The 72,089-nt window shown below is 39.1% G+C and overlaps 4 protein-coding genes across 10 annotated transcripts in view; all 4 read left to right on the top strand.

The window, feature by feature from the left end:
- LOC129768201 (kinesin-related protein 4) overlaps positions 1-11,360 on the top strand; it is a 12,448-nt gene extending 1,088 nt beyond the window's left edge. For 3 of the 4 annotated variants that reach the window (XM_055769679.1, XM_055769678.1, XM_055769677.1), the window contains 3 exons: positions 114-404; positions 8,133-9,437; positions 9,499-11,360. In XM_055769679.1, the coding sequence (XP_055625654.1) occupies positions 114-404; positions 8,133-9,437; positions 9,499-10,497 (2,595 nt within the window). In that variant the 3' untranslated portion in view covers positions 10,498-11,360. The remainder of the gene's footprint in view (positions 1-113; positions 405-8,132; positions 9,438-9,498) is intronic. The other variant, XM_055769680.1, reaches the window with a different exon arrangement.
- A 10,715-nt stretch (positions 11,361-22,075) lies between these two features.
- On the top strand, positions 22,076-23,890 carry LOC129768493 (probable hydroxyacid-oxoacid transhydrogenase, mitochondrial). The gene is made up of 5 exons (XM_055770183.1): positions 22,076-22,217; positions 22,277-22,355; positions 22,415-22,623; positions 22,678-23,503; positions 23,567-23,890. The coding sequence occupies exons 1-5, from the start codon at positions 22,165-22,167 to the stop codon at positions 23,789-23,791; spliced, it is 1,392 nt and encodes a 463-aa protein (XP_055626158.1). The 5' UTR covers positions 22,076-22,164; the 3' UTR covers positions 23,792-23,890.
- A 16,623-nt stretch (positions 23,891-40,513) lies between these two features.
- Positions 40,514-71,768, top strand: LOC129768951 (toll-like receptor 3). 4 transcript variants are annotated; one of them, XM_055770902.1, is made up of 5 exons: positions 40,514-40,548; positions 59,000-59,240; positions 70,479-70,622; positions 70,676-71,090; positions 71,153-71,768. In XM_055770902.1, the coding sequence occupies exons 1-5, from the start codon at positions 40,529-40,531 to the stop codon at positions 71,470-71,472; spliced, it is 1,140 nt and encodes a 379-aa protein (XP_055626877.1). In that variant the 5' UTR covers positions 40,514-40,528; the 3' UTR covers positions 71,473-71,768. The 4 variants fall into 4 exon arrangements, with proteins under 4 accessions (XP_055626877.1, XP_055626876.1, XP_055626878.1 ...); XM_055770901.1 differs by lacking the exon at positions 40,514-40,548 and adding an exon at positions 40,774-41,223; XM_055770903.1 differs by lacking the exon at positions 40,514-40,548 and adding an exon at positions 40,777-41,531.
- Positions 45,738-46,290, top strand: LOC129768952 (uncharacterized). Its single transcript, XM_055770906.1, has 2 exons — positions 45,738-45,976; positions 46,044-46,290. The coding sequence occupies exons 1-2, from the start codon at positions 45,764-45,766 to the stop codon at positions 46,182-46,184; spliced, it is 354 nt and encodes a 117-aa protein (XP_055626881.1). The 5' UTR covers positions 45,738-45,763; the 3' UTR covers positions 46,185-46,290.
- Positions 71,769-72,089: the final 321 nt, after the last annotated feature.

Here is a 72,089-nt window from a genome sequence, read left to right as displayed (position 1 = left end):
CGCTCTCGCCAAGTTCCTAATAACTCATCCGGTTTTACTCGCGCCATAAGAATGCATGATTGAACAAGTACTCCGAATTCACGCCGCATGATTTTGTTTGTTTCTCCCCAAAGCCCAAATCGACAACCGAATCTCCCAAGTCGTCGACCGCCGCCAAACCCAAGCCCAAGAGTTCCACCACAACCAAGGGCACTACAGCTGTCGATAACGAGATCTTAGATGAAATCACCGACGACGACGAAGACTATCAATACGATGACGAGGACACCGAGAACGAAAAACTCGACCTCGATGCCGTCGACAAGTTGTTGTCCCAGAGGAAGCAAAAGCAGAAGGAGGGTGGTGCTGCTGCTGCTGTCACTGCTGGATCAAGCGCTGGCAAGAAAACAGACGGCAAACACGGCGTAAGTCGCTTTGTTCGCTTGAGCATGTGCGGAGTTGGTTGAGGAATGGGTTGTGTAACATTTACCCGAATACCATTCGCCCGAATCACGTTTATCCGAAGCTCATTCACCCGAATGTAACAAATACCCTAATGCGACATTTACCCGAATGCGTTATTTAAACGAATGTAGCGTTTACCCCGTGAAGAAGGAATAATCCCGAGAAATGAGGTTATGGAGCAATTTTACCCCAAATCGGACGGCCGCTGACCCGACCCTCTCCGATATATGATGAAAACAACCTGAACTCACATTTTGTATTATCAGGGAACCAATTTCAGTCATTACTGATTTTTCTAAATTAGAATTCAAAATCAGGTCCCGAAATCTTCGAAGGTGAAAAATGAAGACCGACTCTACTCTCCGTGGGTCCGTGGTGACTATGACTGGTGAACTAGTCCAGTCAGTGGTTAGTTTAACTGACGTGACTAATGAATACAAATCTGCCTCTTCATTCAACTGACTTCAATCCCCACTTCCATTTCCCCCTGACACTAATTTTATACCCGCGTACGCAATCTTATTTTTGCGTCCATATAAAGAGGAACGAAAAAATGATTTCTGATGTAAAAAAGAAGTTACCTCATCAATGGATGGTTTATTGTCTACCCATGGTGAATTCAAACCAACGAACTTAGACATTTATCAAATATGTATATCAAATAAAGGTTCGTTTTTCAAAAAAAAATCTAATTTTAACGTTTGTGACACCAGTAAATGAAGCTAATATTTTGCATAGGGTATATTATTGTGCAAATCAACATTTCGTACCATGTTCCGAATGAAAAACCGATATAACTATTTCTATTAGCACCCTAAACCATACTTTTCGTTTCGCATGCCGTAAAAAGTCCCAGAGTGCCGATTTTTGACAAAAAAAAATTTTTCAAGATGACACTAGATCTCGACGTTCCATGCCATTTTAAGACATTTGGCATCAAAAAATTTTTTTCGAAAACCTCGATTTCCTTTACTCCCCCCTTGGGTGAATTTTCGATTTTCAAAAAACTCAAACTTTGACCGCTTTACGCCACTCTCCCTTAAGTCCGATTGAGCTGATATTTGGCATAGGGTGTTTTTTCGAGGTGGTGAACATTTTTTATACTTTTTTAAACTCGAGATGACCATTTTCATACATGGTACACGGTTGTGCTCCCTTGGCCGAGTGGTTAGCGTCATAACTAACATGCCGGGTGTTCGGGTTCGATTCCCGTTCTGGTCGGGGGAATTTTTCGTCAAAGAAATTTCCTCCGACTTGCACTGTGATCACGCGTAGAACTTGCCACTCAGAATGCATTCAAGGCGTGTTATTTGGCATAGAAATCTCAACTAAGTACTAATAAAAATGACGCAAGTAATACTACGTTGAGACGGCGAAGTTCCTCTAGGAACGTTAGTGCCATTGAAGAAGAAGAAGAACATGGTCGAGAGAAAGAGAGGAACGAATTCGTTTTGGGGGAAGTCACTTCAAAATGCAATGAGGACAATTTGACTGGGAAGAATGAAATGATATAGTCAAGTCGGTAGAGGGAGATAGCGACTAAATGCCCGACTGACTGTTTGACTATAACTATGCTATGCTATAACTGTTAGTTGACTATAACTATGCAGAGCCCTGTTCAAAATCATTGATATTTCTTCCAAAAAAAAAACGGTACTCAAAATCCAAATGACTGATTGATTAAAGTCTTATTCTAGAACTCACCGTTCTCGAGATATTTCAAACTTTGTCAAATTGGAAGGGCTTCACAATAAAAATATACAAAAAAAATAATTCGAAAGAGGGGAAGGGGGTGTTATGGGATATAAAAAATTTTAATACTAAATTTAATTTTTGAGTATGATTTTTTCAACAGTGCATTTCAAATATTAATTTGAAATATAATATTAATATTCCTGAATAGTTCATTACATTTCAACAACAGGCATCTGGATTTTGAGTTTCTAAAAAAAGAAAGATCAATGATTTTGAAACCACCCTTTTCAAAAATCAGTCTTAATTTAAATTTGTCATATGGTCGGGGTTCTGCCGAAACGAACCAAGCGCCAAAACATTATTTTGAGATATTTCAATTTGAAGTTTGGGCTCCCACAAATTGACTGTGTCGGATCAAATCTACCATTTTATCGCTCACGTGTTACAAACAGGATGTCGAACATAATACTCCCTTTCATGCTGTAAGCATACATCTTCGTCAATTTCTGATTCAGAACCTTTAGATATATAAAAAAATCAAAATTATGTTTCTGACAGACACGTAAAACTTCGTTTTCTTTGCAACCAGAGCGAACCAAGTCCATGCTAGCCATAACATCCATAACATAATATCATTACATAACACATTAGTATTTTGTTATGGCTCTTGACTAATTTCATGAATGGTATATATATATATATATATATATATATTTATATATATATATATATATATATATATATATATATATATATATATATATATATATATATATATATTTATATATATATATATATATATATATATATATATATATATATATACTCACTTTTGCTGTTTATGACAAAATAATATCTTAATAAATGATAATAAATTGATTTAAGAATGCATTACACTTGGTTCTCTGTGGAAATTTGAAAAATACATATCAGCGCTTCTACACTTCATTGCAGCCCGTAGGCTGTCTTACTTATCAGATCCCGACGACATTTGATTCCAGGAGCTGTTCGAAGCACAAAAATTTGTTGAAGATTCGAATCTGTTTTCTTGGAGAAAACGGTTACTATTATTCGATGCCATATTGTGGTTTTATGGTTCGCTTTGGTTGAATGCAATTTCGTCTTTCTACAGTCTGTTACACAGAATTTTCGTCATTATTTTATGCGTCCAATGGTGTAAGTAACTCAATTTTGAAAAAAAAAATGGCGCTGGGTTCGCTTTGGCAGAATCCCGACCATATGATAATGTAAATTGAAATTTTAGGTAGCTTCCATCATATGTACCAAGTTTCGATTGAATTGAAAAGTCGCGTCAAAATTTGCCGTTTTTCGACTGATTTGGCATGGAATTGCTTTAGGTTACTTGAAGATAATCTCTGTTGCGCGTTGTGACATATGAAGTTTTTGTTTCGTCTAGTAGTCAATAGCTCGCGTTTTCATAATCACTTACCGCAGTGAATCCTGATTTTTGTTAACCATTCCCACTAACAACTATCCCTTCCATGATAAACGCTAGGGAACCACGCTATAGAGGCGACCCTTCTGGCCTTCGGGCGGCGAATATCATACTAACATTCCTTCCCTTCCCCTGGTGACTGTAAGGACGTTGCTGGCGTCATTATTGACCATTTAAAGCTCGAATCACCGAAAATTGCTAGTGATTTGCTAGTCCCAAGCGTCATTCTGTGTGTTCTTTGTGCAATTTGGTTGGTTCAGGTCAATCACGGAGAGCAACTAAGAATAGTACAGTCTACCCAAGCTCAAGCTGATTTGGCGTGGAATTGCTTTATGAGTTTTGTCGAATCTCCTAAGCCAAGATTTAATCAATACAACATGAGAGAGCAATTAAATACAAAGTATAATTAAAAATTGTAATGATGAAATTTTAAAATGATGCGGGAGTCTACGCTGATTAATTTTTTGGACTTACTGTAGGCACAATTGACATTGACGTCTTCTTTCCTTTCCGTATTGCTCTTTGAAGATAAAAGATTATTTAGAAATTAACACGGACTTTGATTTTTTTTTACGAAATAGAAGCAGCATCAACTATATAAATCAGAAATGTTCTGAAAACATGAAAAGAATTGGTAATAAAAAAAATGAATGGGTGATGGGTGAAAATGAATATCTATGATATAACCGCAAGGTTGACGTGGGACTACGGTTGGCTTAGTCGAATTCAATTGAACTCAACATATTTGATGTGTAAGTAAAGAATATCAACAAACGCCATATAATGTGAGGCACCTTGGTTTAGATGGCTGTGTTAGGTAACACATTTCGGTGGGAACAAAAGTTCCCCCAATTGCATGTATTTGTAATGCCAATTTCCCCAGGCATAGGCTAGCCAAACGTACCGTTTTGAACGGGACAGTATCGTTTTCCGACCATTTTTGATTATCCCGCCTTTTTATCAATTTGTACCGTATTTTCAGGATGAAGAAATCAATATTTATTCCTTTATTTATTTTTAACTTGTTTTCGAATGACTATCTTTAACATGCAGTTGAGTTCTCCGACATTTGAAGCGTCGCTGTGAAAGTGTATAACTAGTTTCATAACTACACGTTGCATGTAGAACAAGTGGAGAGATTTTCTGATTTCGTCGGTGAACATTATGCTAAATTGTTCGAACGTGGTAACACACAATTACTCATCAGTGATTGTTAGTGACATTTCGAACATTTCTGCTACTGAAGTTGGTTGTAATTTTGATGATTTTATTGAAAATTTTCAACATACAAGGGAAGATGTGTTATTGACTAGTGAGGTGCAAAGTGTTCTTAAAAGTCTGTTCCATTCAGGTGAAATACGGAGGCTAAATTTCTTAAAACTGTGGAATTTTTTAAGGTACATTGTACATTGATAAATTGAAGGCTACAGGAGAAGTCTAGGATACTCACAACCAGAGATGCCAACCTACCTGATTTTTCAGGATTTCCCAGACATTTTAGCACGCTCCCTGATATCCTGACGAACACTCAATTTATCTTGATTTTTCTGAAATGATACTTATTTTTCCTGATTCTTGTACTCTTTACATTATTCGTGATAAATTTTCCATGTCAAAGTTTTCTTTCATGATAGTTACATTAAGTTAAATTCTCTAGACGCAAAGATGTGCTTAACTTTTTTTTATCTCTACCCTCAATTGTTTGGTGGTTTTTCAAAACAGTGCTAAAAAGTTTCATGAAACCAGATTGTCTGACGAATTTATGAAATTACAACGAGATTAAGTTTGAGGAACCACATTGCTTTTTTCCGAAATATATATTTTTATCAAGGCTTATATGGCATTAGCCTGACGGGGCATTGCATTATTGTGGATAATGTGTATGTAGATGCGTCCCCAGAGTTGTTAATGTAGGAATACGTTTCAGATTGTAAAATTACTCAAGAGAAAATTTTTGAATCCACAGTCAATATAAAAAGACTTTATATGTAATCTGTTCTTCTGATTCAAAGTAGAATCAACTGTAATGATGGGACTGTTTTTCACATGCATGACTCGCAGCAGTTTTCGATGAGGCTCGCAAACATGTTCTGGGAGGATAGAATATTGAAGCTGTGTGAAAGATGACGAAAGATTGTGAAACAGAACTTTTAGAAAAATTAAATTATAATGATTTGATTGATTTTCCCAAAAATCGACATCAACTTTTCGGACAAACCAATATGAGCTATCCTGATTTCTTAAGAAAATGTCAAGTAGATATGCGTAGAAGAATCAAAAATTACCGCGAATACCCATCAATCTGAAGCAATAAAAAATTAATAAAATTGGTGAGTTATATATATGATATGATATTTTGATTGCTGTGTTAGGGGACACATGTCGATGGGAGCAAAAGTTCCCCTCAATTTGCATGTATTTGCAATGCCAATTTTCCTAGGCACTTTGGTTTTTATGGCTTTGTTGGGTAAACCGTAAACGAGCCAATCAAAACGGGCCAGATAGGGCGTTCAGATAGCGCATGACATTCTATAGTTATTCAATTGCTTATCTCATGAAAAATAACATTTAATTAACTGTGATAGATGCCTAGAAATATTTCCTATTAATTGATGTATTGATTTTTATTCCGAAATTTTTCCTAGAAATGTTCGAATTATAAGCATTGGAAATCTTTAATTTTTTCCTGCATGTTCTGTATTTAGGTTTTCATTTTAACCCCCATATATTCCGGTTAGACGTAGTCCCATGTCAAAAGATCATTTTCGTTGAGATTATAATCAGAATATAAAAAAATTACGTTACAGACTCCAAAAGTAAGGTAATATTGTGTTACCTCGAAAGAAGTGTAACTCCATTGATATTCAAAACATACCATTTATTCACTACAATTACTTTTTTGTTTTTATTAATGAAAAGTAAAATAAAACAAATCTTAAATGGAATATAGGCGCAATACAATTGATTTTTTGATAAAAAAAAATGGGAGTGTGTTTACGTGGCTAATTCTTTAACTGCAGCAGTATTCTTTCGCGTTTTTTATTTCGTTTTTAACCCATTTTATGCCAAGCGTTCAAAAAATCAAACAGCAACTTTGATAATTTTCCATGGGTTTGGAAATGGTGGATAGGGTAAGGTTTTGGCATCAAATGATAGTTTAGTCTGTATCTACCACCTACTATCAATTTCATTCAATTTTGTATTACTTAATTGGACAATAAATCCTATTTAAAGCAACTATGTGCGGGCAGTACATAACCTCACATGAACCTAACAAAAGCCAAAACCTTATAAAATTCAAAACTATGTAAACTGTTCTACAGTATTACTTTGATAAAAGATCACACATTGTGATGTAGGAAAGAAACCATTGGATTGAACCTCCTACCGGAACAAAAATGTAGGTATTGGCCAATGTTTTTGTTTGGTGATTCTTCGTTATTTTTTGTCATTTTCCGAAAAACGGAAATTTTTTTTTTTTGAAGATTAGGGTTTCTGTTACGCCAATAATCAGAAATCTACCGATGGCGTTTTTAAAATATTTTTTTAGCTTGGTCGTTAAAATGAATTTAACAAACGTAAATATTTCAATTCGAATTCAATATTTATGAAAAAATAATAATTCTTTGGCAAATAAGCTTCTTTGTCGAATGGTGTTCAACTGTTTATTTTTTCAGAATAATCAAAACAAAATTTTAAACTTTTTTTTTAGTTTTTTTTCATTCGGGATTAGTTACCATTCGGGTAAACGTTACATCCAGATGAACGGTATTCTAGTGACCTTGATTCTCGTAATTGCTCTAGAATCTGGCTGTGTTATTATACTGTTATTTCATCTCCTCCTAACGCATTATCTATCTTTTCTTTGTTTTTTTTATAGATTTGAATATCTCATTCTATGAATTTTATGACGATTGCTTGAAATTGACAGCTTTTTTCTATGTGTATGGGCTACGTGATCCAAATGACTGGATCATGTTTATGATCGAATTTGAAAGTCCATAATTTAAACATAATTATTAATTAAATTAATATGAAAGTGAAACTGTGTAAAATATATAAAATATAGTACGTAACGCCGCCTTATCTGCTTCTGGGTCTACCCACGCAATATACGAGTTTTTGGATACTTATTATTTCATAAATGTGAAAATTATAATAACGCTTACCAGAATTAAATATAAAAATACCCTCTAAATAAATAACTGAAAATAAAATTCGGGTCAATGATACGTTCGGGTACCTGACACATTCGGGTATTTGTCACATTCGAGTGATTGGAATTCGAGTGGATGTCTTTCGGGTAGCTATCATTCGGATAACTGTCTTTCGAGTAAATGTAACATGTTCGAGGAGTGTTTCTTGGCGACTAACGGATTTGGGTTGAGGTTTCGAAATTCCGCTTCACTAATAATAATCTTCCAAAAATTCGGGGTTCCGGTTTTTATTGTATGTTGTACATATTTGGTCTGTGGTTCAAACTGCTTGTTTGATTGAGATTACAAAAAAAACCTAACGATGATCTTCCCCTCCATAGAACCAAAACTACCCCGAGTATTACGATGAAGACGACGATGACGATGACGACGATTACAACTTCGAGGAGCAGGCTCATCTGTGCCCACGGGACTGTATCTGCGAGCGGAACATGCAGGCCTACCTGGTGGCCACCTGCAGCCGTTTGGATTTGGACACTCAAAAGTTTTCTCCATTGATTACCGATCTGCAGGTGTTGGATGTCGGTCCAAAATACCCGATTGTGCTGAGCGCCGAATTTTTCAAGCAGATTGGACTGTCCCACGTGGTTTCTATCAAGATCAGCAACTGTACCATCGAATACATCAACCAGTTCGCCTTCGCCGGTCTAGATGATCTGTACTCCGTGAATTTGACCAACTCGGGAATCGACATGCTCCATCCAGATACTTTCGCGAAGAACACCAAACTGCGTCTGCTCACGTTGTCCGGCAATGACCTCAGTGCTATGCAGAGTGTCAACTATAACACCCCGTACACCGATTATATGCTCAAGGCCCCATCCATCGAGGAACTGGATATTTCCAAATGCAACTTGCAGGCACTCCAATCGACCGCCTTCAATGAACTCAAGAACATCATTTACATCAATCTGTCCGACAACAAGCTAAAGACCCTCCCTGAAACCATCTTCGAAAAGGTGGAAACAATCGAAGAACTTGATCTTTCGATGAACAACATCACCGAGCTGCCGAAGAACATCTTCAACAAGACATCGCTAGCGATTCTGCACCTCAAATACAACATGATCAGCAGCAACTTGGACTTCGTTACCGCCGATCTGCAGAAGCTCGATCTGAGCTACTGTCAGATTCGTACCATCAACGGCCAGATGTTCAAGGGTATGGAGGGTCTTACCACCCTTATCCTTAAGGGCAACCGCATCAAGAAGATCAACCAGATTGCCTTCACCTCGCTGAAGAGCCTCCGTCAGATCGATCTCTCCCAGAACTACCTGGAGCAGATATCCGCTCTGACCTTCCTCGGCAACAAGGATCTGGACATCATCAAGTTGAACGAGAACCCGCGGCTGAAGCAACTGCCGGCGGAAGGCTTCCAGAGTTCGTATGGCACCTTCAATACGTACTTCCTCGACGTTTCGAACTGTGACATTTCCGATCTGGCCGACAACACCTTCAAAACTATGCCACAGATCACCCGGCTGAATTTGGCGTGGAACAATCTGCAAACCATGAGGCCGAAGGTGCTGAGCCATTTGGATAAACTGATGGATTTGGACCTGAGCAATAATCTCATCACCGAACTTAGCGAGGAAACTTTCGCCAAAAACAGAAACCTGAACAAAGTATGTGCTTCGACTTTTTTTTCGGAACGACCCTATATAAAAAGTATCTTTTTCTTCACAGCTCAATCTCTCCGGAAACCAGCTCGCTCGTCTCTCTCCGAGCACCTTCGTCCCGCTCCAATATCTCAACCAGCTGGATATTAGCGACTGCGATCTGCGCAATCTTTGGGATTCATCCTCGCCTAACGCCAAGGACCACCAGGTCCTGCCCAACTTGAAGCTGCTCAACGCATCCCTCAACGAACTTTCGAACCTGTACGTGTCGGATCTCGACTCGATGACAAGTCTGCGTGTGCTGGACATCCGGAACAACACGCTGAAATGCAACCCCCACTTCAAGGCCCTCATCAAGTGGCTTGGATCGAAAAAGGTTTCGCTGGCGGATTCCAGCAAGGAACAGCGAACTCACGCCGAGCTGAATGCTTACATCACCGATAACTCGGCCCCGCTGGTGGAGTGGAGCCAATTCGCCCAGGAAATATGCCAACCCGCTAAGAACGCGAAGAACTCGCCGGTTGTGGTCAAGGACACCGAGCTGGACGATGACGAGGACGAGGATGATGACGACGATATCGAAGAGGACGAATCTGAGGATGAGGATGACTACTCGGAGGAGCAAAGCGCCAAGAACGAAAATGTAGTTGACAGCAAGGACGAACTGGATCAATACTACGACGAAGAGGACCGCAATAAGGATGAAGATGAGAACAGCAATGTGATTGATGCTGTCAATGATATTCAGAAAATTGAGGAAGCCATCCTAGGTGGAAATGCGCGGTCGGATGATCCACTGCAGGAAGAGGTCGTCATTTTGGACGGCAGCACTTTGCTCCAAATCAGTGGCCTCTGGCTTCGAATCCTCTGCATTGCGATGGCCATTGTAGTGATCATCATGGCCGTCAGCAGGATTCTGGCGATAATGATGAGGAAACGCGGTGAACGGTACCGTCAAGCCTTGCTGGCATCCAAGAACTCCATCGTCTACCAGAAACTGACGGAAGACATTGTGGCACCCCAAACTCCCAAAGTCCATCGATATGCCCCGATCCAGCAGGTTTAAGGGGGGCGGGGCGCACATTTCGGGGCCTTCCATCCGACTTAACAGCAAATAAAACTTAAGCTTCCAAGCGGTCGTTCCCTGGCGGGAGGACCTTCCCCTGAGAAAGCTACTAAAATAGATTTCCAATCCTTCCAATCTACTCCAGTCAGCTATTTACGTTTTTTGTAACAAATTATACTAGTAGTAAGGTACAGAGTACTTATAGCAAGAGATAGAGCAAGGGAAATCAGCTGTAGTTGTATTTATTAAGTTTCCTCCTTTATTCACCCATACTTGATAACACTTACAAATACAGTAAGCTAGTGCAGAGATGATGGTAAAAAGCAAAAGAGCAACAGCCGCAAATGGTCACAAAAACTAATCGATCACAACCCCTAAAACAAAAGAACAGCGAAAGCCAAGAGAGTGTATTTTTTGTTAGACATTCCGTTGTACATCAACGTTTCCCGAGATATGTTTATTTTTTTCAACTTATACTTAGTTCTACGTAATAATTGGAGAAGTGACGTATTTTTACTCGTATTACTAATATCACACAACAAAAACAAAACGAACCATCGGCCGAAACGGAAGCAATGTTTAAACGTACAGAATAGTTCCAAAATGTGCCATTGAACAATCGGTAAAATAACACCACAATCCAGAGGAGATAGTCGGTTTCAATCTGTTGTTAATAATGGCAAATTAAAAAAAAAAGAAGATGACGAGAAATTGTGAAAAAAGTAACTTGGATAGAAAAAAAAACAGAACGTATGCTTCAGTATATACATATATTTTTCTTTAAATTATTCCGGAAATGTTTACAACATAAAACAACCTGTCGTTTGTTTTGATAAAGTACAGTAGGTTTATCAAACCCGAAATGTGGTATTCTGAGTTTTTTTGTTAGAAAGAAATTGTCATTGATTGTCTTAAATGCGTGAGATGTAAGCAAGTATGGAAAAGTTCTTTCGCTCATTTCTCCACACCTAATTATAAATCACTCTCGTATCTGCATGGAATAATCATGGCGAAAAGAATGCAGCAAGCAATGCACGATTGCACGATTAATCATTTTTCGCTCCTCGACCATCTTCAATCGGGACTGAGAGTGAACATAACAAAACAAAGAGTGGAAAACAACATTCAATGAATAAATACTCCTTTGGAAGGATCATAGTTGGCCTCATACAAACTAATGTCGTATCCAGATGTCGACACCATTTCGCCGTCAACGCGAATAACTTGCGTTAATATGGTCTTTTGCGTTGGCTTAGATCGTTTCATACTAGAAATAAAAAAATTAAAGGAGGTTGTATCCAAGACACGACCACTTTGTTGACATAGAACTACGCTGTCATTTTGTTCAAGTTGCCTATTAATAACTTCGGATATTATTTTACACAGACACACTTATCTCCACTTTGGCGCTCCTCTCAACAGAAGCCCTTTCTATGAATATTTCCGGTCTCGATTAGCTTAGCTGTTATCCTTCGTGAAGATAGTTTTGCTATTGTCATGCGAAACCAAATCACACACAAAATTCTTGAACAATTATTTTCTTGGTGAGCCGATGATAGCCTAGTTTGATGATTCCCCACGCAGTTGTGTAGTTCAGAACCCTATGGAATGGTGTCAGATTGATGTAGTGATTGCAATGCCAGAGACATCGGCGAGTAAGTAATTTGGACGAGTCCACAACTCAATCCGAAACGAAGACATGTGATGACGCAAAACAAGGAAGAACAAGCGATGTACATTGCCTCTTTTTTTCTTTGTTCACGGTGACTTTAAATCATTCCCCTTCGTTCTTCTTCTTTTCCAGAGTTTACGGAGACTTTAAATCTTTCGATTCATTCGTCTCCGATTCCCTTCGTTGATCGCCGATAAGATACTCGTTATTGACAGCATGGGTAGGGAAGCTCACAAAAGAGCAGAACAAGTGTATGGGAAAATGGAAATGCTTCTAGTTTTCATCAATTTAAACCGTTTACACATCAGGGGATTGTAATATTATAATATAAGGCTGTCAAAAAAGTCCTGCGGTATTTTTTTTGAATTTTCATTTGTTCATAAAATTAGTTACAATCATCTGTTTTAAGTCAAATATGCGCCGTTTTGTTCGATGACTTGTTCCCAACGAGATGCCAACTTCATAATACCCCTGTTATAGAAGCTCGCTTCCTTATTGGCAAAAAACTCGGATAGTCAATTTTCACAGGCCTCTTTTGTGGCTAACTTCTGACTACCTAGCTCGTTCGCCATGGACAAAAACAGGTGGTAGTCACTTGGTGCAAGGTCCGGGCTATACGGCGGATGCAAAAGAACCTCCCATCCGAGCTCCCGGAGCGTCTGGCGCGTCACCAAAGAAGTGTGTGGCCAGGCGTTGTCCTAATGGAAGACAATGCGGCCTCTGTTTATCAAAGATGGCCTCTTCTTCATGAGTGCTACCTTCAAGCGGTCCAGTTGTTGGCAGTACTGGTCCGAATTGAGCGTTTGGCCATAGGGAAGCAGCTCATAATAGATTATTCCTTGAAATACCACCAAACACACAGCAGAACCTTCCTGGCCGTTAATGAGGGCTTGGCCACCATCTGAGCCGCTTCAGCGGGCTTCGACCACGACCGTTTGCGCTTCACGTTGTCGTAAGTGACCCACTTTTCATCGCCAGTCACCATCCGCTTCAGAAACGGGTCGATTTTGTTGCGATTCAGCAGCGATTCACATGCGTCGATACGGTCAAAGATGTTTTTTTGCGTCAACGTGTGTGACACCCATACATCGAGCTTCTTTGTGAATTCAAGCTTCTTCAAATGGTTAATAACGGTTTGATGACTTATCCCCAGCTCTTGGCCGATGCTACGGCTGCTACTATGCCGGTCTTTCTCGGCTAATTCAGCGATTTTGTCGCAATTTTCGACGAAAGGCCTTCCGGAGCGTAGCGCATCTTCGACGACCTCTACACCAGAACGAAAACGTTGAAACCATCGTTGTGCGGTGGAAAAGGAAACTGTATCGGGTCCATAAACTGCACAAAATTTACTGGCAGCTTGAGATGCATTTTTGCCTTTGTCATAGTAGTACTGTAAAATATGTCGGATTTTATCTTTATTTTGCTCCATATTTGCGACACTATAACTCACGAACGACTTAACCAAACAAAACACTGTCAAGGACTATATTATAGCGCGCAAAAATACCTTTCCAACAAGCTATAGTATGACTCGATACAATGAATACAACTAAAACTACGCGCTTATAACGACACCTCGCGGAAATACTGCAGGACTTTTTTGACTTTTATATATATATATATATATATATATATATATATATATATATATATATATATATATATATATATAAATCTTAGGGAATTTTCGATTCGTTTGGTATATAAATCGTCTGAATCCGTTCGCGACAAAAACAGTTTTTTTTATCCCATTTATTTATTTAAGGCTCATTAGCATTTCAGCTGTAACAGAGCCGAATTTTAATCGTGTACATGTCACATGGTTATCATACCTATAATTAGCACATTACACAGTTGCCGTTCGCCAGTATTCCTTCTATACCATTACATATGGTACATTCACACATTCACACGCGCAACCAATGTGGCTACGGAGACCCCCTACAAAAACAGTTATTAACGTTAACTTTATTTCATAAATACGTGACCTGTTTTCTTATTTGGAACCCTTAATGAAAGACGTAATTCTACGTCAAAAAAATTACATTGCAATAGTGCTCAGGAAACAACTCAATTTCAATTTGATTCTTTTTGATTCTTTCACCATCTAACGTCATTCCGAGAGGCAAATAAGGGAATGCAAAATTCTCTGAGAATAGATGAGCGGAATCGAGACAGTATTTTCCGTTCAAATCAAGAATGAACTTTGCGAAGATGATAAGTGAATGTTTTCTGTCTCAAATAAAATGAGGCATAAACGGAGAATAGAAGGGTGAGTTTTATCTGTGGATGAGCGTTGTTGAACGAATTTCGATGCGATTTTGTCCATACTTGGCTGTAAGCTGTCATTCAGATATCAACTAATGAAAAGTTATCTAACTAAAGTGTTTTAATGGTATACAGTTTGGTCTAAGACGTGATATTCTTTGCCTAATCCAGGTAAGTATCATACGCCGGCTCCGTAACAATCTTGGTCATCGTAACGAAACTGCAAATATTTGACTGCTGTACAAGTATTGCCAGAATAGCTTTGCAACCACTAAATCCGCTTATTTAGAGGCGCTAACACACCGCACCAGAATCGAAGTCCATCGAGGTCTTAGTCTCAGCCAGTCCAAACCTCTCTTTTCTTTTAACCATTTTGCTTCACCATGGTCGGTAATCTCAAACTCTTGTACATACGAATAAATACCCGCGTTTCGCTGATGATGATCTTAAGGTAGAAGCATGTATCCGATTCCCCCTGAACGGAGGCTTTGAAGAACTGGGTGAATTTTCCAGCGCCATTGGCGTAGTGGTAAACGTGACTGCTATGTCCTCTCATATAAAACTAGACGGAGAGAGTTTATGGTATTTGATGAGTAAGAGCAAGGTTTGAAAATGTCTGATGAAATTGTTAGTATCCAGTTGGTATCTGCTTCACTTTGTTTGTCAATATCTCGAAACTCCCTTTCGTCACTGTGTTCAATAAACTTGGTAGCTATTTTCAATAGCATGGAAGACATTGAAAGAAAATCGAAAGAATCAATCGAAATTGACTCTGACTGGAGTGATAGGAACAAGCAGAAAGGGTTACAGGGCGTAGTATTATGTTAGGCTATTTGTTGCATATTGATAGATTTTTTTGACTGGAAAAAATAGCATCAGAAAAAAACATTGGCAGCAGAAACAACCAATATTGAGGGATGTTCAATAAAAAAAGAAAATGATTTCAATACCTTTTTGTAAAAAAAGTAAAGAAAGTAATTTTTTTTCTCACCGAGAGAATTCTCTCTGGGCTCCCTAGAAACGGGTTGCTCGTTTCATTTCGCTCGGGTGCTGTCAGTTCGATCAAAGATGGCGTCGAAACAACAAGCACTCCGTGAGCGCGCTGTACGGTTCTTCGAAACACGTGAAAGTCAAGGACAAAAGTTTACAGTAGACCATTTTCGGGACGTCGAGCGGAAAACCGGTAGCGGCCGTTCGGCGAAGATCATGAAGAAAAAGAAGAAGGAATCTCTGAAAAATCTGTTCGACAACAAGGACGGTACGAGTTTGCGTGACGCCGGCCGAAAATTTCGCTGCTTCCATTCCTTCATCCACAGAACCCTCAAGCAGGAGGGCATCGTCTGAAGGAAGTAGACTAGGCTCCCAAAGTACATGGACGAGCAGATATCGACCGTGAAATCTCAATGCCGGTAGATGGCGAAGAAGAATCGCGGGACGTCGTTCGTGCTGGACGACGAGAGTTATTTTCCGTTGCCAAAGTCCCACATTCCCGACAATAACCAGTACTATACCAGCGACAAGGCATCCGTGCCCTACGGGGAGAAGTACAAATACAAGCATAAATTTGAGAAGAATGTTGTGCTGTATATTGCTATCTTCGACAAAGGAATTTCAAAACCCTGGATTAACAAGCCAAGCAGACTTGCCATTAACCAGAAGGTGTACCAGGAGATATGTCTAACGTGTCGTTCTGCGCTCTTGTGAGAGCATCTCAACCAAGTTGCGCCGTACGGCTGAGCATTAAGCCTTTGCCAACATTCACTGACTTTTTTTTGAAGAACAACCGTTATGTTTTAAATAAATGGTTGAAAAATGGTTAAAGGTTTGTTTTGTAAACAACAACAAATCGCTTTCTAGTTGTGCTCCAAAAAAAATTTTTTACGGTTGAAATACGCGCTCAACATGCCCGGTGTCAGTTGGACGAGAAGCACACAAAATTACCTTCTCCCAGACTCTTCATATTCCTCAATCAGCATAACATCAATGAGATTGCTAGATGAGTATAGTACTGCTGGATTATGTCAAATGAATGACATTTTCAATGAAAACAATCGGATACTTGACCTCTGTTACATAAGTCATGAATTAATACCCAACACTACCATTACTGGAGCACCATCCGTTCTTGTGAAACGATGTCAACACCATCCTCCGCTACTCGTGACCTTTACCCAGCCCACAAGGGAAAGTTTTACAAATACCGCTGAATCAATTTACCACAATTACCAGTATGCGGATTTTTTATCGATGAGCCGCTTCCTTGCAACTATAAAATGGGATGAACTATTGGAACAAGATGATGTTGATGCAAATGCTACGACTGTCTCACTTGTTCTACTATATGCCATTGACCAATTTGTTCCGAAGAAAGGGAAGAAAGAACCAGTTCATCCACCCTGGTCCAACACTACCATTCGCCGATTGAAGACCATTAAAAGAGGTTCACTGCGGAAATTCTCGAGACACCGTAACGACTTTTGGAGATCTCATTATGCGAATGCATGTAAAAACTACAGGATTTTGAAAAAGAAGCTTTTCGAAGCATATCAAATTCGAGTTCAGCGCTTCAGGTTTCATCCAAAAAGTTTTTGGAAACACGTCGACACACAGAGAAACGAATCCGGTTTGCCATCAGTCATGATCTACGAACAAGACGAAGACTCTACGATCCCTGGTATAAGTGAATTGTTCCGTCGGCAATTTAGCCGTGTTTTCGAAACTGAACCTATTAGTAGTAACCTTATTCAAAAAGCAACTGAAAATACTCCGATTCTACCTGAGATTGGTCCTCATCCTGTGATTGATCCTGTAACCGTTTACAACGCCTGCTCGAAGCTAGAAGCATCATCTTGTTCTGGTCCTGATGGTATTCCATCCATTGTTTTGAAACATTGCGCTGGCAGCTTGTCCTGCCATTATCAACGTTGTTCATTCACACTATTCAATGCGGAATCTTCCCCAGTGCTTCAGGAAGCATGTGAAGAATTATCGCGGAATCGCTTGTTTATGCGCCATCTCTAAACTTTTCGAAATAATTGCCCTCGATTTCATTCAACACGCATGTAAAAATTATATAGTTGAAGAACAACATGGATTTGTCCCTAAACGCTCTACTTCAACAAACCTAATTCTTTATACGTCATTCATATCCAGAGCACTTAAATAAAAATATCAAGTCGACGCCGTATACACCGATTTTTCCGCTGCCTTCGACAAAATTGATCATCAAATCACGATTGCCAAATTGCATCGCATCGGCTTCAATGGATCGTTGTTACTCTGGCTGCAGTCATATCTGAGCGACCGAACAATGCGTGTAAAAATAGGAGATTTTATATCCTTACCATTCGAGGTTACATCCGGAGTTCCACAAGGAAGTCATTTGGGACCTTTAATTTTTCTGCTGTACCTCAACGACGTCAACCTAATTCTAGAATGTAAGAAACTTTCTTATGCGGATGACTTCAAACTTTTTATGTGCGTGGGAATCGAACCCGAACACCCGGCATGTTAGTTATGACGCTAACCACTCGGCCAAGGGAGCACACAATTTTACCAACATACAGTACCTCAAAGCTCTGTACTGTTCTCTGGTTCGCTCTTTCTTGGAGTACTCATCCGTAGTTTGGGCTCCGTATTACGGAAACAGCATCCAGAGAATTGAGTCCATGCAACGCAAATTTGTACGTTTCGCTTTACGTCGACTACCCTGGAATGATTCTCAGAATCTCCCTAGCTACGAGGATCGTTGCAATCTCATAGAATTGAATCTGCTTAGCGAACGACGTAATACAGCAAAAGTTCTGTTTGTTTTGATCTCATCCAAGGAAACATCGATTGCCCGGATTTACTTCGACAGATCAACTTCAACACCCGAAGAAGAAATTTACGAAATTACGATTTTCTTCGCCTTCCTGCAGCGCGTACTAACTATACTTACCATGAGCCTGTTGCAAGCATGGCTCGTGTATTCAATCAACATATCGAACTCATCGACTTTAATGTTACGAGGGATGTAATAGAAAGGCACCTTCTCCGTAACCTCCAGCAAATTAGAATAAGATAGTTCGTAGAGGATCATTAGGGTTTTTTCAACCTGTTGATTGTTGTAAATAAAATAAATAAACAATGAGTTGTAAAGGGAAAAAAATAAAAAATATTGAATTGCTTGAAATATTTTTTAATTTTTTTTACTATATCGCTGAAGAAACTCTCATTTTTATTGAACACCCGTTAATCACATTGTCGGCAGTTTTGCGACGATCTTTTACCAGCTATTTTATGGACATGAAGCAATATATACAAGTTTTATCGAGTTTTCGAGTTTCGATGAAGATGAAATGGTCAAAAGAACCAGGAACCAGCACAAAAATGAACGTAATTAAAATGGAGCGATACTCACCTGTTACTTCTTAAAATGAGGCCTAGCATAAAAAGTAAATAGCAGCCAAAGGCTCCGAAAAACCGAGTCGATAACAATCGACAATTTTGCTCGTTAGCTCTATTTTGCTATAATAGATACCGAAAGTTCCTGATATTTTGCTTTGAGAAACGTTTCAGAAATGCATAAATATGAAGTTTAAGTGAGAACTAGACTCGATAAGATGATAAGAGATTTACAAAATACTAAATTTTGCTCGATGCAATAGTAAGGCGATGGACGATCTATGGACCCAATTGTGTAAATCGAGTCGATAACGATTTACACAATAGGGTCCATAGATTTGTGTTGGAAATCGAGGTTATGAGCAACACACGTAACGGAACGATATCAATTCATCCAGTATGTATCCAGCAAAAGAGTCTAAAACGGTGATGTGGTCAGCATTCGTGATTCGAGCAAATAACGTTACGGAACGGAATCGATTCGAGATTATATCCAGTAACCGAACGTGGGAACGGTGTTATGTACTGGCAAGCGAGGTTATGCACAACACATGTAGCCGGATCCAGGATACAGATTGCAGGGTATTTCTTCCGCACACTGTGGAAAATGAGCTTTCCACTATAAACAGCACTCGAAAAATATTCTACGCGCAGGATGTCTGCTCGCGTGACTTGGCGGGAAACAGAAAATTCTCAAGTAAAAACTTCAACCTATTTTTTTTTATCCCATTTATTTATTTAAGGCTCATTAGCATTTTAGCTGTAACAGAGCCGAATTTCAATCGTGTACATGTCACATGTTTATCATATCTATAATTAGCACATTATACAGTTGCCATGTTTTTCGGCGTTAGAGTATTCCCTTCTATACCATTGCATATGGTACACATTTACACAGTTGCCATATAGGCGTAAGAGTTTTCGTTCTGTTCTTCCATTATCCAGTTAGACCGGACAGCGGAGACAGTTGATTGATCATTGTTGAGTTATTTATAGAACAGCAGGTGTCTTGCAGAGCAGAGCAGTTGTATGGATGAATCGATCTTATTTCGACCGTGGATCGATCTCCATCGCTGATGATTGTTGCGTGGACGTAGCTATTCTGTAACAACACAAAGATGGTCAATGAGGGCCCTGAGTTTTGAACTCACGATCGAACGCTTACTAAGCGAACGCGCAACCAATGTGGCTACGGAGACCCCCCAAACTTCAACCTATTAAAACATAATTTTTGTTTCAAAAACGATGGATATATAATGCGACTGCATAAGCAAACGTACATTAACTAATAGATCCGAGAGGGAACTCTCGAAAAATGCACACTACAAACCTTTTTTTTCTAATAATTGTTACTGTAACAATTTGATTTGAGTTCTATCACGACTGCCATTATCAAAACCCGTTCGCAGAAAAAAAATATCAACGGTAAACTTTTTCATAAAAACGTGACACGTGAAACACCGTCATTGCCAGTTTGGCGTGTAATTTCATGCATCTAAATTGACGGAATCTGTGTCTGAGTCCCTGAAAGTAACGCGAAACAGGAATTCATAATATGTACAATTGAATTGTGCCTTCAAAAAAGTGTGCTTAACTTTTTTATCTTTATAGATAGAGGTAAACATAGTTCGACAATATTGTTGTCCCAGTGATTTGAGACATCTTTGTAGAACCTTTCTATCTTTTGAAATAACCGATATAGCGCCTTTTTTCTGAATTACGTTAGGGTCACCATGAAAAGAACTGTTTTTTCGCTCTAACTTTTATATTTCAAATTCTACATACAAATTGTCTTCGGAAGACTTTTAGAGCTTACTAATACAAATATTTTGCGATGCAGAACTTGTCAATATCTCAACTTCACTCAAAGTTTTTGATATTTCTTCCCAAAAAATACGCTATCTTCAATTGTTTGTCATTCTTTCTGGGGCAAACATAAACAAAGTTTATTGACGGCATTTGGAAGAGCATATTTTAGGGTACATGATATGTAATTTTGAACACTATGTTATTTTTTTGTTTGAGTAAATTAAAATTGAAATCATGAGTTTTTGGGTAAAAAAACATCATTACCTTTAAGTAGGATTAAGATATTGACAATTTCTGCATCGCAAAATGTTAGAATTGATATGCTCTACAAGTCGAACTAAGACAGTTTTGATGTAGAATTTTAAATACAAAATTTCAAGCAAAAAAACTCCATTTTTTCATGGTCGCCCTAATGCAACTCAGAAAAAAAGCGCTCAATCGATTATATTAAAAAATATAGAAAATCTTTGTTCTACAAAGTTGTTTAAAATGATTAGAACTACAACATTGTCGAGCTATTTTTATCTCTATCTATAGAGATAAGAAAGTTAGATTTTTTATTTCATCGACAATTTTGGTCACCCTATTTTTGATAACATAAAAATGAGCGCTCTATCATATGTGACAACTTTGATGAAGACAGTTTTTATCTAAAGAACAAATATCTCCCACAAAGTTGTTTTTGGCGCTTCTATCTAAGTTGCATTAGGGTAACCATTAAAACGGTTTTTTTTGCTTCAACTTTTATATTTCAAATTCTACATCAAAACTGCCTTCGTACGACTTTTAGAGCTTATCAATACCAACATTTTGCGATGCAGAACTTGTCAATATCGCAATGTTATTGATGTTTTTTTTCCAAAAACTCATGATTTCAATTTTTATTTACAGAATTACAGAAACAGGCGTCCGGCGCTCAACGATTTGACAACACTGAAGAAATTCTTGATGCAGTTACATCGTACTTCAAAAAGTTGGACGCTACGCACTTCGCGCTCGGAATAGAAAAACTCGTGCCACGCTACGAAAAATGCCTCGAAAGTTACGGCGATTATGTAGAATAATAGAAAATAAAACGTAGATTACAAAAATCACCTTGTTTTCTTTTTGTTCTAACTTCATTTTTCCGCGATTTCTGAGGCACTGAACTTATTTTTTTATCGAACCTCGTAGTTAAGCTGACAGGTATTTAAAGGCGAAAAACATATTATTATCGCAAACACGAAAGATATGGCACGTAAAATAATAAATCTAGTAAATAAAGTTTAATTCACATCAAATAAATCAACAACAAAATTTTCTCCAATTTCACTCTCAGCCCACAGTGATTCTTATTTCCATCATTTGCCAAGCTTTATCGTGGACACGAACCTATGTCGACCGGCTTTACACTTTTGAGCATATAATTTAAATCGAATCTATTCTTGAATGTGAATTAAATTATTAAATTGAACATCGACCTTAAAATCGGCTCAGTCTCAGCTGATAGACACTTGGAATTGGCTGGTTTTCGCCCGTGAATCAGAGCCAAAATGTTGCCGAAAGCAAGGATTTCCTCACTTATGAGGGCAGTTTCCAGTGGATCGTGAGTAGCACATATTCCAATTTTAATATTCATTACATTAGAGTTGTAATTCTACACAGATGCAGCTGTCCGGCACATTCCAGACCTTCGACCGGCGCTGCGATGGGATGCCAGACAGCCAACGAATATGCTTTTGAGGTAGCGTTTCTAAATTTATACCAGTCCTTCTTGAATTATATTGATTTATATTATTTCAGATGTCCTCCTCAACCATTAGGTACGGTCCAGGAGTTACCAGAGAAGTAGGACACGATCTTCGAAACCTTAACGTCAAAAAAGTATGCGTCGTGACGGACAAAACTGTGGCGAAACTACCCTCGGTGAAGGCGGCGTTCGATGCCTTGGCACGTTGCGGAATTCAATACGAAGTGTACGACGAGACACGCGTTGAGCCCACCGATGGAAGGTTTCTCCTATTGCAAATACCAATTTCACAAATAATACAAATCCAATGTTTTAGTTTGATCCACGCGGCAGAGTACGCACGAAGGTTCGATTTCGACGCGTTTGTCGCCATCGGGGGTGGATCTGCGATAGACACATGCAAAGCTGCCAACCTGTTCAGCGCTGATCGAGATGCCGAGTTTCTGGATTACGTGAATGCGCCAATTGGAAAAGCTAAGGAGGTCACCGTCAAGCTGAAGCCACTTATTGCTATCCCAACGACGGCCGGCACAGGTTCCGAAACGACGGGGGTTGCCATTTTCGATTACAAATCACTTCACGCTAAAACGGGGATTTCGAGCAAACACTTGAGACCACAGCTTGGTTTGGTGGACCCACTTCATACGTTGTCCCAACCGGAGAAGGTGGCAGCTTACTGTGGCTTTGATGTGTTTTGCCATGCGTTGGAAAGCTTCACAGCGATTCATTACGAGAAACGTGGCCCGGCTCCACAGGATCCCAAGCATCGACCCCCTTACCAGGGAAGCAATCCAATATCGGACGTGTGGGCTCGCTATGCACTCAAAGTGATCAGGGAAAACTTCAAGTCGGCTGTGTTTCAGCCGGACAATTTGAAGGCGCGATCCCAAATGCATCTGGCTTCCACGATGGCCGGGGTGGGATTCGGGAACGCTGGTGTTCATCTTTGTCACGGCTTGTCCTATCCGATTTCTGGAAATGTGCGAAAGTTTGTGCCGCGTGGCTATGATGACGATCATCCTATAATTCCTCATGGGTTGTCGGTGGTTATGACGGCCCCAGCTGTGTTCCAATTCACGGGAGCGTTTTGCCCGGAGCGGCACATGGAAGCGGCGGAAATTCTCGGAGCCGATGTTTCCAAAGTATGTCATACGAAAAGAAAATTATACAAACTCTTATAAATTATGAACTTTCTAATTTTGCAGGCAAAATTAGCCGATGCCGGATCCATTTTAGCAGATGTTGTGAGGAAGTATATGTACGAACTGAACATTGAGGACGGACTGACCTCGCTTGGGTTCAATAGCGCAGACATTCCCGAACTAGTGAAAGGAACATTGCCACAGGAGAGAATTACTAAGCTGGCACCACGACCACAAACCGAGGAAGATTTAGCAGGACTGTTCGAAACATCAATGACTGTGTACTGATGGTTTTTATGTTAATTTTACTCATGCCATAATAATGTGTTTTCAGTATATCAAATGCCTCTAGCAATACTCAATCAAGTAAATATATTTTTATTGGATCAATAATGTAGTTTTCTTCTCTAGTTAAAAATTCTTATTAGTGAATACGCAATGCTCTTCGTTTAAATAACCGTCAGTAAATCGAACTCAAACATTAGTTCATCAATACATCAGTTCCAGCAATCGGTCAGTTAGGTATCAATATAAGATCGTGAAAAATTGTTTCATGTTGTCTAGTATTACATTCTACCAGGTTCCTTCCGTTCCGTTGGAAAGACACTGCAGAGATCAGTAGTGCATTGTTTATACCTTTTCTAATAATATATCACGTTTTCGGTCGAATACTGGCCACGGTATAAACAGAGATAAACGTATCAACATTAGTGGAGCTGGTAAATCGATCCATCAGAAGCATATTTTTATTGTTGTGTTTCTGAAAAATCCGCTTTGTTGTTTTCCCACCGTTTGTGCTAGAAAAGAAAGCGATAAATTGATTCGCCAATCAGTCTGGTGAACGGCGTGGACTTTTCTCGGTAGAAGAAGTGCAGGAATAGTTTATATATCATATTTGTATCTCGTTGGAAAGTGTCTTCACTTGTGAAAATGCATACAACATCCACTAAAATTACTCGAACACTAACATTTGGTTGGATTTTCAGCCTAAGATGATTGCTAGGAGCAGTGAAGCGCTCCAATGATTCATTCAGAGAAATTAAAACGACGAAAAACCAAGAATAAACATTACCCAATGTGTGCAAAAAAAAAAGCTTGGACATTATAGTATATGCCTATAGTAGACGGTTTTGGTAGGAGTTAATACTAATTGAACCGGCGAACTTCGTCCCGCCAAAACATGTTTTTATATGAATATATTTGAACATTCACGTTTCTAACTAAGCGATCGTGACGAACTTTGTAGTTGAAAGTCTCTATAATAATAAATGAAAAGAAATATGTTATTCCACTTGAGGATGCATTACTATTTTCGATGCATAGCAACGTTACACGAATTTAAATTCTGCGAATTTCAATTGAACTAAAAAAACATCACTGTAGAACATATGGAAATCAGTTCACACTATTCCTAAACGAATAGGAATGATAAACAGAAGCAATTCCAAACAGGAATAAATGAAGAAAATAACGCGACGGAGTTAAGGGGGTAGTACACTATGAACATCATCAAAAGTATGTAATTTTCGTGATTTTTTTAAACGAGAAAATAAATTTCTAGGATTAATCTGATATCATAGTTTTATTAGGTATATATTATTTAATAAACAAAAAATAAATTGGTGTCAATTGGACAGTCCCTTGAATAGCCGCAACCAGTTTGTTGCTCCCTTGCATCCAAAACCTTGTTTACTGGTGGGAGTTCTACGAGTTTTTCTAATGGACCGATTTCAACCAATGATTTTTTCACGTGATCTTGGATATATTTCCTGTCATCGTACGTACGATTTTTTCAAAATATTGATTTCTGACGTAATGGCGACATTTTTCGTAAAACAAAAATGTGTTTTTGCCTCAAAAATCGACAACAAAACATTCACCATAATTTTATTTTTCAAAATATCAAAGAAATCCCACGTACGGTGACAATAAATTTAGTGGAGAATCTAGGAAAAACTATTTCATCAATATCGGATGAACCGTTCCGGAGGTAGAACTCCCACCAGTTTGCAGTTTTGAGAAAAATGCGTTTTAGATCCGCGTTCCTTACACAAAGACTTAGGTCCACTAATTGGCTTGTAACTTTTGAGCATCGGAAAAAACTGGGACAAAACCTACAGTAAAGTAGACATCCCACAGAACATTTTAGGACATAATTTTTCTTTTCATTTTTTTAACTTTCCAAAGTGTGCTACCCCCTTAATTCCATAATTACGACAATTATTCCTTATTTGACTTTGAGCTTCTCTATCGGGTGGAGTTCAACAGATTTTAATTTATTATCAATATTATTAACATAATTTTATTTATTTTTTCTCATTCGGGATTGTATACCATTCGGATAAACGTTCTATCCATATAACTGGTATTCGAGTGACCTTGTATTGTCGTAAATGCTCTAGTAGCTCGTTGTGTTATAATACTGTTCGTTTATCTCCTTCCAACGCATTATCTGTGTTTTTTAACAGATTTCAATATCTAATTTTATGAATTTCATGTCGACTGCTTGAAACTGATAACCTTCTTCTTCGTGTATGGGCTACGTCAGGGTTTCTCAAAGTGGTCGATATCAACCCCCTGGGGTCGATTTCGGTTTCCCAGGGATCGACAGAAACGAAAATTGATTTTGGAGGTGGACAGGGTCTGAATATCGACCGCTATAAAATAACACGAATTCTTATTTGAAATATTCAAGATGCTCCAAAACATTTTTAATTTTGCGACTTGGTCCGCTCTGACTTAACACCGCCCATTTGATCCCGTAAAATTTTCTGAAAAAATTTGTATATCTGATTTTTAGCATAAAAAAATCTGTATCAAAAAACTAACGGAAAAAATGGAAAGAAAGGTTTATTTTCATTTTGAATTTATTGCTCTTATTTATGGTTTGCTTAAGTCGCATTAATAAAACAAAATAAATCATTAAAAAGGTTTCTCATAAAAAATTGTATGATATTTATACATGGTTTTGTTGAACTTTGCTTTTCTTAAATTTTCCGTCAATTTCATCCTTGACGCTCCTCTTTGAGCCGATACATAGTTCTTTGCCTTCAAAATAGAGTCCATCATTGTGCAAGCCAACCGATTTCAGAACTTTGTTTTGTTGGCACTGTGAAGCGAGAATATTCACTCAACGCATGCTGATGAATGTGGAATTATCAAAAGGTATCCCAACAACAAGCACCAAAAACAGGAATGGAGAAGTGAGGTAACATTTCATATACATTTTTATAAATCAAGGTACATATCTTCATGACTCAACGATAAAAAAACAAAGTTTATTAGTAAGATGGAAGACAAGGATAATGAACTGTGATTAATAACTTTTGAATTTGAATTTGAAAAAATTTCTTTAAATTCTGTTTCTTTGCAGAAAATCTGTAATTCTGTACATACAGATTCTGTATCTGAAATTTGGCGTAAAATCTGAAAAATACAGAGTATTCTGTATAACGGGTGTTAAATAAAAAATGAGAATTTTTTCAATACCTTTCAGTAACTCAAATAAAGAGCGTAAAATTTTCTTTCTCCAAGAAAATTGCTCTTTGGGCTCCCTAGAAACACCGGGGCATTTCAAAGCCTTGGTTTAAGCCGAGCGGTCTGGCAATCAACCAACAAATCTATCGAGAAGAGTGCCTCGATAAAATCCTGCTGCCGTTCCTGAACGAGCATCACGCGGATGGGAAGTACGTCTTCTGGCTGGACAAGGCGTCTTCCCATTACGCCAAGAAGACGCTGGCGTATCTTGAGGAGAAAAAGATACCGTTCTTGCCGAAAGATCGTAACCCAACAAACTTGCCCCAGTGCCGCCCAATAGAGGATTTCTTTGGCTCACTCGGTGCCCTAGTGTATAAAAACAATTGGAGGGCCAAGGACACGAAGCAACTGACTGCAAGAATCCGGAATTGTATCCGGAAAATGTACGTAAGTGCCGTACAACGTTCTTGTGAGAGCATCGCGACAAAGTTGCGTCGAACAGCAGACCACGGCCCTTACTCAAACATTTACTGACATTTTTTTGAAGAAAATACATTATGTTATTAATAAAAAATACTGAAATCGATGAAAAAAAAAATTTTTTATATGTGATTGAAAAAATTCTCATTTTTTATTTAACACCCGTTATGTGGCAACCCTGAGAATGACTTATATCCTATAGCGAATTCGTTTTTGTTCAGTTTCAACCCCAGTGCCACACGCTGTCAAAACGTTTTTTTATTCACTCAGTTTCAACCCAGTTTCGCACTAAGTTCAACTCGAAAGCTGTTAGTTTCGCACTGAGATGCTTCACGGCTGAACTGTCAAGTTCAAATCAGTACCACATCATGGAATGTGCCAAGGTGATAATGCAAGAAATGTTGATTAGCATCAGCACAGATGAGGCAGGAGTACAACTAAGGTTGTCATATGTTCTAGTTATAACGAAACATTGAAAAACAATATCCTGCGATGTGAGAAATTGCTGAAAATTATCTTCTCGTTTACCACAATCATCCTTTGACGAAAAAGGCTTCATTATGGTTACAAACAACGCGAAACCGAAGAAACCATTTGAAAATCAAAGAACGCGGAGATTTAAGGCTTTAACTAACCAATATTGAACCGCATTTTGATATTTTGCTATTTTTGGATAGATTGGTTTACGATTTGGATGTTTTATAGTTTGTGAGTAATTTGTATCCATAATTATTTATTACACTTGATATTTACTAAATTTTATATCAATTTATTTTGTTGAATATGATTGAGATTTTTTTTCTATATTATAGTGATTTTCAACACTTCTGGCTGATTTGTCACATTACTTCCATTTTTTGGAAGAATGTTGAGAGTGTGAATTGAACTCGTGACCTTCTGCGTGTGAGGTGCAGATGTTACCACTACGCCAGATCGCCTTCGTGAAAAAAAACTAAAGATAGGATTTTCAAAGAAATTTGGCTATGGGAGTCTAAGGTATGACTTAATTCTGGAAAAGGGGTCTCTTGCTCAAAACAGTTTGAGAACCCCTGGGCTACGTGATCCAAATGGCTGGATATTGTTTATAATCGAATTTGAGAGTCCATCATTCATATAAGTGAATAATTTTATTAATACAGCGCGGACTAGATTATGTACAGTTTTTGATTTCTTTTCACTGTATACAATTGGGTCGAAAACAATGTTTTTATTTTGTTTTTTTTTGCATGTATTTTTCGTTTTTTTGAAAATAAAAGAGGGATTTGATTTTTGATTCATCCCCTTAAAGTCAGAAAACACCTTTCTCACATGAAAAATATAAATTTATCCAGATTCTCTCGGGAGGTGATAGACGATCATATTTAATGAAAAAAATCCTCCTACGCATATGTTCGAATTTTAAAAATGACAGAGCTATAGAGTTTTTTTTTGTTTCGGACCCTGTTGTCTCAAACTGGTTTTACATTGAAAAGCACGCCACGGAAGACGATTCTGATGCTTTCACTTGAAAGATGAGAAAATGAAGTACAAGATATAGTAGTGGAACAACTAAATTAGTGGATTTAAATAACTTTTTGGATGCGAAAAACTTAAAAGTTAATAATTTTCAATGTGTTATTATTAATTTTATCCTAAAAAATTATATTAAACTAGATTGTTTCTATCAATTAAATTGAAGCTCTCTAACCGCTCTACAATTTGTTCTTTGACGCCTTCTTCTATCTTTCTTAATTTGGTCGCAATATCGATATAAACAATTCCTGGTGAAAATTCAAGCAAAATCTTCAAAACTCACGATTTTTACCCCACTGTACATATAATAGCCAGCGATAGATTCTACCGTATAACGCATATCATGTGTTCAAGTATCCTACACGAGTGTTCGAGAAAGAATAAACATTCACTGTCGTCATCTTAAAAAGAGTACATAATTAGTGATACCAGTGGGCATCTGCAATTAAATATTTTTAACCTTTTCACGTACAACATCGAGTCTCTCTCGTGGCGCGCTTGCATATCACAAGGCACTAAGACGCTCAGCAGAGTAGTGAAGTTACTCGATGCGTGACCCATCGAAGCGTTTGCATTTGGTACGCTCTTTTGAAAATTAAATCGTATGGGAAGGGGTTAAACATAGTTTTTTTGGCAATAAACCACAAAACATAACACCAAACTGGTCATTGGAATTCCCACAAATATCCTGTTTAATTACTCGTTTGAAAATAACCTACCACGTACGACACAAGATTATCGTTTAATTACAGAATAGCTTAAATTGCGTTTTATCAAAAATCTTAGGCAATAAAACGGCCTAATGTACACAATCATTACTTCGAACAACGTTAATCCAAGAACAATCTGTTGAACTCTACTTCTAGTTGTCATTGTCAAATATTCCATTTGTGCTAAAAGTTGTTCAGGCGCCACAAGACCATTGCTTTCAAACTAAGGGAGGACCCCGGTCTGGAAGGTCAAATAAATAGATTTTTTTATTTTTGCTTTTTTGGGAAGCTTGTGCCCTGAGAAATGTTGTTCTAAAAGAATTTTACGATATTTGAATTCGTTGGAAAGTTACAGCCAGAAGTATGATGTTATCTCTATGGATAAAGTTTAGCTGTACGAATGTTCTAACGCGTTTTTCTCGACACCATGTTTTTTCAGCAGGTGGTATCGATATCTCAAGATCTACTCGACCGATTTGGCTGAAATTTTTTATCTGTATGTAAAAACGAATTATCTAAAGCGTTACATAGCCGTTTTTTATATCTCAATTTTCAAAAACCCCTACGTAACGCTTTAGGTATTGTCCTAAAGTTTCAAAATATTCATTGGAATTCGTTCTGCGACACCCCGTTGCTTCAGAATCGATACCACCAGCAAGGTACCGGTTTTCAGACAGCATCTACGCATCCGGCTGTCAACAGCGTAATTATCCTTTTTCGTGCCTTCAAAAAAATTAAAATTCATTATTTTTTGACCTCCCAGACAGGGGTCCCCCTTTAACGATGATATCCTTAAGAAGCACGATGATGCCTCAAGCATCTAGAATATGACTTTCAACACCTGAAAGGATTTTCACTTTGCTGATATTCATCTTTGAAGCACGCTCAAGCATCATTGAGTAAAGTACACTCAAAACTGTTTGGGAGTTGTTTTTGGTACGAATTTGATTTTCCTGACGCTATTTAGCGTTACACCCGATTACACTTACATAACGTAAGATATGTATGTTATTATTATTATTATTTAGAGTTATGGCACTTCTCAGCATTGAGCTGGAATATTCACCTACCCCCGGGCTTCTTAAATGCCAAAGGGGGATTAGGCTCTGTGGTATCTTTTTTTTTCTTTTTTTCTCTTTATAATAGTGTCTGCACAATCATCGTGTTCTAATTATGGTGATTCAGGAACCGTTGCACCATGTTACACGTTCCAAGAATCACCGCTATCTGCATAACCGCAAGCTGCTCTGTTACTTGCAGCTCCTCCAATGACTGCGTGAGAGAGTGTGGAACTAAACCAGTAGCAGAGATCACTACTGGTATAATACGGATGCCTTTCAAATGCCACATTTGTTTTAGTTCTTCTGCCAAGTCGTGATACTTGGTTATCTTGGCAGCAAACGTAGATTGTAGATTGTGGTCTAACGGTATTGCAATGTCTATTATCAGCACTTTTTTCTTATTTTTATCGTAGACCACAATATCAGGGCGATTAGCTGGTATTCGGACATCCGTAATAATCTCGCGATCCCAGTACAACTTGTAGCAGCTATTTTCCAAAACCGGATCCGGAATATACTTGTAGTAGGGTACCAACTGATTTACCAAGTTGCGTTTTGATGCTAGCTGTTGATGAACAATCTTGGCAACCGAGTTGTGACGATTGAGATAAGCTGATTCGGCTAGCGCTCCACAGCCGGCTATGACGTGTTCAATCGTCTCTCCTACTTTATTGCACTTTCTGCAACAGTCAACAACGTTTCCGTGCAAGATGTACTTCCGGTAGTTTTTAGTCGCTATTATCCGGTCCTGGATGGCTACCATAAACCCTTCTGTTTCAGAAAAGAGTTCACCTCGCACCAGCCACGTGTTCGATAATACTTTGTCGATATGCGCTTGCTCTAAACGATGGGGGTGCGTCCCATGAAGTTCCTTTTGCTTCCATGATGTTATTTTTTCTTCTATGGTCTGCAAATTGCAGCTAAGTTCGTACTGCTCCTGCGCCAGATGCAGGGCACTGAATCCACGGTCCGCTTCACAGACAGCGCGATAGATATCGTGACGGGTCTGACTTTCCACGAAGTAACTCCGCAACTGCTGGATCTGGGAACTGCAAAGCGCTCTAATGTCAGTGACACCTCTTCCTCCTTCAACACGTGGCAAGGTGAATCTTTCTATGGACGACTTTGGATGGTGCATACGGTGCTTTGTAAACGTCACTCTCATTGCTCTTTCTATTGTTTCTAAATCGGTTTTCGTCCACTTCAGCACCCCGAAACTGTACGTGAGTAAAGGAACGGCAAACGTATTGACGACTTTGATTTTTTTGCCGCCGCAGAGGTTTGTTTCCAAAACCTGGTTGATTCTGATCAAGAATTGTTCCTGGAGTTCCTTCTTGATTTTTGTGTGACAAATCCCTTTCAATTGCAGAAATCCCAGGTACTTATAGGATTCGCCTTCCACCAAATCTTGAATCACTTCACTCTCGTTAATGCGGAATCCTTCAGTCTCCACCAATCGTCCACTGTGGAGCTGTACTGTCTTACACTTTTCGATTCCGAGTTCCATCCGTACATCGGAACTAAAGTCGCTAACACACTGTAGAAGACTATGTAGCGCTTCTGTTGATTCCGCAAACAGTTTCAAGTCGTCCATATAGAAGGTATGGTTTATTGTCGTTGTTCTGTTGATATGGTAGCCATGGCTGCTTCGGTTGAGTGCTCTGCTCAAGGGGTTCATCGCAAGGCAAAACCACAAAGGACTGAATGTGTCACCTTGGAATATTCCCCTGCGAATATTGAGAGTTCTGGATCTCAACATAGTTGTTCCGTCGGTGATACTAAGCGAGGTGCTCCAGTTTACCATTGCGTGTTCCATAAACCTGATGACGCCATCATGTATCTTGTACATTTTTAGTACCTTTATCAGGTACGTATGCGGTACAGAGTCGTATGCTTTTTTATAGTCAATGTACGCCATACTCAGGTTCCTTCTGTTTCGGCTTGCTTGTCCGACGATGACTGCATCGATAACGACTTGATCTTTGCAGCCCGGCGTGTTCTGTTTACAGCCTTTCTGTTCTTCTGTTAATATTTCGTTAACTTCGCAATGGTTGTGTATCTTTTTATTAATCACCGACGTAAGTAGCTTGTACAGGCTCGTTAGACATGTTATTGGCCTGTACTTCGCCGCATTCGCTGTGTCTTGATCCTTTGGCATCAGATGAGTAAAGGGTGTGTCACATCAAATTGCATCACGGAAAAAACGCTGTAGAAATTCGCCCAGTAGACCGATCCTTTTGAAAATTTTAGACAGTAAAATAAAAACTATTAAACAACTTTTGGCATTTTCCATTTTTCATACATCGAGCCCAAGCCCGTATGCTCGTACCTTCCTTTTTACCCCGTCCATAAGGTTCTGTACAACGACAGGTTGTATTTTTTTTTTGATTTTCTTTTTCTTTTTTTCCATTTTCTCTTGAAGTCCGCCTCCGATTTGACAACTTTTGGGTTCTTCCGGAGGGCCTGCTTCATAATCGCCCAATATTTCTCTATTGGGCGAAGCTCCGGCGCGTTGGGCGGGTTCATTTCCTTTGGCACGAAGGTGACCCCGTTGGATTCGTACCACTCCAACACGTCCTTTGAATAGTGGCACGAAGCGAGATCCGGCCAGAAGATGGTCGGGCCCTCGTGCTGCTTCAATAGTGGTAGTAAGCGCTTCTGTAGGCACTCCTTAAGGTAAACCTGCCCGTTTACCGTGCCGGTTATCACGAAGGGGGGCTCCGCTTTCCGCAAGAGCAGATCGCTTGCCACACCATGTACTTTTTGGCAAACTTGGATAGTTTCTGTATGCGAATCTCCTCCGGAACGCTGAATTTGTCCTCTGCGGAGAAGAACAACAGGCCCGGCAGCTGACGAAAGTCCGCTTTGACGTAGGTTTCGTCGTCCATTACCAGGCAATGCGGCTTCGTCAGCATTTCGGTGTACAGCTTCCGGGCTCGCGTCTTCCCCACCATGTTTTGCCTTTCGTCGCGGTTAGGAGCCTTCTGGACCTTGTATGTACGCAGGCCCTCCCGCTGCTTGGTCCGCTGGACGAATGAACTTGACAAATTCAGCTTATTGGCGACATCCCGGACCGAACTTCTCGGATCACGTCTAAACTGCTTAACTACGCGCTTGTGATCTTTTTCACTGACGGAGCATCCATTTTTGCCGTTCTTCACCTTCCGGTCGATGGTTAGGTTCTCGAAGTATCGTTTTAGTACTCTGCTGACCGTGGATTGGACGATTCCCAGCATCTTACCGATGTCCCGATGTGACAACTCCGGATTCTCGAAATGAGTGCACAGGATTAATTCACGACGCTCTTTTTCGTTCGACGTCATTTTTCCAAATTTACGAAAAATTTACAGTGAAGCATGGCCAACGTGATCTATACACTCTTATCTGATTTTAAAGCGAAAGCTGAAGATATAATTCCTAAAAATTAAATTTCTACAGCGTTTTTTCCGTGATGCAATTTGATGTGACACACCCTTTAATTCCCCTGGTCACGAACTCCGGTGTTGTTTGGGGATTTTCTAATACCTTATTGAAGCACTCTGCCATTCGCCCATGAGTTGAAGAAAACTTTTTGTACCAGAAATTGTGCACGAAATCTGGTCCTGGCGCAGCCCAATTCCTGGAATATCGAATGGCTTCGTTGATATCATGGGCGGTTACCATAACGGCAGGCATTGCTTCAAGTCCGTTTCCATATTCCTCTTCTTCTGCCAGCCACATCCTGTTACTTCGGTGTTGAATAGGGTTCTCCCATAAGCCTGACCAAAACTGGGTAACTTCGTCAATCTCAGGAAGACCACCATCGTAATTATTGCGTTTCTTTTTGATGCGGCTGTAGAACTCCCTTTCGTTCATACTGAACATACGATTATCCGCATGCCTTTTCGTACATTCCGTATAACGTCTTAACCTTTTTGATAGAGCACTCAACCGTTGTACATGGGTGTCGAGGATCTCAATGATGCGGTTTTCATTAAGATCAGAGAGCTCTGCCGGCTTCACAATTTCAGCAACTCCACGAATCAGCTTTCGCGATCGACTTCCCCTCTTGTACTGCGTTAGTCGACCGATTTTTACTCGGAGCGTTTGGATACGACCTTCCAGGCGTCTCATCCAAGCAGGTTTCGGTTTTTTGGAGAGTACGCGGTTCTGTCTATCGTCTTGGTGAAAGGTGCGCATTCCTAACGTCCGTACAACAGCTACAGTTCTACAATAAACGATAAATTGCAGCTCCTCTAGATTCTCTACCACTACCAGGTGCACAGGTAGAACTTCCTGGTCGAGTACTTGGACGGCACTCGTTAGTCGGTGGGAATACTGCAACTTCGGAATCTTGTGTCGGGTTAAGGGGTCCGTTCCGTAAAACTGGGTCACTGCTGCATCCATGTGGAAAGCCAATTCGTTCTTTACTTGACCTCGTTGTTGATCCTCTGCCGGCTCTTGTCCTCTAGGCTCATCCACTGGATCCGGTGGTGGTGCAATAGATTCGCGCCTTTCACTAGCGAACGATGCACTCAGCCTAGCAGAGCTCCTTCTCGACATATCGCTCGATCTTCCACTCTCTCTACGCAGTTCTCGTTGCACTTCCAACTTGATGGCCTCTATTTCAGCCGGGGACAGCATGTTGTGTGACAAAATCGCTCGTCTCCGTGTGTAGAGCTTATTCCGATCTAGTTGGCCGGCAAATCGTGGGAACTGCTCGTTGAACATCTCCAGCATTCTTGGTCTGCTGGACATGTCCGTCTCCAATCTTGTGCAGACATAATAGCAACGAATCACGAATTCATTCATCTCTCTCGTCCACATGATTCGTTGCCGTTGGCGGCCTGTCAATGTGAGCGACTGACGTCGTCCAATCGCAGCATCATTTGCAGGTGCAGCATTGCCATTGTGATTTCTTGTGCTGCGGGTTCTGTTTAGCGTTCGGTTTACGGGCTGAGCCCGATGACTAAGGGTCCGCTCTTGCACCAATTCCTCTAGCCGCTGGCCGCTCGCATGTACGCCCGTTCCAGGACCAGCTCCAGTCCGGGGGCCCTCCTCAGGCGATCGCATTACTATAATTCTCCGATTTCTCAATTGCATTATTGGTAGTTTTCCTTTTCCCGGGAAAACACGGGTTGGCACAGGTTGCTTCTTAGAGTCCTCAACCTGCCTGAAGGACGGTATCTCAGCCGTTCCTAACCTGGAATACAGACGCTGTTGTGGGCCGCTCCTAACATGGAGAACAGACGCTACACTAGTCCCCCTTCCCTGTTTGCATACGACCCAAGGTCCCACCGGGGTTGGTTACCCGATCTTTCCAAGGGTTGCTCGCATCTCAGCTAGTACCTCGTGAAGGTAGGGATCGGAGTTCCTGGGCAGAGGCTGAAGGTCGCAATGGGAACTACGAAACACGTGCACCAGGCTTAACTAACCTTATTATTATTATTATTATATAGAGTTATGGCACTTCTCAGCATTGAGCTGGAATATTCACCTACCCCCGGGCTTCTTAAATGCCAAAGGGGGATTAGGCTCTGTGGTATCTTTTTTTTTTTTTCTTTTTTTCTCTTTATAATAGTGTCTGCACAATCATCGTGTTCTAATTATGGTGATTCAGGAACCGTCGCACTATGTTACACGTTCCAAGAATCACCGCTTTCTACATAACCGCAAGCTGCTCTGTTACTTGAAGCTCCTCCAATGACCGCGTGAGAGAGTGTGGAACTAAACCAGTAGCAGAGATCACTACTGGTATAATACGGATGCCTTTCAAATGCCACATTTGTTTTAGTTCTTCTGCCAAGTCGTGATACTTGGTTATCTTGGCAGCAAACGTAGATTGTAGATTGTGGTCCAATGGTACTGCAATGTCTATTATCAGCACTTCTTTCTTATTTTTATCGTAGACCACAATATCAGGGCGATTAGCTGGTATTCGGACATCCGTAATAATCTCGCGATCCCAGTACAACTTGTAGCAGCTATTTTCCAAAACCGGATCCGGAATATACTTGTAGTAGGGTACCAACTGATTTACCAAGTTGCGTTTTGATGCTAGCTGTTGATGAACAATCTTGGCAACCGAGTTGTGACGATTGAGATAAGCTGATTCGGCTAGCGCTCCACAGCCGGCTATGACGTGTTCTATCGTCTCTCCTACTTTATTGCACTTTCTGCAACAGTCAACAACGTTTTCGTGCAAGATGTACTTCCGGTAGTTTTTGGTCGCTATTATCCGGTCCTGGATGGCTACCATAAACCCTTCTGTTTCAGAAAAGAGTTCACCTCGCACCAGCCACGTGTTCGATAATACTTTGTCGATATGCGCTTGCTCTAAACGATGGGGGTGTGTCCCATGAAGTTCCTTTTGCTTCCATGATGTTGTTTTTTCTTCTATGGTCTGCAAATTGCAGCTAAGTTCGTACTGCTCCTGCGCCAGATGCAGGGCACTGAATCCACGGTCCGCTTCACAGACAGCGCGATAGATATCGTGACGGGTCTGACTTTCCACGAAGTAACTCCGCAACTGCTGGATCTGGGAACTGCAAAGCGCTCTAATGTCAGTGACACCTCTTCCTCCTTCAACACGTGGCAAGGTGAATCTTTCTATGGACGACTTTGGATGGTGCATACGGTGCTTTGTGAACGTCACTCTCATTGCTCTTTCTATTGTTTCTAAATCGGTTTTCGTCCACTTCAGCACCCCGAAACTGTACGTGAGTAAAGGAACGGCAAACGTATTGACGGCTTTGATTTTTTTGCCGCCGCAGAGGTTTGTTTTCAAAACCTGGTTGATTCTGATCAAGAATTGTTCCTGGAGTTCCTTCTTGATTTTTGTGTGACAAATCCCTTTCAATTGCAGAAATCCCAGGTACTTATAGGATTCGCCTTCCACCAAATCTTGAATCACTTCACTCTCGTTAATGCGGAATCCTTCAGTCTCCACCAATCGTCCACGGTGGAGCTGTACTGCCTTACACTTTTCGATTCCGAGTTCCATCCGCACATCGGAACTAAAGTCGCTAACACACTGTAGAAGACTATGTAGCGCTTCTGTTGATTCCGCAAACAGTTTCAAGTCGTCCATATAGAAGGTATGGTTTATTGTCGTTGTTCTGTTGATATGGTAGCCATGGCTGCTTCGGTTGAGTGCTCTGCTCAAGGGGTTCATCGCAAGGCAAAACCACAAAGGACTGAATGTGTCACCTTGGAATATTCCCCTGCGAATATTGAGAGTTCTGGATCTCAACATAGTTGTTCCGTCGGTGATACTAAGCGAGGTGCTCCAGTTTACCATTGCGTGTTCCATAAACCTGATGACGCCATCATGTATCTTGTACATTTTTAGTACCTTTATCAGGTACGTATGCGGTACTGAGTCGTATGCTTTTTTATAGTCAATGTACGCCATACTCAGGTTCCTTCTGTTTCGGCTTGCTTGTCCGACGATGACTGCATCGATAACGACTTGATCTTTGCAGCCCGGCGTGTTCTGTTTACAGCCTTTCTGTTCTTCTGTTAATATTTCGTTAACTTCGCAATGGTTGTGTATCTTTTTATTAATCACCGACGTAAGTAGCTTGTACAGGCTCGTTAGACATGTTATTGGCCTGTACTTCGCCGCATTCGCTGTGTCTTGATCCTTTGGCATCAGATGAGTAATTCCCCTGGTCACGAACTCCGGTGTTGTTTGGGGATTTTCTAATACCTTATTGAAGCACTCTGCCATTCGCCCATGAGTTGAAGAAAACTTTTTGTACCAGAAATTGTGCACGAAATCTGGTCCTGGCGCAGCCCAATTCCTGGAATATCGAATGGCTTCGTTGATATCATGGGCGGTTACCATAACGGCAGGCATTGCTTCAAGTCCGTTTCCATATTCCTCTTCTTCTGCCAGCCACATCCTGTTACTTCGGTGTTGAATAGGGTTCTCCCATAAGCCTGACCAAAACTGGGTAACTTCGTCAATCTCAGGAAGACCACCATCGTAATTATTGCGTTTCTTTTTGATGCGGCTGTAGAACTCCCTTTCGTTCATACTGAACATACGATTATCCGCATGCCTTTTCGTACATTCCGTATAACGTCTTAACCTTTTTGATAGAGCACTCAACCGTTGTACATGGGTGTCGAGGATCTCAATGATGCGGTTTTCATTAAGATCAGAGAGCTCTGCCGGCTTCACAATTTCAGCAACTCCACGAATCAGCTTTCGCGATCGACTTCCCCTCTTGTACTGCGTTAGTCGACCGATTTTTACTCGGAGCGTTTGGATACGACCTTCCAGGCGTCTCATCCAAGCAGGTTTCGGTTTTTTGGAGAGTACGCGGTTCTGTCTATCGTCTTGGTGAAAGGTGCTTATCTAGGTTATTATTATTATTATTATTATTATTATTATTATTATTATTATTATTATTATTTATTCACTCTCATAGCGTAAGACTGCAATCTTTTTAGTGCTATAAAGTTATGAAGTATGGTATGAAGAATTAGTAAAATAATAACAATTCTACTAGTACTGCAAATTCACAGTCACTGTCACAGTCATTCACAGAAAAAGTTAATGATATTTTTTACTAACCAATTATTGATCAACTGTTAAGTAGAAGCTAAATAAAGAGGGACAAGCGAGATGAATAGCGCTGCAGCAGAGTTGGTGGAATAAAAGTGCCGCTCAATATGACCAACAAAGTGTCCAAAAATTGATACGAGATATTTCGAGAAAAATTAGAAATTTTCCATCAAAACCAAATCAAAAAAATTTCGTTTTGAAATACTAAAATTTAAAGTTCATCAAAACGAACCCGAGATAAAGCTGATTTCCTGTGTACAGATTTTAACATGATGAGCCCCGCGTCCCTAGGAGCCGACGTTGAGCTTGTTGGTAAGAAAGTGTGGGCTGGCTGGGATTGACAGTAACAAAAAAATATTATAAATATATATGGTTTGTTTTCGGATGTTTTACAAAAAGTGACTGATTTCTAGTTGAATTTCTGGCTATTTTCTATGTGTCCAATAAGTATCTTTGGGAGCTGAGACCGACACTGATATCGTGCAAACGCTTTTGATGTGGGCTGAATGGAAAGCGAAGCAAGAACAATTCGGAGCTCAACGTGTTAATCGAGTCTTATATCTGCCGCATTATAACTGTGGAATGTAATATGTCATTCTCAAAACTGAATACTATCCATTAAATAATCCTAATATTAATTTTGATAAAAATACTTTGATCTAACCTTCCCATTAACAACAACGATCACACCGCAAAGCTGAAGTCACTGGCTTGGTCTGATTATTGAATCAACGAATCGGCTTATATCTCGCTGCACATTCTTTCTCTGTATCAAATCCTCTTTCGGAAGATTATCATCAGCAATGCACGCCCAGTTCTGGAGAAGTTGCTGTACCACATCGTGTCTGAATGGTTGTTAATAATCCCGACGCAACCGAGCCATTGAACATAGAGGCTATGCTACCCAATAAACTCAGGTAGCAGATAACGAAGTGCACTGAGGGAAACATCTTCTAATCAGTGTATTGATATTATTCACCCACACAATCAAGAAGCGAAGCAGTGTGAGAGCACAAGACAAAATAATACTTTGAGATACTAAGACCCCTGTGTCATAGAATCTTCCATTCCATTTTTCTGTGTTCTTCCGAAGCCCGATTCTCCAAACAGAATAATGTACAATTCATTTCAATGAGCTCTAAATTTAGAAAACCTGACCACCTTACGACCACCGTTCATTGGAGAAATCCCAACATAGGATTTGTGTCTAACGTGTGAACCAAGCGATGTCATGCACCAAGCGTCTCCACAGTAAGTAAACAACAGCCGAAATGACTCCCATGATGACCCACAGGCAAACAAAATGTGTAAAACGGTAAAACAACAAATCTCCCTTAACAAGAGGGTCGGCATCCAGACCCAGGTATCAACAGTCGTAATCCGACCAGAGTCACATGAGAGCGCGCATCGGCTGTGCATACGCGCTTGTGTGAGTGCGCTTAACCTATCATCATGACGGTCGGTCCCGATGATCAGTGCATGCCTGGTGGTGATGTCTTTCCGCCTCGCTTTGAAATTTGAAATTGGACTGATTTAGTATCACTTGAACGTCGGGTTCGGTCGGAATTCTCAGTGAGTGAGTGAGTGATGGAACGTTTTGAGGCGTGATCGGATGGGTGCGTTGAACGGAAATAATTGTGAACCCGAGCTCCAATTTGAATATTGGTGTGAAAATCAATATAGCCGAGCCTAATACTATCGCTGGCTTACTGGGATATGAACAAAAATGAAGTTCAAATTTTCACCTGTCATCGACCCATATCAGAGAACAAGTGTCAATTAATCTGCGAAACGTTGTGGTGGTTAGTGATTCTCCATAAAACCGATAAGATTCGATGTGTATAGTGTCACTGCTAATGTTTTCAAGTGATTTGATGTTATCAGATTCGCAGTTTGCTTGAGTATGATGGTCTCAGGAAAACAAATGTGAGTAATTAGTATTGACCGAACGAGTCAGACGTGAGATACGGTGCGGTACTGATAACGGAAACCTTTTTGACCGGAACGTGTAATGAGTATTGGGAAATACTCGATTTCCTAACGTAAATCAAAGAACAACTGCGTGTGGAATACATCAATTCATTTTTCATCATCTTAGAGATTTTCCGATCTCAAATATTAGAGGAATAATGAGTCTCAAAATGTTGCGGAACCTTTATTAGGCGCAACTCTTTCCTGGACTAGACACTCGACGTTGTCGGATTGCGATCAAGGATATTCAATCATTATTCAAGGTACTTTTCGAAATATGAGGATAAATAAAATAAAAATAAAAAAAAGATTTTTTCCATTGATCCCATCACATCATTTCCTTATTACTCAAACTGTTTCTTTGGCTTGAAGCACATTTTCACAGTTCGAAGAAGGTTTAATTTTTAATTAATAGCAGAAACAAAAGTTTTTGTATCAAGAGGCAGAAGTCGAGAAAACCATTTGGAGATTTATAAGAGCCTCATATTATTATTGATTATGTTGAAATATTTGAAAGTTTCACTTTATAATAGTTCGTTGACAAAGTATTAGTGCATTAACCAAGTTTCCACCCGAAAAAGATTGATTGAAATTCATGAAATTGAAATTGAAATTTATTGAAAAAAAAATTTCATTAATATACAGTAGAACCCCGTTTATCCGCGAAATAGTCGGGCTAGATCACCACGTTTAGCGAAAATCGCGAATAACGCAATAAAGGGCTAAAAATGAGGTACAAACACGAACAAAAGATATTGTAGCATGAAAACTATGTTTTACCAATACAGAAATTATTGAACTATCCATCTGTAAAGCAGAGTTACCATATCTACAGAATAATCTGTATTTATACAGATTTTTCAGATTTTTTGAAACCAAGAATCTGTAGATACAGATTACAGTTTTTTTTTGGTTTTCATACAGATTTACATATTTTTCAAATTAAAGATCCAATATTAGCTATAGGTTGATATCTGTAGTATTATTTCCCAACTCACAAATTTTATTCATATAGCATTCGAATCAGTCTGAATGAGAGTATGGCATTCGTATGTGGCGTACTGCTTTCTCATGTTCAATCTAAGGTGAAAAAATGCATAAGTCTGCGTCATCGGCTAGCTTCACAATAAATGAATAACACTGTTTATCTACTTCCTACTAAAGCACAGTGATTACGAATCTTTACGTGGATATCATCAACATCGTCAAATTAATAATAACTATGCCAATCAATGATACTAAATCTAATATTATGCTTCAAGATTGAACTTATAAATTTAATCCTTTGCGATTGTATTAAACTTCGACATATGTGTCGTACTGGTTGCATTTTTTTACATGATAAAGCAGTGATGAAAGCTGAACAAGATTCCTTTTTTTTTGCAAACTTCTGATAAGTATTGGGTTGGGGAAAAAGAAATGCCGTATATTGTCAACATATGACAACACTTAAACATATCTTGTGTTGTACTTATCGTATCGGGTCATACTATACAGCTATTTAAAGACGACAATCTGTGCTACACGCGTCGTTTCGACAGTGTTGTGATTGTCCTTTTCAGTCTCAAGTTATAGCGCGTCAAAGATGGAGTCCACCAAGCAATAAATTCGCCATATTTTACGTTTTTACTACCTGCGAGGTAAAACTACAACGACGGCCGAAAAAATTCGTGTGGTTTATGGACCCGATACTGTAACGATTCGCACAACACAGCGTTGGTTTGATCGATTTCGTTCTGGTGTAGTGGCTGCCGAAGACACACCCCGTACTGGTAGGCCAATCGTCGTGGAAGCCGATAAAATCGTTGAAATCATCCAAGTCGACCGGCATGTGAGCACTCGCTCGATTGGCCAGGAACTGGGTATAGACCATTAAACCGTTTGGAACCATTTGCAGAAGAAGGGGTTCCAAAAAAAGCTGGATGTATGGGTGCCACACGAGTTGACGCAAAAAAATCTTTTAGACCGAATCAACGCCTGCGATGCACTGCTGAAACGGAACGAACTCGACCCATTTTTGAAGAAGATGGTGACTGGTGATGAAAAGTGGATCACGTACGACAACCTAAAGCGAAAAAAGTCGTGGTCGAAGCGCGGTGAGCCGGCCCAAACCATCGCCAAGCCCGGATTGACGGCCAGGAAGGTTTTGCTGTGTGTTTGGTGGGATTGGAGGGGTATCATCCACTATGAGCTGCTCAACTATGGCCAGACCCTCAACTCGGTTCTCTACTTTGAGCAGCTTGACCGTTTGAAGCAGGCGATTGACCAGAAGCGGCCAGAAATGATCAATATGAATGGTGTTGTTTTCCACCAGGACAACGCTCGGCCTCACACATCTTTGATGACCCGCCAGAAGCTACGGGAGCTCGGATGGGATGTCCTATTGCACCCACCGTATAGTTCGGACCTGGCCCCAAGTGATTATCATCTCTTCCGGTCCATGCAAAACGCTCTTGGTGATACTAAGTTGCCCTCAAAAGAGGCTTGCGAAAACTGGCTGTCTGAGTGTTTTGCAAATAAGGAGGGGGGGGGGTTGTTTATAAGGCGGGATAATGAAGTTGCTTTCTAAATGGCAACAAGTTTGCGAACAAAACGGCCCATATTTGACTAAGATTGGATAATTTTTAATATTGTTAAATAAAGCGTCAAATTTCGATCAGAAATACGACATTTCTTTTTCCCCAACCCTATATTTACTAAACAATGTTTTTATGTTTAATTTGTTTTTCTTTAACTCTTCTTCGTGTGATATCTTACGCATATATAACAAAAATAATTAGTTTTGCGTCTTTCATCTTCTATCTTTCTGTTTGAACATACAGAACAATGCTCTTTACATCTATACAGTGCCGCAATACATGGAATTTTCAATTAACACGTTGAATGCCACGGTTTTATGGCGACTCTATGGAAATTTTTCAAACGTATTAGGGCCATTGTTTCTTGCCGTAGTGGAAGGTATTTTTGTTCGAAAGGGAATGCTTGAAAGCTTTTATGTTTATATTAGTTACCTTTATTGTCATACATTATACTGTCAGTCAACGGTGACTGACGCAGCCTGAACGAAAGCTCGGTGTTAGTCACCGGTGACTGACGTGGCAGTCAACGTGTTAATCCTTTCCTCAAGGATGGATGACAACTTTTGTTTATAAAGAATACCGTTATCTATTATTCATAGTAGCACCGTTTTGGTTCGTGAATAAATTCACAAGACATTAAAATTCGTTTAGAAAAAGTGTAAACTGATACATTGTTGCATAAATTATAATATTAGTATACTTCCTTGCAGTGGTGGCTGAAAGCATATTAACGATCGGGTTGATACAGATTTCGATACTGATTTGCTGAGAAAAAACACAGATAAAAAGATTTTTTGAGACCAAAAACACAGATTTTATTATGGCAACCCTGCTGTAAGGTCGTGTACATCAGTGATCAGATAATGTGAAAGCCATAACCAAAACAAAAGAGCAGGACTCTACCACTCACTGATAAATTTCGAGAAGGTTTATAGAATTACTAGGGAACATGCATTCACGGATAATCCGCACCGCGGATCATCTGCTCGCGAATAATCGAGGTTCTACTCTATTGCCATTATAATGTATATAAAGATGTACAGTGCTACCCGACAGTGCATGATAGCGCATCTCGAATTCTGTATAACTGACATTGACAGTCAATTGTCCCCAGTCAGGTTCTTTACTTTTAATTTTCACCACAGATTTACCACAGATTGGAAACCGATCCCGATTTTCATCAAAAATTTTCTGTTTTCTGATGAGGCAAATTTCTGACTTAACGGCTAGGTCAACCAGGTTGTAATGGTAGATGAATTGGTCCACTACATCGAACTCATTGCCGGAGATCGCTACACTACTGCTTAATCCGAGCCTGTCGTGCTCGGATCCGGAAGCCACCATGTATTTGGTATACTTCGCATTAGTTCTCAGTCCAATTCTCTCTGCTTCGTGCTTAAACCTAGTGTAGTGTTCATTAACTGTCTCAAATGTTCTGCCGGCAATAACAACGTCATCAGCGAAGCGAAGATGAATTGACTGGATCTGTTAAAAATACCACGCGATTTAAACACCGTCCATCTCATAACACATTCCAGAGCGATGTTGAGGACCCTTGGCGAAGCCCCCTGCGGGACCCGTTTTCGTCCATGATTCTTCATAACTATGTTTCATGCGTTCACCTCAACACCTGATGATGAAACCAATTGTACATCGTCAATCATAGTAACCCATGATTTTTCAAACAAAATTTGACAGCGCTATCAGTAGAACTGCGGAAGTTATGGTGGAAACAGTAAAGTAACTGCGCTCCATAGATTGTGCGGACTGGAAGCTCCATCCCGTTGCGGAGAAAGTGGACATCGTCAATACTTTGAATCCGCCGGATACGCCCGTTCCGGTATATATAATATTCTCACACTTCTGGAGAATAATGAGAGCATTCAATGGAGAAGCCTGGTTCCGATCGTCCGACGATGCTACGCGATCGTAAGCTGCAGCTGGAGCTAGAGCAGAAGACGGGGGGAAAGGTGGCTACATCGTTTCGGGCTTTGGGCCGGGAGGTCGGAGCAACGGGCCAAACAGTGAAAAAACACTCAGCGGAGATGAACATGCGAAAACGTATCTCAAGACCGCTGGATGGCAATGACTGGCAGGGAACTAGCTACTTTACGTCCCCTATCAAGGATGTAAGTTTCAACGTTTTAACAACTTCCCACGCCAAGTTCCTAAATAAGGTGCTTCTATAACCATCAGCGAAAAGAGGATTACAAATCCGCTCTTCTTCCATTCGGGGCTTACGGTGAACGGGTAGATTTACATCACAAAGAGCCTGCCGGAAGTTGCCAACTCTCCAAACGCCCTCCATCGGCGTCCCATCGAGAGTTTTCGATCTGAAACGGAGGGTCTACTCCAATAATTTCGTGGTAAAAACGAAGGATGAACTAATAAATCAAGCTAAGAAAGAGGTGAAAAACATGCCAGCAAGTATGTTTTCGACAGCAATGACGTAAGTTCCGGTCAATAAGAAAAAGACGATTATATTTCGCTTTTTTTACCGCAATTTGAAAATAGTCCATTTTTTAAATGCAAGGGCTATTATTGAATAATATGCGACTTTAAAACCGATGAATAGATGATGCGTAGGGACTCTGTGCTCACGGCATTTTTGGAGGATCTGCCCGACCTTCGATGAAGCCGTCCCGATAAGTTCGCACGAATCTGTTCGTTAGTGGCGATACACGACGGAAGGTAGGTTGCGAAAGTTCTTTGTGGGCGGCATTGAGGATTGAGAAATGCCACGAAATGGCGAAAGTTTTCACCGTCTAATTTCACCGTTTTTCTGGAAAATAACTCCATCTTTCCACTCCTCCGATAGCTGTTTCCTGTTTCCCAAATTTTGACAACCTGTAGACTATTAACCAACTTTCTTAACTTCACCTATCATTAGAGCTGGTACATCTGCATCATTTACTGCATATACGTAATCACTTCCATCCTTATTTTGGTCCTCTACCTGTATGCCATTTAGGTATTCATTAAAATACTGCCTCCATCTTTCGGTAACTTCACGATCGTTCGTCAAGATATTTCCATGATTATTCCGACACAATTTCTGCTCTTGGCATGAAGCATTTTCGGAATGTATTGATTTATAACCGGTAGAACTTTCGTGTCTCATTAGAGTGGTGCAGCTATTCTTGTTCTTCACACTTCTTCTCTTTCTGGCGGCGCTTCTTTTCACGGAAGAGTAATGACCACTCGTCCCGTCGTTTTTGTTTCACATGATCTAGAATGTTCTCCGCTCCGCTGTTGATAACTGTTTTGACCATATTCCAACAGTTTTCAAGAGAATTTATTGTGAATTCACATCTTTTTGTCTTTGCAATACAGGAGAGAGCCAACAAACTGACGTCATTTACGCAATGTAGATCGCATCCAGTGATTCTGGCCAAACTTCAAAAATGTGGGTGCTCTGTAAGGCTCGTTCAATGACATCGGTCATATCTTCTCAATAGAAAACTGGCAGTGAAAATCGATCGAGTACCCTAACCCTCAAAATTTGCTTCGTTATAAGCTTCAACCGTACGAAAAGTTTCAAATAAGTCGGGATCTCGGTGTCGCTCTTGATACAGCTCCATCGTTGAAAAATTATCTTCGACAGAGTCTATCATCCATTGAGAATTGTAAGCAACGTGACTATGTAATACAGAGACTCTGAAATCCTTGAATGGGTTTAGGAAAACGCTTCCATAATACGAAACACTAGGCTTCGAATCAACTCAAAGGAGAAACGTCAAATTTGCACCTGGCCACTTTCTCCATTTTGACTTTCTTCGATTGCCGTGAAGACATCAAGACTATTTCCTCCAATAGCCTGCCATGATGTGACCCCAGTAGCCGAGTGGTTATGGTCACACATTATCATGCCGGAGCTTTTGGTTCGATTCCCGTTCTGGTTGAAGATTTTTCGCCAAGTTACGTTTCTCATTGATTTTAAGCACTGATTGGATTTCTCATGAATTGTAAGCACTGATATGATTAAAAAATTGAGCAATTGAGCCTTGAGGAAAGGTGTGTCCGTCAGATTACTACACTGTCATCATCATGCTATAGAAAAAATAGGTCAATAAACCATTCGGGCATTAATCAAGCATCTATTTCATATCATCCTACGATTTTGATCTAGCACCCTCAAATTATGACTTTTTTCTATAACTGCCATTTTTTTGTAAGCAAAATCAAAAACGAAAAGAAAAAAAAAAGACAAACATTGATCAATTATTTACTTCTGAGGTAGGGAACTTTCTAACAATAAAAATATACAAATTTCCACCACCCTAGTAAGCTGAGGCGTATAGTGTGTTGGGTCGGGGGTGGAGGTGGGTTTGGTTGTTTCCTCAGTGGGGTGTGACCCACGACCATGATTGGATATTATATTTAAAAAAAATTCTTCAATATTTCGTATGAACGGGATCCGTCAGTTGGTAGTATTATTTAGAGAAAATTTGAAGCATACCTTCTTGTTGAATTTGATAGTTTGTAATCTAATTGCAACCATTGTCAGCGTTACATCGCGAGAAGAAACCATTAGTTATAGTGAAAATTTTTGATCAAAAGTTCATCATGATGATTTTTATTGCAAGAGTTTCATAAGAATATGTTACAAGCTCTAAAAAGAACGGAGCAAGTATTTTCGATGTTTGATGTTTGATTTAAGATTATGAAAGAATAACAATGAAATAATGAGCTTTGCAAAAATCAATAACTAATTTCTCTCAAAGAAATGCTGCTGACAAAATGTGTCGGAATTTGGAGCAAAAGTGTCCGGAATTCAAATCATGATTGAAAACAGGTCGGGATTTTCAATCACGACACAATGAAGAAAATTACTAATTTTGAACAAATATAACATGATTTCTGTGATTTATACCTTAAATGAATGTCTTCTAATTATATTATATATGGTACATGCTACGCTATAGCAATATTTAAGTACAGGGAAACTTCGATATAACGTACCCTCGATATAACGTCACTCGATATAACGTACACATTTCCATAGTGTAAAGGAAATTTTTTTTCAATATTTTTTTTCTAATAGAACAATGGAATATCTGTATTGTGATGCTAAAACAAGTTTTGTACCTTCAATCAATCCCGAAATACAGCTGGTTTTATGAATCCGGATTCTGAATGAATCAAGTTTTAATCAACAGTACGAAGGGAAACATCATGAGAAAGGCTGGCTTCATCTTCTGATTGAAGTTATTCATTAACTTTACTAAAAAAGCAACACAATAAAGTATTATAGACTACGTTTGTGAGTACTTTATTATGTTTCGATATAACGTACAATTCGATACAACGTACAATTTTGAAAGTGAAATGTACGTTATATCGAAGTTTACCTGTAGTTGATGTTATCTTCGAAAATGCTTAAGTGCCCGGATATCGATGCATTACGATATCATGTCTCTCTTCAAAGCGAGTTCACTGAAATTCTCGCGGGTCGTGTAAATGGGAAAATTGTTTCGGATCATCGAAATATTTTGGGACATGACAGAATCGAGATATTTCAAGATTGAAAATGGAAAAATCAATGAAAAAGTGTATTCGCTTTTTCATTTTGGAAAAAGACTACTGATTTGAGGAACAACATCCTTTATTAATTGAAGAGTGATGGCTTAAGTTTTACCAAGAGCCGTTGACAATCCTTCGACAACACCCCAACCATGTCAGTAGGATCGATTCTGAATTGCCTACAATGAAGTTTTGGAAAGTGAGCTTTTTCTAGTGATGTTAACATTTAGAAACGAATGAAATCAACGATGTCAATCATTGCACTGTGTTTGGCACATATTTATCTGTACTGGAAGGTGAAAAAATCTTTTTCATATGTACTTTTTCTTCCAAAAATTTGTACCTTTGAAAATATTTGTTGCATTCGAAAATATGTTCCATTGGCATGGAAAATGTTATACAAGCCATTAATCATTTGTTTGATAATGCTCGTACATATTCTGGCTCTATTGATTTTGACGATTTGAGCAGACATTTCGCTGCCCAGACACCGCCCCAGGTGTCAACCGATCACGCTACGCCACTGCTGGTAAACCATATATAATTATGAACATTATATCATTCAACTCATTTAAAATATGAATATTTTGTTACTTTGTTTTGTTGTAAAAGCGAACTTTCCGTAGACTTATTATATAATTACTCCTATACAGAAAACTAGCAAGAGCACCGGCAGTGTAATGAACATGGCTAAGTCAAAATTTTTATTCTTATTAAATTCTCAATGTGCCCAATTTCGTCTCAATTTAATCTACCGCCTTATCCAGATAGCCATTTTCCTGAAAAATTTACTTTACAGAGTTGAGTTAAGCTAAAATAATCCAAACCAAAATTTCATTGATGCATATAGTGACAAGATTGAACGTAAAAACGTAACATTTTATTCGTTATACGAATGAATCATCACGCGGTAATCACATCACAGCAACTGTCTCATCGATTTACGACCATTCATATCCACTAACTCACAATCAAATTTATGACACTCGATGGCTCCCATTGAGGCACAAAATCCGATTGCCACGGCGATACAAATCTCCATGTGGGCACCTCCGGTCCTCTACTGGTCATTCGAGTCTATCAGTCGCTCGGTTGATCAAACAATTCAACAATAGGTCACATCACGCGCGCGAAGATGCATCACCGTAACAACCGTAGAATGTGCTCCACAATCGTCGTGAAACGTGTGGTCGCGCCGCGATAGGCTTGCACAAACACCGACTAAACATACTCAAAACCAGCAGCACAACATATTTCACTCAATTAAAAAGAATTAAACCAATTATGGACGTCCCGATGATGAGAACATGTCGACAAGTGCCACGGCGCAGAGTTTCTTGTTTTCAGATAAAGATGAATTCGAGAGTTTGAGGAATGCGCAAAAATAGAACTTAAACTACCCACGCAAACAACTGGAGCACCCAATTTGAAACCGGGTATCCCGCGTCGGAGGACTGTTCCCGCGTCCACCAATTGATCAATTACCAAAATTGACATTTCCTGTGTATGTGTGCTTGTTTGTGACGTGTTATGTTGAGTCGAATTCAGAAGTCGGAAGCTTCGCTGAAAAAAATAGCGAATTAGTGCGAAAAATGCCGGCTCGATTGTACAAAAAAAAAAAGAATCAATTGGACGACAATAGTGATCAAATCGAGCGGCAAATAAGGCTAACGCGTGAAAATTGAGAATCATCGAAGTAACGGTTCGTTGGTAAGGGAGAAAGAGGCACAAACACTCCTATCAATTACAAAACACAAACAACAATGCATCTGAAAAGCTGCAGTGATAGCGGGTGCGCGCGAATACATCGATGATAGCGGCATTCGATGCGCCTGGAAAAGGTTCTGGAAATGTGATACCGCGGATTGCGTTGTTAATTGCACCAGTAGCAGGCCCCAATTCATCCGTAACAATACGACAGTATTCCTCTATGTACAGCCGTGATTAGGTGTGTCCAATTACGAGAAGATTCAATTAGTGGCGGAAATATGAGCGAATATTTAGCGCGGGTTTAGAGTGTGATTGTGGTGCGGGAAGGAAATAGATAGCACATGTTCCATCGTGGTGATTTTGTATACCAAACAAAGGTAAATGTAAACGTAAACAAAACATTTGGAGTGATATCCGGTTCCAATAGAAAATAAGGCTAGGAAAAACGTTTAGTCTTCGAATTTGATCATACGCTGATGTACCCACTTAATAATGTCAATTAATTACTTGAGGTGCCAAACCACTTTCTGATTTCTCCGATCATATGCTTTTATAACGAGAAGTGCCCGTCAAGATTTGTTATCGGAATGGCTTCCTTTTTTGATTATCCCACTTGGAGTTGCCATACGTTCTTTTGTTCGAAAAAACTGTTGAAGAATTTGTGCCACTCCGAAAAAGCAAACATGCCGGCACAATTACCAGAAGTGTCCGACGCGACCACGAATAGATTCGGAAAATCGTCGATACTAGATGAACCGGGATAGTGTTCCACCATCAAAATTTGAAACAAGTTGATCGGTACATATATGTTAAGATAAGATATGGAAAATGCCATAAAAAATCGTTACTCGACAGTGTTTACGTGCTATTTCGTTTTTTTTTTCGTTGAAATGATTTTTTCGAATCCCACTAGCTTCCCGTCCAGGAACTCCTATCCCTACCTCCCCGCGGTGTCGGCTTGGGTACGAATTAAACACCAAAATAAATTTTTCGGTGCCAGTAACCTGTCCCTATCCCCCCACTATATGTCCATTAGGGTGGCAATGGATGTATGGAAAAAAATAATCATCGAATTTCAAAAACCGACCATGTACATTTGGTTTATTGGCCCAAAAAAATGATCTGTGCAAAGTTTCAGCTCAATCGGACATGATTTAGAGGTGCCTCCAAGCACTCAATGTTTTGACTTTTTGGCCACTCAGGCTATGTCCCAAAAGTCTATTTTCGGCCAAAATTTTGTTTCCGAGATAACACCAGATCTCGACGTTTTATGCATTTTTAGGTCATTTTCGCTGCCACCCTAATGTCCATATTACAAGCACCGAAAAATTTGTTCTACTCTTTGGTCTGTTCAGTTTGTGAATCTCAGTAAAACAAAAAGACATTGAATAACACGTTTACGTAAAACATTTGGCCGATCATTTTCGCATCAGTATATCGAATTGTAACAAACTGCATTCAAGTTTTGGGGAACATGGGTTTCTAAAGATACAATTGAAATTTCTCAGATTTTCGTGGAAAATTGTAGTTTTGTTCCTTTTCGCAAAATGTTAGACACGTATTTTTTTATTTTTTCGTTAGGGTGACCATTTCGATTTTACGGTGGTCCGAAAAATCAATTTTTCCAGGATTTTTTCCAAAAATTGCCTTTTTTTAATTTACAACTTTCGAACTACTGGACCGATTCAGACAATCTATATATCAAATTGAAGCCAATATTTTTTTTTGGAAAAATGTTACACTTGCAAAAAAATCGAATTTTGTTTTCGTAATTATTGATTATATTTGTTTTTTGTTGTTTTCATTTCTTTGGACTAGTGGGTGCTATGTTTTTTTATATTTTTTCTGAAAGCGGAGCTTTTTTCCGGTATTTGAAAACCTGAGGTTTTCATTGGTTGTATTTGTTTTTTATAGTTCACATGGTTATCGATAGAGAGCGCTATATTTGTTTATATTTTTCTTGAAAGCTGGGGATTTTTCACATAACATATCCAAAAAAGTATGTAGATGTGTTTCTCTTAGCTCATTGACTTCAAATTGATATGTCGATTATCTAAATTGGACCAATATTTATGAATTTTAGAAAGTCATTTCTGGAAAAAAGGAGAGGAAAAAGTGAAAAAAAATTATTTTTAGGACCACCTTAAAATGAAAATGGGCACCCTAATAAAAAATAAAAAGTACTGGTCTAATGTTTATGTATGTTTAATGTTTATGAAATGTTTATCATTTTATGCTTTACTCTGATGTTTTGGAATATTTTACCAACCCATAAAATCGATTTCTTTCTGTTTTATTTTTCAAACAACTTATAGATAAACACAATTTTTTGCCAGCTAATTCAATAGCAAATCCAATTAGCCTTATCAACCAGCTTCCATTTGATTCGTAACATTCCTGTAGGACCTTTCAATACATATTGTTGTTTAAATGAAAAATTTCCCATTGATAAAAAATTGGAGTTTTGAAAACTCCAATAAATTCCGTACAAGGATGATTTGTTACATTAACGAAACAAAAGTTCTTCAAATTTTTTGCATCATTTCAAAAAAGTTTTTCAAGTCATTCGATATACACACACATACAAAACGAAGCGTATTCTAGTTTTTGAAAAAAAAAAACCCCTTAAATAAATGCGTCATGTTGAGGTCGACCAAATTTTGATCGTAATACCCTATACGTAAAATATCCCGTGGAAGCTTTTCGAACATCTTTTTAGCTCTATTTATTATAGGGTATTATGTATTCTGCTTCCCTATGATCTGCCTTTCACGCTTCATAAGCTTCTCATTTCCCAGTACTCAATTGGCAGTGAATGATCATCAGATGTTGTAATTAATCAGGTGAAAGTGCCAGTAATAGTTCAGCACAAAAAAAATCTATTAACATGTTAAGCCCTGTTTCGATGGGGACAGGCACTGACATTTTCAGTAGATTTTGGTTTGGGCAGCGTCGGCCCTGTGAACGACAGTAACGAAGACAGGAAACGTAGTTTGCAGTTCTGAATAATGTGTTCTCTCTCACTCAAGACGTTGGAACAAGATTGTAGCCATGCAGAACTACTACAGTGTCTCTCATCTAACTCCGTCCCGTGTTCGTCTTGTAAGCTGCAATCCAGCTCAGAAAATAACAACCCTCCCAAAATCCTCCAAAGCTCTGTTTCGTTGGCTTGTTTCCGGAGTTCTAACTACATCTTTGAGTAATCGTGTTTACGCTACATACCTTCAGTTAGCTTCTAAAGGATGACTCATCCTCAGAGTTTCTGGAGAGGTTCGAGCATACGGTACGATGGATTCTCCAGTACGTTTCGTGAAATTGGCAAAACATGTTAGCTTTTGAACTTCCCGTTTAGAGGAAAGTCCGGCTATTTTCTATGGTGTAGGTCGCCACATTTCGGGTCTTGTTTAGGAAATATTTCCTTTACGATAACTATCAGCATGCAGAATGCGATTAATTATACCATTTAAAAATTTTGCACGCCTCGGTTTACGACAGTGAGTCTGTCAGGTTGTTGTTGGACGAAATTCCAACACTTCGAAAAACGGAGATTCATCGCAGGATCTCGAGCGATTGATGGGATCAATGTTGTCTTCGGGGTAAAGCTGATCGATGTTCTAGAGCAGTGGTGGCCAGGTATAGACATGGTGCGGGCCGCATTAGAATTTTCATTATAGCTGCGGGCCTCAATGATTTTCTCTTACTACTGTTCCTAATGAAATGTGAAATATACGTATTCAACTGGTACTTTCTTTGACTCATTTTTTATTACAAATTAGAAAGCATTCAGTTCTATTCCTGTAAAATTGATAACTCGAGAACAAAATGAGATAAAAACCTGAAACGTTTATTAAAGGTATAAAAGTATCCATACATTATTCGACCATCTCATTTTCACGCAGAGTCGCTTCTTAATAGAATTCTTTGACGATTGGTAATTCCAATGAGAACTGTGAATAATCCGATAAATTGGCAAATGGCCAATCATTTGCGGAGATGAAGTCTGGTAGGTTTTTTGCTAGTCTCGTTTTTAACCGTTCTAGGAGTTTTTTTTTGCATAGTTCCAAACATATTCACTCCAATCTGGGCGTCAATAAATGACTCACACATCGTACGCACCAATTATTTTAACCAATTCATTTCGACTGATGAACGCTTTTGTTTCCGAAGAGGATTGCGTTGAACGCGTTCATGAACAACAAAGATAACATTGTGCAGCCGTACCGACCTCGGACATCCCTTTTTGAACCTAGCGCCCACATAAACTGTTTCTGTGAACTGTTGTAGTGTACGGAAAACGAATCGTTCATTGATAGAAAACGGTTTGAGCAGCTCGTAGATCTGTTTTGATGTTTTCCCGCACTTAAATAACGTGACAATTGCCACACGCTTTTCGTACAGACCGAACTTTATCGTTGCTAGGAAACCGAACACCGAAACCGAACTGATGGGACCACGAAACCACGTGTTACCACGTTTCTTCGCTCCAAATTTGTCTGCTGACAGCAGTCGCGATTTCACTGAAAGAATTATGGCTATACTTGATAATGTGAATACGATATCACGATTAAATTAGACGTTCTTTCAAGCAATACATCCTCGAATCCTACATGTATAGGAGAAATGCAAGCCAATTCCTCGGTAACTTCGAAATCCTTCTGTCATCTATCACCACTGAATAAAATACATAGTCGGCAGCTCGTTCTTTCAAACAAACAATTTTCGCTCCTACTCAGCCAATTTTTCAGCACAGGACGTGGCAACAAAGTTGTTCATTTTTGACGCATGTTTCGACTTATATTTTCGTTTCACATTGAACCTTCAAAACAGCAGCAACTTCATTACAAATCGAATAAATCATGATTTATGCACGTAAAAAAGTATATTTCAGACAATTTTCCCTGGAACACTCGTCCTTCGTCAGCCGCTTTTATTTTTATACTAGCTGACCCGGAAAACTTCGTCCCGCCCAAAATTTATTTTTCGTTATCACATCCACGTTTTCAGCGATCCATTTTTATTTATATAGATAGAAGAAGATATAGGAGTGCGTTTTATCACATTGAAATCCATTTCCACTTTCGAACGAATATCGATTTCGTTACCGCAAACATCAAATGGACTAACAACGCTTGTCAATATGTAATTGTAGAACACATGCGAATTGAATTTTTCGAATTTTCTTATTTTCCTTCAGAGTTTTCCGGAAATTTTCAATTGTCATGTTTGGTTTAAATATGAGCATTATTTTTATGAGACCCCCTCTCCTTTCCAGAGGAGGAAGGGGAGTCATACCATCATAGAAACATTCCTCGTACCCAAAAACCCTCACATCCCAAATTCGGCTCCATTTGGGTGTAAATGTGTCGAACCACCATAGAAACGTTTCGTGCCCCCTAAAACCTTCACATGCCAAATATGGTTCAATTTGTTTGATTAGTTCTCGAGTTATACAGAAATTTGTGTTTAATTTGAATGGTAGACCACCCCCACCCCCCTTAGAGAGGGGGATGGAGTGTCTAACCACCATAGAAACATTTATTGCACCCTAAAACCTCAAGATGCCTAGTTAGGAGGCGATCTAGCGTAGTGGTAACATCCATACCTCTCACGCAGAGATCACGAATTCAATTCTCACTCCCGACATTCTTCCAAAAATGAAAGTAACAGTGACGAACCAGCCGAAATGTGCTAAAAGTCACTATAATAGAGAAAAAAAAAGATGCCTAATTTGGTTGCATTTGCTTCATTAATTCTCAAGTAATGTAGAAATTTGTGTTCCATTTGTATGGCAGCCTCCTCCTTAGAGAGGGGGTGGAGTGAGTAACCACCATAGAAACATTCATTGCACCCTAAAACCATGACATGCCAAATTTCGTTTAAATTGCTTGATTAGTTCTCGATTATGCAGAAATTTGTGTTTCATTTGTATGGCACCCTCCCCCTTAGAGAGGGGGGTGGAGTGTTTAACCATCATAGATACATTTATTGCACCCTAAAACCTCTAGATGTCTAATGTGGTTGCATTTGCTTGACTAATTCTCGAGTAATGTAGAAATTTGTGTTTCATTTGTATGGCATGCCCCCCTTAGAGAGGGGGGTGGCGTATTCAACCACCGTAAAAACTTTTATTACACTCTAAAACCTTCACATGCCAAATTTGGTTTCGTTTGCTTGATTAATTCTCGAGTAATGCAGAAATTTGTGTTTCATTTGTATTTTTCCAAGAATGACTAGCTAATTAGCTTTAGTTTGATATGTCGACCGTCTAAATCAGTCTAAAATGAAAATAGGCACCCTAACGAAAAAATAAAAAAATACGGCTCTAATGTTTTGCGATAAAGAACAAAACTACCACAATTGTATGGAAGAATTTTCAACTATATTCTTAATTTCGCTCATATGATTTTTTTTCAAACCAGGCTGCGGGCCGCAGGTTGGCCACCACTGTTCTAGAGAAACATCTACCTATCTAACGATTGTTTGGTTTGTTCGAGTTGTCTACCGTAGAGAGTCTTGTTGATAGTGCGAAGATTATCGCCACAGAACATCATTAATTCCGTCATTAACCGTTTGAGTGCGGAGCAAAATATGCCAAAATGCGAATGAGTTTGGGTATTTTTATAAAAGCTTTAGTGTCATTTTTAGGTCCATCGAAAAATGGATCAACAATAAGCGATAGAATCAAGGCTTTATCAATCTATACCCCCAATATGTTCCCGAAAGACAAAATCCTGTGTTGAAAGATGCTCCCCGCAGTAACAAGAAACTCAAAGGGTTAAACACAATTTGCTTTAATGATGTTACAAGCATCGGTCACAGAACAATTCAGTGAATTCATATATGAAAATGCCACATCGAGCCAGTTAGCGTGATGTTTTTTTCTCCGAATTTGATAGAAACGTTAAGACGGATTTGTATAGAACTAGGCATGGTTGGGATTTTCAACGGAATCTACATAATTCTTCAATATCCGAAACGTGCCTACAAACAGTCGCTATTATGTTTTGTAGTGAACTCCAATGATCCATGATCTCTATCTGGGGAAAAAATCAAACATTCTTGTCCACTCATGCTGCACATCATTGCTTCATTCATAAAACCCAAACAAAATAATAAATTGATTGGGAGTCGTATCCATACTCGATTCATTGTGTCTTAGAGTACCCATCAATGAATGCCAAGCATGATTGATCCATCTGCTAGAAAATTGACTTAATTTCACGGATGCTGAACATCGAAACAGTGCTTATGCTCCTTTCACGATCATCACTCAAGAATAAGCAGTGAGCTAATATAACACGGAAAGAGAATTTTGATGTTAAGATCTTCTTCTTCTTCGCCGTCCCAACGTCATTGAGTTATTTTTGCTAGTACTTAGTTGAGATTTCTATGCCAAATAACACGCCTTGATTTGTATCCTGAGTGGCGAAGCTCTAGAATAGGCACATTGCAAAACAGAACAATTTTTTTGACGAAAAATCACCCGACCAGAACGGGAATGGAACCCGAAATCCCTGCCAATTGAGTACAGGGGTACGATAACTACTACTCAGTCACAGGAGCACCTTGATGTTGAGATGTTATGGTACAAACTTTTGGGATTTAACCAAAATTTGATTCGATATCAAACAGAATATCGTTTGTGAATCGATGGTTGATTGAGTTTTGTTATGTCGCTACTCATAAACAGTCAGTATTTGTGCAGTAAGTTGTGCAGTAAGTGTCCATCATCATTTCCCGTTTTGTCAGCTGAAATTCTCAACTGACGCGACATGAATCTAGTAAAATGTGCACCTTATCACCAAGTCAGTAATTTTAACAACAAACAGTCGACCGCCCACGATGACGGACGCATTCTGTCCGACAACACAACACAATTATAGGTTCCAATTAATGTTCTATCATTTGTACATTTTCAGAAACTCCCGCACCCCCTCAACGATGATGAATCAGCCAAAATTTAGCGCCAAACAGATTCTACTCACGCTGAGTGCGCTCATAACGCTGACACTGAGCTATGCCAACGGGTTCGCGACGCTTGCCACGGACATGGATAGACCCCAGCGGTGTCAGCTGGAGCGCATTTATAAGATGGCTGGCTACAATTGCGCTAATCTGAACCTGAAGGAGATTCCCCAGTCGTTGAAGAGCAATCTACAGGTAATATATATTCGGTTCGACCGATCTGGTAAAAATGTGTCGTGCCACTCAATGAATTTTTGTGTGTATGCAGTAGCCAAACCCTTGTGCTGACTTTGTACGCTTGCTCTGCCAAATGGAGCATCACGATGTTTCTCAACGCGCACACAATTGTTCAATTAAGCGGTAGGTCAATTGATCCAACTTTTGCGCGACTACCGACTCGCGGCAAAGGCGTGTGGAATATATTCAAGTGGATCGGGTTTTACTTTACAACCATGAAAAAAAAAAACATGATGGTTTTCTACCTCAAATACACCATCTTCACAGTTCTTTGAAAAATCAATCGATTTTGGTTGTTTCTTCCCAGTTTAGATAAAACAGCCTTCATAACAATCTTTTGGGAAAATGGTATTATCCTAAATGAATCCAAATTAAACATCTTTGGCTCCAATGGTTGTCGTTTTGTATGGAGGAAACCAAACGATGAACCAAAAGTAAAAAAATCTGAAAGCAACGCTTAAACATGGTGATAACAGTTCGGCTGGAAGGTTCATAAGGTTGACGTCTAGATGGCGCCTCTTACAAAAATCTACTTGACTATCACAAAGCACCATCTTTCAATGGATACGTGTCAGAATTTGACAGCAATCGGTCGATTGGTTCGAGAGTGACAGTATTCAGAGTGAAACAACTTTTGTTTTTGTGAAAAAAATAGAAAAATCACAAATCAATGAAAACGATGGCAAAATTGCATGAATTGGGCTTCGAATTGCTTCCGCATCCACCGTATTCTCCAGATCTGGCCCCCAGCAACTATTTTCTGTTCGCAGACCTGAGGAGAATGCTCGCTGGTAAGAAATGTAAGACCAATGATGAAGTGATTACCGAAACTGAGGCCTATTTTGGAAAAACCGAAAGAGTACTATAAAAATGTTGCAATATCGCTGTAATCGCTGTATCGCCCTCGAAGGCATTTATGTTGAATAATAAAATTGAATTTTGCAAAAAAAATGTTTTACTGTGTTACCTTATAAACTTTTCAGTCGAACTGTTAGTAGAGGGATGATATGGGGGTGCATGTTTACTAAATATATTGGCAATTTGGTTTTCATCTATGGTGTATTTAATCAGAATGTTTACTTTAACATCCTGAAAGAAAAATATGAAGCGGGGTGTCAACAAAATGTGATTGAATCGAGGATTCAAGTTTTACCAAGACAATAACCAAAGCACAAGGCACATAAAATTCACAAATGGCTACATTATAATTGCTCAAAAATTATTGATAATCCATCACAATCTCCGACAACAATCTCATTGAGAACCTACGGGAGTATCTGGACAGGGAAGTTAAAAACCATGAGATATCTGACAAAAACGACCTCAAAAACCACTTGATGGATGAATGGACGAATATTCCTCCCGAATATACCAAAAATCTCATGGATAACCTTCCGAAAGGCTGAAAACAGTTGCAACGAACAAGGGTTACCATAAAAAATATTGAATCATAAAAATGATAAACACTTTCGGAATCGAAATGAAATCATTTCAAATATCGTACAAATATAAGTTTGAGTCAATTTTCATACATTCACACATAAAATCGCCATCTTTAGATGAATTAAAACCATTGTTCTGAAAATATAGCAAACCTTTTCACTCTCATATAAACCTATGACTTTTTCTAAATAGAATATTCTGAACGCTTTTTTTTGAGTTTAAACAGAAGGAAAAAGAGATCTGCATGGTGGGGTACGAATTCGAGTTTGAATCACTGTATATCGCAATCACTTTTATATTAAGTGAGCAGCCATTCTCTCGTCGTTTTCTAAATCAATTTTATTCCGAAATAACTGTTACGAATAAATCGTTCAAAATAATGCCCATCGAGAGCTACTTGAATACCGTTACAGTAAAATATCAACGCAATGCAGGTCGGACTCGATTATCAGGAATTTTAGACTCGATTATCCGGAGTATTTTTTGTTTGATTTTTCTTATTTTTAGATCGGAAATTTTGAATAATTTGTATAATAGTTCCATATTGAATAATCTATATGGGCTTGACTAGCTTGACTAGTAGAACACAGTTATTTATGAAAAATGCTAATCCAAGATGGCGGCCACTACAAAATTTACATACATATGATTACATATGAGGGGCTCAGAATGCAAGGGGTGTAAATGACTTGATCGATTTCTCTTCATCAACTTTTTATTTAGTAAATAACTCAACTGCAAAAACGTTCCAATTTAAGTTTGCTATAGAATCTGATAGATGAGCTTCTGACCTATCTTCCACATTGTCAAATACAGCTGGGAATGTATTTGCATCTAAGTTATGACCAAAAGAGAGAGTCGATGTAGAGAAATCGATCAAATCACTTACACCCCTTTCATTCTAAGCCCCTCATATTTTCACAGAACCCCATCAATATGGATATCAAATGAAAGGGATCGACTAGTAGAACACAGTTGTTTATAAAAAAATGGCCGCCACCACAAAATGACGCCATATATATTTTTTTCACAGCTCGACTGAATCATGAAAAAACTAAATCCAAGATGGCCGCATTTCCCAATTAAACAATTACTTTTAATGGTTTCATTCAACTTGCCCTGTTTGTATGTATGTTTGAGTGTTTGTAGAGTTCTCCCACTATAAATGAAATTTGACCCCGTTTCTCATCACTGATTGATCTGAAATTTGGAACATACCTTTAACTGTCATTGTTAAACTGCGTGTTCCATGATCTTGAAAAATTCAATTTGGCCACCGCTCGAAAATGGTTGAATGGCTTCACTTGGAGAATACAAACGCTTCAAAACGTTCGACTATGTATTTTTTGCAACCCCTCAATATTGGTATTAAATGAAATGATTTGACTAATAGAATACAGTACATCATCAAAATATAACTTAGGTAAGAAAAAAAAATTAAAAAAAAGTTGAATAGTTTTATTGTAGATAAGTATACTAATGATACAGATAATTTACTAAAAACCAGAAAATAAAATAAGTAAAAAAACTTTTTAAGTTAAACGAAACGTACATTAAGTACTAAAAGCTAGAAAATAATTAGGTAAGTAGCAGTTAGTAGTTATCGTATCTCTGCCGTAATCTTGCAAAGTGACGCAAGCGCCAGAGAGAAGAATTTTCAGTACGAGACTTTTCGTAAAATTGCATGTATAATCAGCTTACGCGTACATTACGAAAATCTGATCTGTTCAAATTGTGTACACTTGATGGGAAAACATTGCCATCGACTTGATTCTTGAAAAAATGCCGTTTTATTTAAGCTATTTTACCAACGCCAATTTGCTGTGGAAACAGCAAATTTTTTAATCGCTGTTTCCACAACCGATTGGCGTTCATCCATGAAAGTATGCGAGAATCTGTTTCCAATTATTTTATCCAAAATGCTGCCGTTGATCGGAGCATGAGAAAGCATCAGGGAGAAAAGTTCTACACATTTTCCGACTTTGTAACATGCGTTGAACAGGCTAACATAGTTGAGAACCCGATTGTAACAATTACGGACAGTACCATTTTTTTCCAATCCAAAATACAATTAAAAACATTGAAAACATAAGATAATCCCGTCCAGAATCATCCGATGTGAAGCAGATACAGTTTATGCGAGTATGTTTTAAGTTTTGTTACAAGATGCGTTTCGATGGAGCATTTAGAAAAGTGCAGCTTTACACCAAATCCGACATTCACCCTTCAATCAACACTCAGCTTCAATCCATCCGAAAGAGAAATGAGCATGTGAGAAAGTAAACAGCGTCAGGAAGCTTTATCGCTTGATACCTGAGGATAGAAGACATCATTGCCATCAAAAGACATCAATTCTGGTAATCAACAATTAAATTGATGAGTTTAAACTAATTAGTTACAATTTTTATGTGCAATATGTGATCGATCAAGAATAATTTTTTCCTTTGAGGTGAGTTTGATTTTATGAATTTAAATATTTGACGAGATTTATAAACAGAGCAAAGTACATGATTTGTAGTTCTGAAACAAATTGCTATTATAAATGTAGCACTGCATGGGGATGGACTGTTTTGGATTAAAATATTTGACATGACGAGCTTTTCGGAAAAGTGATTTTCATTATGCTAAACGTTCATTACGGAAGATGTTTTTATGTGAAATTTGCTGTCCCTGCTAATCCATTCTATGCTATCAGATCAGATAGAAAATCACTTCCTATCACAATTAAATCACGTCACACCATAGGGAAAATGGCGCTTGCGCCACTCCGTTTTTAGGCTTTTACGGGGTAATTTTTTCACATTTCTGTAAAACTTCGCAGTTGTTTGAAAGCATTTGGTATTCTTCATCGATCTATAACAAAAAAAGGAAAATGTTAATTTTGGCGCTTGCGTCACTTTGCGAGATTACGGCAGATCTGTTCCTTCATTAATCCTGATGAGACTAAAATAAAATCGTGTGGTATATGATGAAACAACTAACTGTAGATAATAGAAATCCAACGTTTATTACTTACCTAATTTTCTTCGGAATATTTTCATGATGTACTGTATTATATTAGTCAAATCATTTCATTTGATACCGACATCGAGGGGATTGCAAAAAATACATAGTCGACCATTTAGTGGCGGCGACCTTTTTGAATGTTTATTATGTTTCGTGTTCTCCAAGTCTAGTCATTCAGCCATTTTTTAATGACGACCAAATTAAATTTTTCAAGATCATGGAATACGCAATTAAATAATGACAATTGAATTAAATGTGTCTTCCAAATTTCAGATCAATCAGTCAACAGGAACGGGGTCAATTTTCTATTAACACTTTGGCGTCCGGCGACACCACAGTGGCTACGCACGAAAACTAGCGGCTGAATGCCGGCGACACCACTGTTGTTACGTGTGCATAGTATCCCTGTGGCCAGTGATAGCACTTTAGAATCGTTTGCATTCGGTTGGGGTTATGTTTAGGTAACCATAACTTGCTCAAGCCAACATGTTTTATGTTTTTATAAGTAGGGGAGGTGGGGAAATACGGACATATTAAGAAAAACTTCAATCATATCTTTCGAAACTGAATATGTTTTTCCAAACTTAAATGCAGTTTCTTGCATTTCAATATATTGTTTTTCGAATTAATCGGCCGAACGTTTTTAAAATAAAAACAGACGAAAAAGTAGAACATTTTTTCGATGATTACCCGCATGGACATATAGTGGGGCGAATATGGACAGGTTTGTAATATTTACGTATGTATATCGTCTAAATTTAAGGAAAGTAGGGGAACAGGGTTGAGAACTTATGAAAACTAACTATGAGATTGGTAAAACTTAACAATTTATAATTTCCCGATAATGGCAAGAACGGACGGCGACAAGCCGCGTAATCCGATTTAGCGCAACCGGCGCCAAGCGAATATTTTTTTACGAAACGTGCGAACGTCAAGGTGTTAATGTGGGACATCCCTACAAACATTCAAACATACATACAAACAGGTCGACTGAAATGAAACCATTTAAAAAGTAATTAGTTGTTTAGGGACAACGGCCATCTTGGATTTGGATTTTTCATGACCTGTTATGTTCTACTAGTCGAGAACATTCATGAGTTTTTGAAAAAAAATAAATATATAGCGCTTTTTTGTGGTGGCGGCCATTTTGGATTTGCATTTTTCATAAATAACTGTGTTCTACTAGTCAATCCCTTTCATTTGATATAAATATCGATGGGGTTCTGAGAAAATATGTGATCCGCCATTTTGTAGCGGCCGTCATCTTGGATTTCAAGATCATGGAATACGCAGTTTTATAATGACATCAGGATAACGATGGGTTCCAAATTTCAGATCAATCGGTCAACAGGAAAGAGGGTTAAATTTCTATTAATGTGGTACAGCGCTACATATAAAGTTACAAAGTTACAAGTCAAGCTAGATAAAAGCGTTTTAATAAACAATTGCAAATCATAATTATATTACGTTTACCGAGAGAAAATTAGTTTTTTTTATGATTCGATTATCCGGAGTGAAAAAAAAATCAATACTCCGGATAATCAAGTCCGACCTGTATCTGGTAAAAATGGTGGGTGGGGTCGGACTTCCGATTTGACTATTTCAAGTAGCTTTTGACGGATTTGACAACGTGGAGCCGAATTGTGACCGTTTTTCGTGCAGTTCTTGAATAAATTGTTTCAACACGTTCGTCGCCCTAAGTGAATTTTCTGAGTTCTGAATAGCGGAGCCCAACTTGATGATAAATTATTAAATGAAGATCAAACTAGCAATATTTTATTCAATTTGAAGATTAATCGACAACAATAATACATGCAAATATGGGTTTCGCAAGAAGCTGCAGTACAAATCATCCGCACTATAAAAATAATAAAAAGTATAGTATAAACATTATAATGATATGGTTATAATTTTATTATTTTTCTACATATTCTATAGTAACACTTAGGTGCCTATTCTATCAAATTCCTTTCAAATTCCTATTCAGTTTGAACGAGGAAAGTGTCACTCCTATCTGGGTATGTATTGCACGGATCCTCATCGAGCAATGCTTCCGAATTTTAAGGTTTCGGTAGTTTTTGACTTCACGCGGGCGGTTGTCAACGTCGAACGTACCGTCTTTGAAGCGACGGAGCCCGACAGCGCCGCTCTCTTTCGTTGGAATAAGAATAACAACACTGTATCGTGTGAAAGATGGGCCGAGGTTCTGGAGCATATTTCGAATAAAGTAGCAGTAAGTTTGTATGTTTCACAGCGAATGTTCAAATATAGTTTAGTGAATCAGGAACAAAAAAGATAACGAGAGCAAGAGAAAAGATATAGAGTGAAATAGCGAAAACAGATAGAGAGGAGGAAGAGAAGAGAGATAGAAAGAGGGCATAAAAAAAAGAGAGAGGAAGAGAGAGAGATTTCGAAGAGTGTATTCGCGTTGATCGCATTATGCTTAGTGTGCATTCATTGAGAGGCGAAAAAGAATATGGATTTTCAGGTGGAAAAAAAACATGCTTTCAAGATAACAATTATGTATGAAAAATTTACTTTTACATTTACGAAAGCTGTGTCTACATGTTAAGTAATTCAACAACATGAATTGAAAAATTTTAATTCAAATTTTAATAACATTATACTGCACTCAGACCTGCTGATCTGATAGAGAGTAATTTGCTTCCCGAGCACGAATATTACCACCAGACGTCGACACTGTACATTTGTGAATATAAACAACTCAAACTTTATAACGCACACCAACAAACCGCCTCATTCGTGAACTCGGAAATGTTTTTTTTATTACAGGCTCAGGTTAGAATTAATCCAGGTTCAAAAACGAATTCGCTAAGAGAGAGAGAGAGAGAGAGAAAGAGAGAGAGAGAGAGAGAGAGAGAAAGAGAGAGAGAGAGAGAGAGGAGAGAGAGAGAAAGAGAGAGAGAGAGAGAGAGAGAGAGAAAGAGAGAGACAGACAGAGAGAGATAGGAAGAGCGGAAAGAGAGAAAAAAAAAGAAAAAAAGAAAGAAGGAAGAGACAGATATCCTGAGAAAGAAGAGAGAGAAAAAAAAAGAAGAAAAGAAGAGAGAGAAAGAAAAAGAAGAAAAGAAGAGAGAAAGAAGACAGATCTAATATACTTGAACCATTCAATATTCGTCATCTAATATACTTCAAAATTCTCAGAATATCTACGGCTTTCGGATCACGGATCAAAATCGATATCATTCTCGTAAAGATCTAACTTCACCTGTATGGTAAGCTGGAATATTTCTTACGAGCTAGCCTTTTACAATTATATAATTTTCTACCCGTAATGTTTGTGTTTATGTTTTCTGGTTATTATTTTAGATTATCCAAGCCAAGCGGAGTTTCCCCGTCGTGGGTATATATGTTTATTGCTCGAAGGTCGTGTTATGAGGAAAAGGAAATGTAGGGATAGCTGGTTCAGCTGAGAGTTATTAAATTTGGAGGTTATTTGCGGAATTTCCCGTGAAGGCTATATTGATACATCACAGGCGGAAACATTTGCTTGCATCTCTGTGATACTTTATAAGGTGTGAATGAGATATGCGGAAAAAGTGTTTGTGTTTGTTTGGGATGTAAGCGAGTTATACGGAATTGAGATTGGGGTCAATTTGTATTAGAAATGTTTCCATGAGGAACGGAATATGGGACAGCTTGTATGCTACAGAAAAAAAGAAGAGAGAACGCAGAGAAGGGATAGAAGAGAAGAAAGAGAGAGAAAAAATGAAGAGAGATAGAGAGAAAGAGCAAGTAAAGGAAGGGAAGGAGAGACAATGAGAGTAGATAGAGAGAGAGGAAAAGGAATAGTAGAGAGAGAAAGAAGGAAGGAAGATATATCGAGAGAAAGAATAGAGAGAAAAACGAGAAAAACGAGAAAAAGGAGAAAAGAGAGAATGAAGAGAAAGAAGAGAGAAAATCAAAATAAAGAAGAGAGAGAAAAAGAAGAAAGAGAAAGAAGAGAGAAAAAAGAATGAAGACAGTGGATGACAGAGAAGAAAGGAGAGAGGAGTGGGGAGAGAGGAGAGAGGAGAGAGGAGAGAGGAGAGAGGAGAGAGGAGAGAGGAGAGAGGAGAGAGGAGAGAGGAGAGAGGAGAGAGGAGAGAGGAGAGAGGAGAGAGGAGAGAGGAGAGGAGAGAGGAGAGAGGAGAGAGGAGAGAGGAGAGAGGAGAGAGGAGAGAGGAGAGAGGAGAGAGGAGAGAGGAGAGAGGAGAGAGGAGAGAGGAGAGAGGAGAGAGGAGAGAGGAGAGAGGAGAGAGGAAGAGAGGAGAGTGGAGAGAGGAGAGAGGAGAGAGGAGAGAGGAGAGAGGAGAGAGGAGAGAGGAGAGAGGAGAGAGGAGAGAGGAGAGAGGAGAGGAGGAGAGGAGAGAGGAGAGAGGAGAGAGGAGAGAGGAGAGAGGAGAGAGGAGAGAGGAGAGGGAGAGAGGAGAGAGGAGAGAGGGAGAGAGGAGAGAGGAGGGAGGAGAGAGGAGAGAGGAGAGAGGAGAGAGGAGAGAGGAGAGAGGAGAGAGGAGAGAGGAGAGAGGAGAGAGGAGAGAGGAGAGAGGAGAGAGGAGAGAGGAGAGAGGAGAGAGGAGAGAGGAGAGAGGAGAGAGGAGAGAGGAGAGAGGAGAGAGGAGAGAGGAGAGAGGAGAGAGGAGAGAGGAGAGAGGAGAGAGGAGAGAGGAGAGAGGAGAGAGGAGAGAGGAGAGAGGAGAGGAGAGAGGAGAGAGGAGAGAGGAGAGAGGAGAGAGGAGAGAGGAGAGAGGAGAGAGGAGAGGAGGAGAGAGGAGAGAGGAGAGAGGAGAGAAGAATGAAAACAGAGAGATAACACATGTAAAACTAGAGTAAAGATAATGTTAAAAATGATAATTGATTTTTTTAAAGAACAACCGCTAGTAACGACAATTGTTATGTTACAAATTCCAGAAAAAGGAAATAAATAGCTGAAGGAGAAGTGCTTGATAGTGGAGAATGTGTGACTGCCGCTCATTTAGTTGTCACGAGACACACGGACAAAAGTGGAAGCAGAACATGGAAATTCCTCCGCTAGCACCACATTCTTCACGCGAAGCTCTCTCCTGCTAACAAGGTGATCAATTGGCACCATTATACGACTACTGGCAATACAAATCCCTATTCTCGAATAAAGAATAATGTTGACCTCTTTCGATGTTTCTATTCCACATCAGAAAGATGATTCTAAGTTTTCCGTTCGAAGAAAACACGAATACGAATTGAAAGCGAATCACATTTTCAGGATGAAGAAATATCCGAAACAAAATCTTGAATGTAAACTTAAAATACATTTGCTCAACTATTTCAATAATAAACATATTATAGATTCAAGTAATGCAATATGATGATATTATGTATGATTTTGATTCATGAATTCAATTCTCGAGATATTTAGAAGTTACATAACTTTTTCTAATAACCTCACGCATTTGAGTTCATGAAAATACGCTTCATAAAAGCTTCATTCGATTTACATTTCCTACTTTCTATTATGTTTATTACGATATACATTTATATATCTATTACAGGGAAACTTCGATATAACGTACCCTCGATATAACGTCACTCGATATAACGTACATTTTACCTCGATATAACGTACACATTTCCAAAGTGTAAAGGAATTTTTTTTTCAATATTTTTTTTCTGATAGAACAATGAAATATCTGTATTGTAATGCTAAAACAAGTTTTGTACCTTCAATCAATCCCGAAATACAGCTGGTTTTGTAATTCCGGATTCTAAACGAATCTAGTTTTAATCAACAGTACGAAGGGAAACATCATGAGAGAATCTGGCTTCGTCTTCTGATTGAAGTTATTCATTAACTTTACTAAAACAGCAAAACAATAATGTATTATAGACTACGTTTGTGAGTACTTTATTATGACTCGATATAACGTACAATTCGATACAACGTGCAATTTTGAAACTGAAATGTACGTTATATCGAAGTTTACCTGTATATTTAAATATTTATATATGCATGAATTTTTAAATGTGGATTAGTTAAAAGGGCTGTTATTCCTTCAAATCATTTTTTTTACACACATTATGAATGCTTGATACTTTATCATTTGAAAACATTTTCGGGGTGTACATACTGAAATACACGTTTACTTACTTGCGCATAAACAATTTGACAGAATAACAACTAATTCGGCCTAACTTTAACTTGAGTTACATTTAATTTATCGACAGCATGACTAACCAACCTTAACAGGCTAACACATGTTGTTTTGACCAAATCAAACGATTACCGTCAATACCAATATCGATAGCATTGATGATTTCTGAAAGCAAGATATAGAAACAGCAATGTTTACCTAGAGTATGGGCAGTTACCAAATTATAAACATACCCCGAAACCGTTTCATCAGTTCAAGTTCATTTTTCGGAAAGAAAACGCAAGTCATAAACGATCGAAATTTACGCGGACTCGCAACCGAGGGGAGCAAAACAAACTAACAGACCAATTTATATCAATTAACTTAATCACTCCACTAGCCAAGATATGTGTGGAAATAAGAAATACGTTTCTCGCGGTTTACAGTCATTCTGGCCCCGGTATCTACTGGGAGTGCGGCAAGTGTGAAATAACCCACTGCGAACTCCATATGCTCCAGAACTAGCAATGTGAGAAATTACACATCTTAGAGCACTTTTGTTTATTTGTACTTTCCTTCGGCCAGCAAAAAAAAACCTGATCGCGGCTTTTCATCTCGAATTTTGTTTTTTGTCTTTCAGATTTTTGATCTCAGCTACAATCGCATCCGTGACCTAAACAGACAATCGTTCGCGCGATATACCGACATCAAGTATTTATACCTTTTTGAAAATATGATTCAGAACATAGAGGAGGGCACGTTTAGCGATCTAACCACGTTAGAGGTATGTGATATTTTATTTAAAAAAAACGATTATTTCAGAACAATCTTTTATAGGCCATCGATTTATCGCACAATGCGCTGAAAAGCATTCCGTTGGAGCTCTTCAGGTTACCCATCTTGAGGAATTTATACGTAGCATCGAATGCGCTGCACGATCTAGAGCGAGACCTTGAGCTACTAGAGAAACCTATTAAAGCTCCACTCCAGGTGTTAAGTCTTGCCGATTGTTGGCTGACCAGGTTGCCCAACTTTGGCATTTTACCAGACCTGTGGCAACTGAACATCTCCTCGAATCCGATGACGGAACTGGACATAGACCATTTCTCACCAATGTGTCACCTGAGATCGCTGGATACGAACAACACACAGATTCCGATCTGTGCCTGCCAGAGCATCACAACAGAACTTACCGCTAGGCGTGTGACTCTCATTAATATTCACCCACACTGCAAACCACTGTTTGCGACAGGTACTATCTTATTGCTCAACTGATCAGACGCTATTTACAATCCCTTCGCGGTTTCATTTTAGAACAAAACATCTGCACCCAAGGTAGCACCACCACTCCGATCGCTCCCTCCAGCGAGTATGACCAGTGCATGGAAGTGCGCAAATCGCGTAAGTTGGACACCGAGGCGAAGACGGCCTGGTTGAAAATATCCCTCGGAGTGCTAGGATGCATTCTCGTCTTCTCGCTGGTTCTCTACTGCTTCCACAAACGGAACGCCAAAACTATGGAGAATAATAATAAATTCAGTAAGAGCCCACCACCTCCCATCAATAGGCTGGGTGGAGAAGCGTCGATTGTTGAGAACGGAAAACGCGAGAAACTTATAAACGATTGTGATTAGTCCATCTAGCCCATTTTTTCTTGAAAACGGGAAATATTTTTTTCGAAAACAAGACTAACGTTTAGAACTGAGCAATAGCTGTAAATAGACTTTGTACGAGCAAAATTTAGAATTATCTGTGGCAAGCACTATCTTCATTTTGGCAGATGCAATGGATGAGGGGAAAATGCTATTTACAATTCCACTCTTGCCTTCTACTTTTAAACTAGTGTAGTAAAAACATGATAATAGCTGTGCTAAAGCCAAAGGTTAAAATAAATCATTGCCATATTTTGAGGAAATAAGTATCACTGAAATTTGTTTTTTTTTCTGCAGAGACAGTTTGAACACCCAATACTTGTATGGAATAGTATGAAAAGCAATAGATTTGATTTGGAGAACTCAGAAATGCTTCAGACAAACTTCAATGCCCCTAAACTCAAAACGTGGTTTTTAACACTACATTGCCCAAGCAAGTCATGTTGACTGCTAACGCATAAACATATTAATAAGTTGTACAAAAAGCCACAACTTTTTAAGAAATTGTGTCATAATTATTTTTCCAATTGAAATTGAAAAGCAGTCAAAATGACTTGCTTGGGCAATGTAGTGTTAATAGTGTTCCAATTACATGGCTA

This window comes from Toxorhynchites rutilus, chromosome 2 (genome assembly GCF_029784135.1).
Source record: "Toxorhynchites rutilus septentrionalis strain SRP chromosome 2, ASM2978413v1, whole genome shotgun sequence".
Classification (NCBI taxonomy): Eukaryota; Metazoa; Arthropoda; class Insecta; order Diptera; family Culicidae; genus Toxorhynchites; species Toxorhynchites rutilus.
This window is presented reverse-complemented; position numbering and strand designations above follow the sequence as displayed.

What these genes read in the sequence shown, in the direction of transcription:
- LOC129768493 (XM_055770183.1), top strand. Translation starts at nt 22,165, where the DNA reads ATGTTGCCGAAAGCAAGGATTTCCTCACTTATGAGGGCAGTTTCCAGT. An exon ending in CCAACGAATATGCTTTTGAG is followed by an intron (nt 22,356 to 22,414) that starts GTAGCGTTTCTA and finishes ATATTATTTCAG; the next exon opens with ATGTCCTCCTCAACCATTAG. An exon ending in GTTGAGCCCACCGATGGAAG is followed by an intron (nt 22,624 to 22,677) that starts GTTTCTCCTATT and finishes CCAATGTTTTAG; the next exon opens with TTTGATCCACGCGGCAGAGT.
- LOC129768951 (XM_055770901.1), top strand. Translation starts at nt 41,201, where the DNA reads ATGATGGTCTCAGGAAAACAAAT. An exon ending in ATGGTCTCAGGAAAACAAAT is followed by an intron (nt 41,224 to 58,999) that starts GTGAGTAATTAG and finishes GTACATTTTCAG; the next exon opens with AAACTCCCGCACCCCCTCAA. An exon ending in CGTTGAAGAGCAATCTACAG is followed by an intron (nt 59,241 to 70,478) that starts GTAATATATATT and finishes TTTGTCTTTCAG; the next exon opens with ATTTTTGATCTCAGCTACAA.
- LOC129768952 (XM_055770906.1), top strand. Translation starts at nt 45,764, where the DNA reads ATGCTACGCGATCGTAAGCTGCAGCTGGAGCTAGAGCAGAAGACGGGG. An exon ending in TTACGTCCCCTATCAAGGAT is followed by an intron (nt 45,977 to 46,043) that starts GTAAGTTTCAAC and finishes TATAACCATCAG; the next exon opens with CGAAAAGAGGATTACAAATC.